Raw genomic sequence first — 72089 nt, 5'->3', positions numbered from 1 at the left:
GAGACCGCACCTGGAATACTGCATACAGTTTGGGTCTCCATACTTAAGAAAAGACATACTTGCTCTCGAGGCAGTACAAAGAAGGTTCACTTGGTTAATCCCGGGGATGAGGGGGCGGACATATGAGGAGAGGTTGAGTAGATTGGGACTCTACTCATTGGAGTTCAGAAGAATGAGAGGCGATCTTATTGAAACATATAAGATTGTGAAGGGGCTTGATCGGGTGGATGCGGTAAGGATGTTCCCAAAGATGGGTGAAACTAGAACTAGGGGGCATAATCTTAGAATAAGGGGCTGCTCTTTCAAAACTGAGATGAGGAGAAACTTCTTCACTCAGAGGGTGGTAGGTCTGTGGAATTTGCTGCCCCAGGAAGCTGTGGAAGCTGCATCATTAAATAAATTTAAAACAGAAATAGACAGTTTCCTAGAAGTAAAGGGAATTAGGGGTTATGGGGAGCGGGCAGGAAATTGGACATGAATTTAGATTTGAGGTTAGGATCAGATCAGCCATGATCTTATTGAATGGCGGAGCAGGCTCGAGGGGCCGATTGGCCTACTCCTGCTCCTATTTCTTATGTTCTTATGTTCTTCTGTTAATCTTTCCTTTTTCAATTGCTAGCCTGCAGAACCTTCCAGTCTCAGTTGAAAGGTTTTTGAATTTGATATTGTTTTGGAATATCTTTAAGTTGTGCACAGTGTGATGTCATGGACAGGGAGCCGGATTTCCATGGGAACAAGATGGGTACGGTAGCATAGTGGTTATATTAAAGGACGAGAAATCCTGAGACGTGGACTAATAATCTGGAGTCATGAGTTCAAATCCCGCCACAGCAGCTGGGGAATTTAAATTCAATTGATCAAATAAAATCTGAAATAAAAAAAACTAGTATCAGTAATGATAGCCATGAAACTACCAGATTGTCGTAAAGACCCATCTGGTTCACTAATATCCTTTAGGGAATTAAACCTGCCGTCCTTACCCGGTCTGGCCTATATGTGACTCCAGACCCACAGCAATGTGGTTGATTCTTAATTGCCCTCTGAAATGGCCCAGCAAGCCCCTCAGTTGTACAATCCCGCTAAAAACGTCATAATAAGAATAAAACCGGACGGACCACTCGGCATCGGACCACGAGACACCGGACACGACAACGGCAAAACACCAAGCCCAGTCGACCCTGCAAAGTCCTCCTCACTAACATCTGGGGGCTTGTGCCAAAATTGGAAGAGCTGTCCCACAGACTAGTCAAGCAACAGCCTGACATAGCCATACTCACAGAATCATACCTTTCAGCCAATGTCCCAGACTCTTCCATCACCATCCCTGGGTATGTGCTGTCCCACCGGCAGGACAGACCCACCAGAGGTGGCGGTACAGTGATATACAGTCAGGAGGGAGTGGCCCTGAGAGTCCTCAACATTGACTCCGGACCCCATGAAATCTCATGGCATCAGGTTAACATGGGCAAGGAAACCTCCTGCTGATTACCACCTACCGTTCTCCTCCATGTTGAGTACCACTTGGAGGAAGCACTGAGGGTAGCAAGGGCACAGATTGTACTCTGGGTGGGGGACTTCAATGTCCATCACCAAGAGTGGCTCGGTAGCACCACTACTGACCGAGCTGGCTGAGTCCTGAAGGACATAGCTGCCAGACTGGGCCTGCGGCAGGTGGTGAGCGAACCAACACGAGGGAAAAACCTATTTGGTTCTCACCAATCTACCAGTCGCAGATGCATCTGTCCATGACGTTATGTTAGGAGTGATCACCGTACAGTCCTCGTGGAGACGAAGTCCCGTCTTCGCACTGAGGACACGATCCAACGTGTTGTGTGGCACTACCACCGTGCTAAATGGGATAGATTCAGAACAGATCTGGCAGCTCAAAACTAGGCATCCATGAGGCACTGTGGGCCATCAGCAGCAGCAGAATTGTATTCCAGCACAATCTGTAACCTCATGGCCCGGCATATTCCTCACTCTACCATTACCAACAAGCCAGGGGATCAACCCTGGTTCAACGAGGAGTGGAGAAGAGCATGCCAGGAGCAGCACAGGCATACCTAAAAATGAGGTGCCAACCTGGTGAAGCTACAACTCAGGACTACATGCATGCTAAACAGCGGAAGCAACATGCTATAGTCAGAGCTAAGCGATTCCACAACCAACGGATCAGATCAAAGCTCTGCAGTCCTGCCACATCCAGTTGTGAATGGTGGTAGACAATTAAACAACAAACAGGAGGAGGAAGCTCCGTGAACATCCCCATTCTCAATGATGGCGGAGTCCAGCACGTGAGTGCAAAAGACAAGGCTGAAGCGTTTGCAACCATCTTCAGCCAGGAGTGCTGAGTGGATAATCCATCTCGGCCTCCTCCCAATATCCCCACCATCAGATAATGAAGCAGTCCGAGCCCACATGCAGCAACACTTGGACAACATCCAGGCTTGGGCTGATAATTGGCAAGTAACATTCGCGCCAGACAAGTGCCAGACAATGACTATCTCCAACAAGGGAGAATCTAACCACCTCCCCTTGACATTCAATGGCATTACCACCGCCGAATCCCCCACCATCAACATCCTGGGGATCACCATTGACCAGAAGCTTAACTAGGCCAACCACATAAATACTGTGGCGACAAGAGCAGGTCAGAGGCTGGGTATTCTGCAGCGAGTGACTCATCTCCTGACTCCCCAAAGCCTTTCCACCATCGACAAGGCACAAGTCAGGAGTGTGATGGAATACTCGCCACTTGCCTGGATGAGTGCAGCTCCAACAACACTCAAGAAGCTCGACATCATCCAGGACAAAGCAGCCCGCTTGATTGGCACCCCATCCACCACCCTAAACATTCACTCCCTTCACCACCGGCACACCGTGGCTGCAGTGTGTACCATCCACAGGATGCGCTGCAGCAACTCGCCAAGGCTTCTTCGACAGCACCTCCCAAACCCGCGACCTCTACCACCTAGAAGGACAAGGGCAGCAGGCACATGGGAACAACACCATCTGCACGTTCCCCTCCAAATCACACACCATCCCGACTTGGAAATATATCGCCGTTCCTTCATCGTCGCTGGGTCAAAATCCTGGAACTCCCTTCCTAACAGCACTGTGGGAGAACCTTCACCACACGGACTGCAGCGGTTCAAGAAGGCAGCTCACCACCACCTTCTCAAGGGCAATTAGGGATGGGCAATAAATGCCGGCCTCGCCAGCGATGCCCACATCCCATGAATAAATTTTAAAAAAATCACAGAAGCCAGTCTTCAGCCAATTTGATTCATTGACATGACATCAAGAAACGGCTGAGTGCACTGGACACAGCAAAGGTTATGGGCCCTAAACAACATCCCGGCTGTAGTGCTGAAGACTTATGCTCCAGAACTAGCTGTGCCTCTCATAGGAACATGGGAACAGGAGTAGGCCATTCAGCCCCTCGAGCCCACTACGCCATTTGATAAGATCATGGCTGATCTGTGATCTTACTCCATATACCTGCCTTTGGCCCATATCCCTTAATACCTTTGGTTGACAAAAAGCTATCTATCTCAGATTTAAATTTAGCAATTGAGCTAGTATCAATTGCCGTTTGCGGAACAAAGTTCCAAACTTCTACCACCCTTTATTTGTAGAAATGTTTTCTAATCTCACTCCTGAAAGGTCTGGCTCTAATTTTTAGACTGTGCCCCCTACTCCTAAAATCCCCAACCAGCAGAAATAGTTTCTCTCTATCCACCCTATCTGTTCCCCTTAATATCTTATAAATTTCGATCAGATCACCCCTTAACCTTCTAAACTCTAGAGAATACAACCCCAATTTGTGTAATCTCTCCTCGTAATTTAACCCTTGAAGTCCGGGTATCATTCCAGTAAACCTACGCTGCACTCCCTCCAAGGCCAATATGTCCTTCCGAAGGTGCGGTGCCCAGAACTGCTCACAGTACTCCAGGTGCGGTCTAACCAGGGTTTTGTATAGCTGCAGAATAACTTCTGCCCCCTTGTACTCTAGTCCTCTAGATATAAAGGCCAGCATTTCATTAGCCTTATTGATTCTTTTCTGCACCTGTTCATGACACTTCAATGATCGATGTACCTGAACCCCTAAGTCCCTTTGGACATCCACTCTTTTTAACTTTTTTACCATTTAGAAAGTACCCTGTTCTATCCTTTTTTGATCCAAAGTGGATGACCTCACATTTGCTTACATTGAATTCCATTTGCCACAGTTTTGCCCATTCACCTAATCTATCAATATCCCTTTGTAATTTTATGTTTTCATCTACACTGTTTACAATGCCACAAATCTTGGTGTCATCGGCAAACTTAGATATGAGACTTTCTATGCCTTCATCTAAATCGTTAATAAATATTGTGAATAATTGAGGACCCAAGACAGATCCATGCGGGACTCCACTAGTCACATCCTGCCAATGTGAATTATCCCCACTCTCTGTCGCCTTTCCCTCAGTCAACTTTCTAACCAAGTCCGCACTTTTCCCTCGATTCCATGGGCTTCTATCTTAGCTTACAGTCTCTTATGTGGGACTTTATCAAATGCCTTCTGGAAGTTCATATAAATAACATCCATTGACATTCCCCTGTCCACTACTTTAGTCACCTCTTCAAAAAATTCAATCAGGTTTGTCAGGCACGACCTACCTGATTTACCTCTCGCCAAGCTGTTCCAGTACAGCTACAACACAGGCATCTACCCGACAATGTGGAAAATTGCTGAGGTATGTCCTGTCCACAAAAAGCAGGACAAATCCAATCCGGCCAATTACCGCCCCATCAGTCTACTCTCAATCATCAGCAAAGTGATGGAAGGTGTCGTCGACAGTGCTATCAAGCGGCACTTACTCACCAATAACCTGCTCACCGATGCTCAGTTTGGGTTCCGCCAGGACCACTCGGCTTCAGACCTCATTACAGCCTTGGTCCAAACATGGACAAAAGAGCTGAATTCCAGAGGTGAGGTGAGAATGACTGCCCTTGACATCAAGGCAGCATTTGACCGAGTGTGGCATCAAGGAGCCCGAGTAAAATTGAAGTCAATGGGAATCAGGGGGAAAACTCTCCAGTGGCTGGAGTCATCGCAGCACAAAGGAAGATGGTAGTGGTTGTCGGAGGCCAATCATCTCAGCCCCAGGACATTGCTGCAGGAGTTCGTCTGGGCAGTGTCCTAGGCCCAACCATCTTCAGCTGCTTCATCAATGACCTTCCCTCCATCATAAGGTCAGAAATGGGGATGTTCACTGATGATTGCACAGTGTTCAGTTCCATTCGCAACCCCTCAGATAATGAAGCAGTCCGAGCCCGCATGCAGCAAGACCTGGACAACATCCAGGCTTGGGCTGATAAGTGACAAGTAACATTCGCACCAGACAAGTGCCAGGCAATGACCATCTCCAACAAGAGAGAATCTAACTACCTCCTCTTGACATTCAACGGCATTACCATCACTGAATCCCCCACCATCAACATCCTGGGGGTCACCATTGACCAGGAACTTAACTGGACCAACCATATAAATACTGTGGCTACAAGAACAGGTCAGAGGTTGGGTATTCTGCGGTGAGTGACTCACCTCCTGACTCCCCAAAGCCTTTCCACCATCTACAAGGCACAAGTCAGGAGTGTGATGGAATACTCTCCACTTGCTTGGATGAGTGCAGCTCTAACAACACTCAAGAAGCTCGACACCATCCAGGACAAAGCAGCCCGCTTGATTGGCACCCCATCCACCACCCTAAACATTCACTCCCTCCACCACCGGCGCACTGTGGCTGCAGTGTGTACCATCCACAGGATGCACTGCAGCAACTCACCAAGGCTTCTTCGACAGCACCTCCCAAACCCATGACACTTCCCACCTAGAAGGACAAGAGCAGCAGGCACATGGGAACAACACCACCTGCACGTTCCCCTCCAAGTCACACACCATCCCGACTTGGAAATATATCGCCGTTCCTTCATCGTCGCTGGGTCAAAATCCTGGAACTCCCTTCCTAACAGCACTGTGGGAGAACCGTCACCACACGGACTGCAGCGGTTCAAGAAGGCGGCTCACCACCACCTTCTCGAGGGCAATTAGGGATGGGCAATAAATGCCGGCCTCGTCAGCAACGCCCACATCCCATGAACGAATAAAAATAAAAGCATCTCAGACAAAGACCGAGGCAGAACAGGGGCTTCCTGCACGTTCCAGCAGCTGAAATCACCCCACATTTCCAAACACAGATTGAACTCCAGCAAGGATTATCGATGAAGGTTCTCTGCATTTGAAACCTCTCTGAACAGTCCACTCTGCGCTGCTCTGGGTGAACAGATCTGTCAATGCTCTGTTCACACTGCTGACCAGCATTACCTTGGAGTCAGTACGACACTCGGTGGAGTCGGTACGACACTCGGTGCAGTCGGTACGACACTCGGTGGAGTCGGTACGACACTCGGTGGAGTCGGTACGACACTCGGTGCAGTCGGTACGACACTCGGTGCAGTCGGTACGACACTCGGTGCAGTCGGTACGACACTCGGTGCAGTCGGTACGACACTCGGTGCAGTCGGTACGACACTCGGTGGAGTCGGTACGACACTCGGTGCAGTCAGTACGACACTCGGTGGAGTCAGTACGATACTCGGTGCAGTCAGTACGATACCACAGCCTGAACAGGCAAGTTAATACGAAGCAATCATTTCATGAAGAAATGTCGATAGGTGCATTCTTACAACCCGCCACCTTGACTATGCAGGTGAAGGCCCTGAACAGTCTAGTACTGACACAGGTTTTATTCTTAGGCTGCATCTCAACCTTAACTATAATTTCCTTCAATACCCAATTCCAGGACTGCTTTTCCTGATTAATACCCAGTTGGAAAAGGTACATTTAGATGCTCGCTAAGGTCAGGATTGGGATTTCTGTGATCCTTCCCTAGTTGAACAGCCGGCCAAAATCCATTGTCAGATTTGAAGAATGGTTGTTTGGGCAAGGAATCAGCGGAAGTCTAAAACTTGACCAATCCAATCACTCCTCACCTCCCTTCGCCTTCCCTCCCTCCCTCCTACAGTCTTTCAAAGGCCAAGTTTGACATCACCTGGCCAATCCGCCCTGATTGACGTCCCCCCCTCTCCCCTCCCCTGCCCTCCAGGGTCCGACTCAGTCCCTTACCTGAGTCCGTACAGCACAGTCCCATCCGGATGGAGCCGGATCATACGGTTTTTCACAGTCACCCCGTGCAGAAAGGATTTCTTGTCGTTGAGGAAGTAAGTGTCGGGGAGCCAGAGCTGGTCAGCGACCCGGTTGTCCAGTGTGAGGTTGAGTGGGATGGATGTATAGGACAGGCGTTTGTCCCGCCAGCCTTGTTGGAAATACATTGTGATCGTGTAATCCTGCAAAACAATGTAATGAAGGTGAGAAATACAGGCCTCGGCCTGAGGCCCAAAGTTTAAATGATTGTTTTACAATAGTTCTGTATTTGAAAGGCTTCTCTCGAGTACAACAACATTCCTCTGGTTTTCTAGGTTACGGTACAGGCAGGTTACATTTCTGAATAATTGCATCTAATTATAAATATTAATAATAAGTCTCAGCTGTGGCTCACTCTTACCTCTGAATCATGAAAGTTATGGGTTCAAACCCCACTCTAGAGACTTGAGCACATAATCCAGGCTGACACTCCAGTGCAGTACTGAGGGGGTGCTGCACTGTCGGAGGTGCCGCCTCTCAGAGGAGATGTTAAACCGAAGCTCTGTTTGCCCTCTCAGGTGGATGTAAAAGATCCCAAGGCCACTATTCAAACAAGAGCAGGGGAGTTCTCACCAGTGTCCTGGCCAATATTTAGCCATCAACCGACATCACTGGAAAACAGATTATCTGGTCATTAACTCATTGCTGTTTGTGGGAGCTTGCTGTGCGCAATTTGGCTGCCATGTTTCCTACATTTTAATAGTGACGACATTTTAAAAAGTGCTTCACAGATTGTTCAAGGCACTATGTAAATGTATTTCTTCCTTTCTATGAAGCAGATAAAGTGACAATCACAGTAACTTGTAACTATACATTCACCAACAGGACAGATCAAATCTATGAATGTAATTAACATTAGGAAGACAAATGGTATGTTGGCCTTTATTACAAGAGGATTTGAGTACAGGAGCAAGGATGTCTTACTGCAATTATACAGGGCCTCGGTGAGACCACACCTGGAGTATTGTGTACAATTTTGGTCTCCTTACCTAAGAAAGGATATATTTGCCATAGAGGGAGAGCAACGAAGGTTCACCAGACTGATTCCTGGGATGGCGGGATTGTCGTATGAGGAGAGATTGAGTAGACTAGGCCTGTATTCCCTAGAGTTTAGAAGAATGAGAAGTGATCTCATTGAAAGATATAAAATTCCTACAGGGCTCGGCAGGGTAGATGCAGGGAGGATGTCTCCCCTGACTGGGAATCTAGATCCAGGGGTCACAGTCTCAGGATACAGGGTAGGCCATTTAGGACTGAGATGAGGAGAAATTTCTTCACTCAGAGGGTGGTGAATCTTTGGAATTCTCTACCAGAGAGGGCTGTGGAGGCTCAGTCATTGAGTACATTCAAAACAGAGATCGATAGATTTCTAGATATTAAACGCATCAAGGGACATGGGGATAGTGCAGGAAAATGGCGGGAGGTAGAAGATCAGCCATGATCTTGTTGAATGGTGGAGCAGGCTCGAGGGGCCGGATGGCCCACTCCTGCTCCTATTTCTTATGTTGTTATGATCTTATACCTATTAAACTAATTAACATATACATTAACATGTACATTAAATTGTTTCTAGAAACAATAATTGTATTGATCTGACTGTTATATATCCCGATGTTGTATTGATCTGATTGTTATATATCCCGATGTTGTATTGATCTGATTGTTATATATCCCGATGTTGTATTGATCTGATTGTTATATATCCTGATGATGTATTGATCTGATTGTTATATATCCTGACGATGTATTGATCTGATTGTTATATATCCCGATGTTGTATTGATCTGATTGTTATATATCCTGATGATGTATTGATCTGATTGTTATATATCCTGACGATGTATTGATCAGATAGCTGTATATCCAATGATGTATTGAGCTGAATTATAGATCCGATGATGTATTGATCTAATTGTTATATATAAAGGGTGGCTAAGGCAAACATAGGCCCCTTAGAGGATGAGACCGGGAAATTAATGGTGGGAAACATGGAGATGGCAAAAATGCTGAACAAATATTTTGTTTCAGTCTTTACAGTAGAGGACACTAAGAATATCCCAACACTGGACAAACAGGGGGCTCTGGGGGGGAGGAGCTAAATACTATTAATATCACTAAGGAATTGGTACTCAGTAAATTAATGGGATTCAAGGCAGATAAATCCCCTGGACCTGATGGCTTACATCCTAGGGTCTTGAGGGAAGTGGCAGTAGGGATTGTGGATGCTTTGGTAATAATTTTCCAAAATTCTCTGGACTCGGCAAAGGTCCCGGCAGATTGGAAAACTGCTAATGTAACACCCTTATTTAAAAAGGGTAGTAGGCAGAAGGCTGGAAATTATAGACCAGTTAGCTTAACATCTGTGGTGGGTAAAATTTTGGAATCTATTATTAAGGAGACAGCAGCGGAACATTTGGATAAACATAATTTAATAGGACAAAGTCAGCATTGCTTTATGAAGGGGAAGTCATGTCTGACAAATTTGCTTGAGTTCTTTGAGGACATAACGTACAGGGTGGATAAAGGGGAACCAGTGGACGTAGTGTATTTAGACTTCCAGAAGGCATTCGACAAGGTGCCACATAAAAGATTATTGCTCAAGATAAAGAATCACTGGATTGGGGGTAATATTCTGGCATGGGTGGAGGATTGGTTATCTAACAGGAAGCAGAGAGTTGGGATAAATGGTTCATTCTCGGACTGGCAACCAGTAGCCAGTGGTGTTCCGCAGGGGTCGGTGCTGGGTCCCCAACTCTTTACAATCTATATTAACGATTTGGAGGAGGGGACCGAGTGTAACATATGAACGTTTGCAGATGATACAAAGATGGGAGGGAAAGTAGAGAGTGAGGAGGACATAAAAAACCTACAAGGGGATATAGACAGGCTGGGTGAGTGGGCGGAGATTTGGCAGATGCAATACAATATTGGAAAATGTGAGGTTATGCACTTTGGCAGGAAAAATCGGAGAGCAAGTTATTATCTTAATGGCGAGCAACTGGAAAGTACTGCAGTACAAAGGGATCTGGGGGTCCTAGTGCAAGAAAATCAAAAAGTTGGTATGCAGGTGCAGCAGGTGATCAAGAAGGCCAACGGAATGTTGGCTTTTATTGCTAGGGGGATAGAATATAAAAACAGGGAGGTATTGCTGCAGTTATATAAGGTATTGGTGAGACCGCACCTGGAATACTGCATACAGTTTGGGTCTCCATACTTAAGAAAAGACATACTTGCTCTCGAGGCAGTACAAAGAAGGTTCACTCGGTTAATCCCGGGGATGAGGGGGCGGACATATGAGGAGAGGTTGAGTAGATTGGGACTCTACTCATTGGAGTTCAGAAGAATGAGATGCGATCTTATTGAAACATATAAGATTGTGAAGGGGCTTGATCGGGTGGATGCGGTAAGGATGTTCCCAAAGATGGGTGAAACTAGAACGAGGGGGCATAATCTTAGAATAAGGGGCTGCTCTTTCAAAACTGAGAAGAGGAGAAACTTCTTCACTCAGAGGGTAGTAGGTCTGTGGAATTTGCTGCCCCAGGAAGCTGTGGAAGCTGCATCATTAAATAAATTTAAAACAGAAATAGACAGTTACCTAGAAGTAAAGGGAATTAGGGGTTACGGGGAGTGGGCAGGAAATTGGACAGGAATTTAGCTTTGAGGTTAGGATCAGATCAGCCATGATCTTATTGAATGGCGGAGCAGGCTCGAGGGGCCGATTGGCCTACTCCTGCTCCTATTTCTTATGTTCTTATGTCCTTATATCCTGATGATGTATTGATCTGATTGTTATATATCCTGATGATGTATTGATCTGAATTATAAATCCGATGATGTATTGATCTGATTATTTTATAACACGCTGATCAATACGTTATCAGATATATAAAAATCAGATCATTACATCATCACATATATAACAATCAGATCAGCATTTACTCACCAATAACCTGCTCACCGATGTTCAGTTTGGGTTCCGCCAGGACCACTCGGCTCCAGACCTCATTACAGCCTTGGTCCAAACATGGACAAAAGAGCTGAATTCCAGAGGTGAGGTGAGAGTGACTGCCCTTGACATCAAGGCAGCATTTGACCGAGAGTGGCACCAAGGAGCCCTCGTAAAATTGAAGTCAATGGGAATCAGGGGGAAAACTCTCCAGTGGCTGGAGTCATACCTAGCACAAAGGAAGATGGTAGTGGTTGTTGAAGGCCAATCATCTCAGCCCCAGAACATTGCTGCAGGAGTTCCTCAGGACAGTATCCTAGGCCCAACCATCTTCAGCTGCTTCATCAATGACCTTCCCTCCATCATAAGGTCGGAAATGGGGATGTTCGCTGATGATTGCACAGTGTTCAGTTCCATTCGCAACCCCTCAGATAATGAAGCAGTCCGAGCCCGCATGCAGCAAGACCTGGACAACATCCAGGCTTGGGCTGATAAGTGGCAAGTAACATTCGCACCAGACAAGTGCCAGGCAATGACCATCTCCAACAAGAGAGAGTCTAACCACCTCCCTTTGACAGTCAATGGCATTACCATCGCCAAATCCCCCACCATCAACATCCTGGGGGTCACCATTGACCAGAAACTTAACTGGACCAGCCACATAAATATTGTGGTGACAAGAGCAGGTCAGAGGCTGGGTATTCTGCAGTGTGTGACTCACCTCCTGACTTTCCATCATCTACAAGGCACAAGTCAGGAGTGTGATGGAATACTCTCCACTTGCCTGGATGAGTGCAGCTTCAACAACACTCAAGAGGCTCGTCACCATCCTGGACAAAGCAGCCTGCTTGATTAGCACCCCATCCACCACCCTAAACATTCACTCCCTTCACCACCGGCGCACTGTGGCTGCAGTGTGTACCATCCACAGGATGCACTGCAGCAACTCGCCCCATGGGAGCAACACCACCTGCACGTCAAACACCATGCTGACTTGGAAATATATCGCCGTTCCTTCATCGTCGCTGGGTCAAAATCCTGGAACTCCCTTCCTAACAGCACTGTGGGAGAACCGTCACCACACGGACTGCAGCGGATCAAGAAGGCGGCTCACCACCACCTTCTCGAGGGCAATTAGGGATGGGCAATAAATGCCGGCCTTGCCAGCGACACACACATCCCATGAAATAATTTTTTTTTAAATCAGGAAATTTTCTGCAAAGTACACAGCTCGATATCCGGATAATATCTGCAAATTCACAGATCGATATCAGCAAAATATCTGAATAATGCACCGCTAGATATCTGGACAATATCTGTAAAATACACAGCTACTTATGAGGAAAATATCTGTTAAGAAAAGGCAGCTAAGTGTCTGTAAAATACAAAGTTTGATATCAGGAAAATATATGTTAAATATAAAGCTAGATATCAAGAATATATCTGTAAAATACACAGCTAGATTTCTGGAAAAAGATCTGAAAAATATACGACTAGATATCAGGAAAATCTCTGTATGATACAGAGCTAGATATCAGGAAAATATCTGTAAAATACACAACTAGAGTTGAAAAATATCTGTAAAAGACAGAGCTAGATATCAGGAAAATATATGGTGAATATAAAGCTAGATATCAAGAATATATTCGTAAAATACACAACTAGATTTCTGGAAAATATCTGTAAAATACACAGATAGATATCAGGAAATTCCCAGTAAGATACAGAGCTAGATGTTAGGAAAATATCTGTCAAATACACAGGTATACATCATGACAATACCTGTAACATACACTGGTAGGAATCAGGAATATATCAATGTGTTGATATCAGGAGACATCTATAAAATATAGAGTTATATATCAGGAAAATATCTATTAATACATAGTTATGTATCAGGAAAATGTCTGCAAAATGCACAGCCAGATATCAGGAAAATATCTGTAAAATATACAACTAGATATTACAAAAATATCTGTATAATACACAGCCACATATCAGGGAAATATTAGAAAAATATGCAGATAGGTATCAGGGAAATTTCTGCAAGACACACAGCAAGTATCAGTAAAATACACAGGTAGATAGCAGGAAAATATCTGTAAGATATGGAGCTAGAAATCAGGAAAATATCGGTAAAATACAGAGCTGCATATCAGGAAAATATCTGCACAAAAGTCTAGATATCAGGAGACATCTATAAAATATAGAGTTATATATCAGGAAAATATCTATTAATACATAGTTATGTATCGGGAAAATGTCTGCAAAATACACAGCTGGATATTAGGAAAATATCAGTAAAATACACAGCTGCATATCAAGAAAATATCTTTACAAAAGACTGGATATCAGGAGAGATCAAAAAAATATCGAACTACATATCAGGAACATGTCTGTTAATACACAGCTACATATCAGGAAAATATCTGTAATATACACAGCTACATATCAGGAAAATATCTGTAAAATACACAGCTACATATCAGGAACATATCTGTAAAGTACACAGCTAGATATCAGGAAAATATCGGTAAAATACACAGATAGATATTAGGAACATATCTGTAAAATACACCGCTAGATATGAGGAAAATATCGGTAAAGTACACAGCTAGATATCAGGAAAATATCTGTAAAATACACATAGATATCAACAAAATATCGGTAAAATACACAGCTAGATATCAGGAAAATATCGGTAAAATACACAGACAGATATCAGGAAAATATCGGTAAAATACACAGCTAGATATCAGGAACATATCTGTAAAATACACATAGATATCAACAAAATATCGGTAAAATACACAGCTAGATATCAGGAAAATATTGGTAAAAGACACAGCTAGATATCAGGAAAATATCTGTAAAATACACAGCCAGAGATCAGGAAAATATCTGTAAAATACACAGCTAGATACAGGAAAATATCTGTAAGATACACAGCTAGATATAAGGAAAATATCTGTAAGATACACAGCTAGATATCAGGAAAATATCTTTAATATACACAGCTAGATATCAGGAAAATATCTGTAAGATACACAGCTAGATACAGGAAAATATCTGTAAGATACACAGCTAGATATCAGGAAAATGTCTGTAAGATACACAGCTAGATATCAGGAAAATATCTGTCGACACACAGCTAGACATCAGGAAAATATCTGTAAAATACACAGCTGGATATCAGGAAAATATCTAAGATAAACAGCTAGATATCAGGTAAATATCTGTAAGATACACAGCTAGATATCAGGAAAAAATCTGTAAGATACACAGCTAGATATCAGGAAAATATCTGTCGATACACAGCTAGTCATCAGGAAAATATCTGTAAAATACACAGCTGGATATCAGGAAAATATCTGTAAGATACACAACTAGATATCAGGAAAATATCTGTAAGATACCCAACTAGATATCAGGAAAATATCTGTAAGATACACAGCTAGATATCAGGAAAATTACTGTATAAAAATGTAGACATCTGGAGAAAACTGAAAAAATACACAGTTACATATCAGTGAAATATCTGTAAATACACAGCTATCAGGACACTGTCTTTAAAATACATGGCTAGATATCAGGCTAATATCTGTACAAAAGGTTAGATGTCAGAAGATATCAGTAAAATACAGAGATAAATACCAGGAAAATATCTGTTACATGCACAGACATATAATCAGGAAAGTATCAGCGTAATAAACAGGTCGATAGCTGGGAAATATCTTCAAATACACAGCTTGGTATCAGGATCATCTCCGTAAGATACACAGCTAGATATCAGGAAAATATCTGTAAGATACACAGCTAGATATCAGGAAAATATCTGTAAAATACACAGCTAGATATCAGGAAAATATCGGTAAAATACACAGCTAGATATCAGGAAAATATCGGTAAAATACACAGCTCGATATCAGGAAGATATCTGTAAAATACACAGCTAGTTATCAGGAAAATATCTGTTAGATACACAGCTAGATATCAGGAAAATATCTGTCGATACACAGCTCGACATCAGGAAAATATCCGTAAAATACACAGCTGGATATCAGGAAAATGTCTTTAAAATACACAGCTAGTATCAGGAAGATATCTGTAAAATACACAGCTAGATATCAGGAAAATATCTGTCGATACACAGCTAGATATAGGAAAATATCTGTAAGATACACAGCTAGATATCAGGTAAATATCTGTAAGATACACAGCTAGATATCAGGAAAATATCTGTAAGATACACAGCTAGATATAGGAAAATATCTGTAAGATACACAGCTAGATATCAGGTAAATATCTGTAAGATACACAGCTAGATATCAGGAAAATATCTGTTAGATACACAGCTAGATATCAGGAAAATATCTGTCGATACACAGCTCGACATCAGGAAAATATCTGTATAATACACAGCTACATATCAGTGAAATATCTGTAAATACACAGCTATCAGGACACTCTCTTTAAAATACATGGCCAAATATCAGGATAATATCTATACAAAAGGCTAGATGTCAGAAGATATCAGTAAAATACAGAGATAAATACCAGGAAAATATCTGTTACATGCACAGACATATAATCAGGAAAGTGTCAGCGTAATAAACAGGTAGATAGCTGGGAAATATCTTAAAATACACAGCTTGGTATCAGGATCATCTCCATAAGATACACAGCTAGATATCAGGAAAATATCTGTAAAATACACAGCTTGACATCAGGAAAATATCTGTACAAAAGGCTGGATATCAGGGGACATCTATAAAATATAGAAGTACATATCAGCAAAATGTCTGTAAATACACAGCTACGAATCAGAAAATTGTCTGTAAAATACATAGCTGGATATCAGGAACATATTAGTGAAATAATAGGCAACTTATCAGGAAAACATTTGCAAAATACAGAGCAAGATATCCGGAAAATATCTGTAAAATACACTGCTACATATCACAACAATATCTGTAAAGTACGCAGGTAGATATCAGGAAAATTACTCTATAAAAATGTAGACATCTGGAGAAAACAGAAAAAATACACAGCCACATATTAGTGAAATGTCTGTAAATACACAGCTATCAGGACACTGTCTTTAAAATACATGGCTCGATATCAGGATAATATCTGTACAAAAGGCTAGATGTCAGAAGATATCAGTAAAATACAGAGATAAATACCAGGAAAATATCTGTTACATGCACAGATATATAATCAGGAAAGTATCAGCGTAATAAACAGGTAGATAGCTGGGAAATATCTTCAAATACACAGCTAGGTATCAGGATCGTCTCCGTAAGATACACAGCTAGATATCAGGAAAATATCTGTACAAAAGGCTGGATATCAGTTGATATCAGTAGAATACAGAGCTACATATCAGGAAAATATCTGTAAGATACACGGCTATGTATCACCACAATATCTGTAAAGATATCAGGAATATATCTGTATAAAAGTGTAGACATCTGGAGAAAATTGTAAAATGTCCGCTGCATATCAGGAAAATATAATTGAGAACACAGCTAGATATCAGGAAAATATGTGTAAAATATACAGCCAGATATCAGGAAAATATCTGAAAAAAATGCTGCTCGTTATCTGCAAAATTTCTACAAAATACACAGCTAGATATCAGGAAAACATCTGTAAATTACACAGGTGGGTATCAGCACAATATTTGTAAAATGCACTGCATGATATCAGGTAAATAGCTGTTTAAAAATGTCTACATAACAGGAGCATATCTGAAAAAATACACAGATACATTTAAAAATATGCATAAATTTCACGGTGATGTATCAGGAAAGTATCAGTGAAATAAACAACTAGTCATCAGGGAAATATTTGTAAAATACAGAGCTACATATCAAGATGCCTAACAATCAGAAGAAATTTGAAAATGATGAGCTACATATCTGGAAAATGTGGTTAAATAATTGACTACATGTCAGGAATATATCTGTAAAATACACAGATAGACATCAACAAAATATCTGTAAAATACATAGATATCAAGAAAATATCGGTAAAATACACCGATAGATATCAAGAAAATATCTGTAAAATACACCGATAGATATCAACAAAATATCTGTCAAATACACAGATAGATAGCAAGAAAATATCTGTAAAATACACTGCTACATATCACAACAATATCTGTAAAGTACGCAGGTAGATATCAGGAAAATATCTGTATAAAAATGTAGACATCTGGAGAAAACTGAAAAAATACACAGTTACATATCAGTGAAATATCTGTAAATACACGGCTATCAGGACACTTTCTTTAAAAATACATGGCTAGATATCAGGATAATATCTGTACAAAAGGCTAGATGTCAGAAGATATCAGTAAAATACAGAGATAAATACCAGGAAAATATCTGTTACATGCACAGATATATAATCAGGAAAGTATCAGCGTAATAAACAGGTCGATAGCTGGAAAATATCTTAAAATACACAGCTAGGTATCAGGATCATCTCCGTAAGGTACACAGCTAGATATCAGGAAAATATCTGTACAAAAGGCTGGATATCAGCTGATATCAGTAGAATACAGAGCTACATATCAGGAAAATATCTGTAAGATACACAGCTATGTATCACCACAATATCTGTAAAGATATCAGGAATATATCTGTATAAAAGTGTAGACATCTGGAGAAAATTGTAAAATACACAGCTACATATCAGGAAAATATCATTAAGAACACAACTAGATATCAGGAAAATATTTGAAAGATACACAGCTAGATATCAGGATAATATGTGTAAAATATACAGCCAGATATCAGGAAAACATCTGTAAAATCCACAGAGAGATGTCAGGAAAATATCTGTAAAATACACAACTAGATTTCAGGTCAATATTTGTACAATATACAAATAGATGTATGGAAAATATCAGTAAAATACACAGCTACATATCAGGACAATATATCTAAAATAAACAGCTAGATATCAGGAAAATATCTGTAATAAAGGGAGGATATCAGGAGATATCTATAAAATATAGAGCTTCATATTAAAATGTCTGTAAAATAAAGAGCTAGATATCAGGAAAATATTTGTAAAATACAGATCAAGATATCAGGAAAACATCTGTAAAATACACAGGTGGGTATCAGCACAATATTTGTAAAATGCACTGCAAGATATCAGGTAAATAGCTGTTTAAAAATGTCTACATAACAGGAGCATATCTGAAAAAATACACAGCTACATTTTAAAATATGCATAAATTTCACGGTAATGTATCAGGAAAGTATCAGTGAAATAAACAACAAGTTATCAGGAAAATATTTGTAAAGTACAGAGCTACATATCAAGATGCCTAACAATCAGAAGAAATTTAAAAATGATGAGCTACATATCTGAAAAATGTGTTTAAATAATTGACTACATGTCAGGAAAATATCTGTAAAATACACAGATAGATATCAAGAAAATATCTGTAAAATACACCGATAGATATCAAGAACATCTCTGTAAAATACACAGCTAAATATCAAGAAAATATCCGTAAAATACACAGAAAGATATCAAGAAAATATCGGTAAAATACAGAGAAAGATATCAAGAAAATATCTGTAAAATACACAGATAGATATCAAGAAAATTTCTGTAAAATACACAGATAGATATCAAGAAAATATCGGTAAAATGAAGAGATAGATATCAAGAAAATATCTGTAAAACAGAAAGATAGATATCATGAAAATATCGCTAAAATACACAGCTAGATATCAGGAAAATATCTGTAAAATACAGAGCTAGATATCAGGAAAATATCGGTAAAATACACAGTTAGATATCAGGAAAATATCAGTGAAATACACAGCTAGATATCAGGAAAATATCTGTAAAATATCTGTAAAACACAGCTAGATATCAGGAAAATATCGGTAAATACACAGCTAGATATCAGGAAAATATCGGTAAAATACACAGCTAGATATGAGGAAAATATCAGTAAAATACACAGCGAGATATCAGGAAAATATTTGTAAAATACGCAGCTAGATATCAGGAAAATATCGGTAAAATACACAGATAGATATCAGGAAAACATTTGTAAAAAACAGAGATAGATATCAGGAAAATATTTGTAAAATACACAGCGAGATATCAGGAAAATATCTGTAAAATACGCAGCTAGATATCAGGAAAATATCGGTAAAATACACAGCTAGATATGAGGAAAATATCAGTAAAATACACAGCTAGATATCAGGAAAATATCTGTAAAATACGCAGCTAGATATCAGGAAAATATCAGTAAAATACACAGCTAGATATCAGGAAAATATCTGTAAAATACACAGCTAGATATCAGGAAAATATCGGTAAAATACACAGGTTGATATCAATAAAATATCTGTAAAATACACAGCTAGATATCAGGAAAATATCTGTAAAATTCACAGCTAGATATCAGGAAAATATCTGTAAAATACACAGCTAGATATCAGGAAAATATCTGTAAAATACACAGCTAGATATCAGGAAAATATCGGTAAAATACACAGATAGATATCAGGAAATTATCTGTAAAATACACAGCTAGATATCAGGAAAATATCTGTAAAATACACAGCTAGATATCAGGAAAATATCGGTAAAATACACAGATAGATATCAGGAAATTATCTGTAAAATACACAGCTGGATATCAGGAAAATATCTGCAAAATACACAGCTAGATATCAGGTAAATATCTGTAAAATACACAGCTGGAAATCAGGTAAATATCTGCAAAATACAGAGCTGGATATCAGGAAAATATCGGTAAAATACACAGCTAGATATCAGGAAAATATCGGTAAAATACACAGCTGGATATCAGGAAAATATCTGTAAAATACACAGCTAGATATCAGAAAAATATCTCTAAAATACACAGCTAGATATCAGGAAAATATTTGTAAAATTCACAGCTAGATATCAGGAAAATATCGACAAAATACACAGCTGGATATCAGGGAAATATCTGTAAAATACACAGCTAGATATCTGGAAAATATCGATAAAATACACAGCTGGATATCAGTAAAATATCTGCAAAATATACAGCTAGTTATCAGGAAATTATCTGTAAAATACACAGCTAGATATCAGGAAAACATCGGTAAAAACAGAGCTAGATATCTTTAAATCATCTGTAAAATCCACAACTATAAAGCCGGAGAATATCTGTAAAATACACAGCTAGGTATCAAGAAAATATCTGTAAAATACACAGCTAGATTTCAGGAAACTTTCTGCAAAATACACAGCTAGATATCAGGAAAATATCGGTAAAATACGCAGTGAGATATCAGGAAAATATCGGTAAAATACACAGCTAGATATCAGGAAAATATCTGTAAAATACACAGACAGATATGAGGAAAATATCGGTAAGATACACAGCTAGATATCAGGAAAATATCGGTAAAATACATAGCTAGATATCAGGAAAATATCGATAAAATACGCAGCTAGATATCAGTAAAATATCGGTAAAATACATAGCTAGATATCAGGAAAATATCGATAAAATATGCAGCGAGATATAAGGAAAATATCTGTAAAATTCACAGCTAGATAAGAGGAAAATATCGGTAAGATACACAGCTAGATAGCAGGAAAATATCTGTAAAATACACAGCTAGATATCAGGAAAATATCTGTAAAATTCAAAGCTAGGTATCAGGAAAATATCTGTAAATTTCACAGCTAGATATCAGGAAAATATCTGTAAAATACACAGCTGGATATCAGGAAAATATCTGTAAAATTCACAGCTAGATATCAGGAAAATATCGGTAAAATACACAGCTAGATATCAGGAAAATATCTGTAAAATACACAGCTCGATATCAGGAAAATATCAGTGAAATACACAGCTAGTTATCAGGAAAATATCTGCAAAATACACAGCTGGATATCAGGAAAATATCGGTAAAATACACAACTGGATATCAGGAAAATATCTGCAAAATACACAGCTGGATATCAGGAAAATATCGGTAAAATACACAGCTAGATATCAGGAAAATATCTGTAAAATACACAGCTAGATATCAGGAAAATATCTGTAAAATACACAGCTAGATATCAGGAAAATATCGGTAAAATACACAGCTAGATATCAGTAAAATATCTGTAAAATACACAGCTAGATATCAGGAAAATATCTGTAAAATACACAGCTAGTTATCAGGAAAATATCTGTAAAATACACAGCTAGATTGGAGGAAAATATCTGTAAAATACACAGCTCGATATCAGGAAAATATCTGTAAAATACACAGCTGGATATCAGGAAAATATCTGTAAAATACACAGCTAGATATCAGGAAAATATCTGTAAAATACACAGCTCGATATCAGGAAAATATCTGTAAAATACACAGCTAGTTATCAGGAAAATATCTGTAAAATACACAGCTAGATATCAGGAAAATATCTGTAAAATTCACAGCTAGATATCAGGAAAATATCTGTAAAATTCACAGTTAGATATCAGGAAAATATCGACAAAATACACAGCTGGATATCAGGAAAATATCGGTAAAATACACAGCTAGTTATCAGGAAATTATCTGTAAAATACACAACTGGATATCAGGAAAATATCTGTAAAATACACAGCTAGTTATCAGGAAAATATCTGTAAAATACACAACTGGATATCAGGAAAATATCTGTAAAATACACAGCTAGATTGGAGGAAAATATCTGTAAAATACACAGCTAGATATCAGGAAAATATCTGTAAAATACACAGCTAGTTATCAGGAAAATATCGGTAAAATACACAGCTAGTTATCAGGAAATTATCTGTAAAATACACAACTGGATATCAGGAAAATATCTGTAAAATACACAGCTAGTTATCAGGAAAATATCTGTAAAATACACAGCTAGATATCAGGAAAATATCTGTAAAATTCACAGCTAGATTGGAGGAAAATATCAGTAAAATACACAGCTAGATATCAGGAAAATATCGGTAAAATACACAACTAGATATCTGGAAAATATCTGCTAAATGCACAGCTAGTTATCAAGAAAATATCGATAAAATACACAGCTAGATATCAGGAAAATATCGGTAAAAACAGAGCTAGATATCTTTAAAGCATCTGTAAAATCCACAACTATAAAGCCGGAGAATATCTGTAAAATACAGAGCTAGGTATCAGGAAAATATCTGTAAAATACACAGATCGATATCAAGACAATATGTGTAAAATACACAGATAGATATCGGGACAATATGTGTAAAATACACAGATAGATATCAAGACAATATGTGTAAAATACACAGATCGATATCAAGACAATATGTGCAAAATACACAGATCGATATCAAGACAATATGTGTAAAATACACAGATCGATATCAAGACAATATGTGTAAAATACACTGATAGATATCGGGACAATATGTGTAAAATACACAGATCGATATCAAGACAATATGTGTAAAATACACAGATCGATATCAAGACAATATGTGTAAAATACACTGATAGATATCGGGACAATATGTGTAAAATACACAGATAGATATCAGGACAATATGTGTAAAACACACAGATAGATATCAGGGAAACATCGGTAAAATACACAGCTAGATATCAGGAAACTATCGATAAAATACGCAGCTAGATATCAGGAAAATATCGATAAAATACACAACTAGATATCAGTAAAATATCTGTAAAATACACAGCTAGATATCAGGAAAATATCGGTAAAATACACAACTAGATATCAGTAAAATATCGGTAAAATACATAGCTAGATATCAGGAAAATATCGACAAAATATGCAGCTAGATATAAGGAAAATATCTGTAAAATTCACAGCTAGATACGAGGAAAATATCGGTAAGATACACAGCTAGATATCAGGAAAATATCTGTAAAATTCAAAGCTAGGTATCAGGAAAATATCTGTAAATTTCACAGCTAGATATCAGGAAAATATCTGTAAAATACACAGCTAGATATCAGGAAAATATCTGTAAAATTCACAGCTAGATATCAGGAAAATATCTGTAAAATTCAAAGCTTGGTATCAGGAAAATATCTGTAAATTTCACAGCTAGATATCAGGAAAATATCTGTAAAATACACAGCTAGATATCAGGAAAATATCTGTAAAATACACAGCTGGATATCAGGAAAATATCGGTAAAATTCACAGCTAGATATCAGGAAAATATCTGTAAAATACACAGCTGGATATCAGGAAAATATCGGTAAAATACACAGCGAGATATCAGGAAAATATCTGTAAAATTCAAAGCTAGGTATCAGGAAAATATCTGTAAATTTCACAGCTAGATATCAGGAAAATATCTGTAAAATACACAGCTAGATATCAGGAAAATATCAGTGAAATACACAGCGAGATATCAGGAAAATATCGATAAAATATGCAGCTAGATATAAGGAAAATATCTGTAAAATTCACAGCTAGATACGAGGAAAATATCGGTAAGATACACAGCTAGATATCAGGAAAATATCTGTAAAATTCAAAGCTAGGTATCAGGAAAATATCTGTAAATTTCACAGCTAGATATCAGGAAAATATCTGTAAAATACACAGCTAGATATCAGGAAAATATCTGTAAAATTCACAGCTAGATATCAGGAAAATATCTGTAAAATTCAAAGCTTGGTATCAGGAAAATATCTGTAAATTTCACAGCTAGATATCAGGAAAATATCTGTAAAATACACAGCTAGATATCAGGAAAATATCTGTAAAATACACAGCTGGATATCAGGAAAATATCGGTAAAATTCACAGCTAGATATCAGGAAAATATCTGTAAAATACACAGCTGGATATCAGGAAAATATCGGTAAAATACACAGCGAGATATCAGGAAAATATCTGTAAAATTCAAAGCTAGGTATCAGGAAAATATCTGTAAATTTCACAGCTAGATATCAGGAAAATATCTGTAAAATACACAGCTAGATATCAGGAAAATATCAGTGAAATACACAGTGAGATATCAGGAAAATATCGATAAAATATGCAGCTTGATATAAGGAAAATATCTGTAAAATTCACAGCTAGATATGAGGAAAATATCGGTAAGATACACAGCTAGATAGCAGGAAAATATCTGTAAAATACACAGCTAGATATCAGGAAAATATCTGTAAAATTCAAAGCTAGGTATCAGGAAAATATCTGTAAATTTCACAGCTAGATATCAGGAAAATATCTGTAAAATACACAGCTAGATATCAGGAAAATATCTGTAAAATTCACAGCTAGATATCAGGAAAATATCTGTAAAATACACAGCTCGATATCAGGAAAATATCAGTGAAATACACAGCTAGTTATCAGGAAAATATCTGCAAAATACACAACTGGATATCAGGAAAATATCTGCAAAATACACAGCTGGATATCAGGAAAATATCGGTAAAATACACAGCTAGATTGGAGGAAAATATCGGTAAAATACACAGCGAGATATCAGGAAAATATCTGCAAAATACACAGCTAGATATCAGGAAAATATCTGTAAAATACACAGCTAGATTGGAGGAAAATATCGGTAAAATACACAGCGAGATATCAGGAAAATATCTGTAAAATACACAGCTAGATATCATGAAAATATCTGTAAAATTCACAGTTAGATATCAGGAAAATATCGACAAAATACACAACTGGATATCAGGAAAATATCGGTAAAATACACAACTGGATATCAGGAAAATATCTGTAAAATACACAGCGAGATATCAGGAAATTATCTGTAAAATACACAGCGAGATATCAGGAAAATATCAGTAAAATACACAGCTAGATATCAGGAAAATATCGGTAAAATACACAACTAGATATCTGGAAAATATCTGCTAAATGCACAGCTAGTTATCAAGAAAATATCGATAAAATACACAGCTAGATATCAGGAAAATATCGGTAAAAACAGAGCTAGATATCTTTAAAGCATCTGTAAAATCCACAACTATAAAGCCGGAGAATATCTGTAAAATACAGAGCTAGGTATCAGTAAAATATCTGTAAAATACACAGATCGATATCAAGACAATATGTGTAAAATACACAGATAGATATCGGGACAATATGTGTAAAATACACAGATAGATATCAGGACAATATCTGTAAAATACACAGATCGATATCAAGACAATATGTGTAAAATACACAGATAGATATCAGGACAATATGTGTAAAATACACAGATAGATATCAGGACAATATCTGTAAAATACACAGATAGATATCAGGACAATATCTGTAAAATAGATATTAGGTAAATATCTGCATAAAAATGTCCACATAGCCGGAGACTATCTGTTACATACGCAGCTATGTATCAGGAAAATGTCTGTAAAATACACAGCGATATATCAGCAAAGTATCAGTGAAATAAACAGCTAGGTATCAGGAAACATTTGTAAAATGCATAGCCAGATATCAGGAAAATATCTCTACAAAGGCTAGATATCAGGAGAAATCTTTTAAATACACAGCTACGTACTATAAAAATGTCCGAAAAAAACGTTGGTTTTCAGGAAAAAATCGGTAAAGTACACAGTTAGATATCAGGAAAATATCTGAAAAATACAAGTTAGATATGAGGACACTATCTGTAAAATGCACAGCCAGATTTCAGGCAAATATAAGTTAAAGATAGTACATATCCAGAAAATATCTGTAAGATATACAGGTTGATATCAGGTAAATATCTGTAAGATATACAGGTAGATATCAGGAAAATATCTGTAAGATATACAGGTAGATATCAGGAAAATATCTGTAAGATATACAGGTCGGTATCAGGAAAATATCTGTAAGATATACAGGTAGGTATCAGGAAAATATCTGTAAGATATACAGGTAGATATCAGGAAAATATCTGTAAAATATACAGTTGTGGATCAACAGAATGTCTGTAATATACACAGCCAAATCTCAGGAAAATATTTGTAAAATACTGAGCTACGTATCAGGAAAATATCTGTAGAATACACAGCTGGATATCAGAAGTAAAATAAAGAGCTAGATATCAGGAACCATCAATGAATCTCAGCAGGTGAATGTATGAGGGATCTCAATTCATCCCTCACTGGCATTCCATGCCCTGGTTTCTCGGTCAATTTGCAATCAGTATCATACCCACTGAGGGCCAGGCTCTGCAGGCAGAGCTGTACTATCTGCTGCCATTAGACATCTGGCAATTTTGCAATGAATATATTTAAGTGCTAAACATACAACAGAATTAGTTCTGACAGCATGAAGCCCAGCAGGGTCACGTTAGCCTGTACACAACGCTCACCCTTCCCACCATTATTGAATTGAACACTGAATAAATGAGGCTGACACTTTTTTTTTGTGAATTTTCTACTTTAGGTAAAGGAATTTAGTGCTGGGGTGTGGAAGACTTTCCATTTCAGGGAGTCAATGTGAGCATTATAGAATGCCAGCTCACATTCAACACGGGTTAGATACAGAGTAAAGCTCCCTCTACACTGTCCCATCAAACACTCCCAGGGCAGGTACAGGGTTAGATACAGAGTAAAGCTCCCTCTACACTGTCCCATCAAACACTCCCAGGGCAGGTACAGCACGGGTTAGATACAGAGTAAAGCTCCCTCTACACTGTCCCATCAAACACTCCCAGGGCAGGTACAACACAGGTTAGATACAGAGTAAAGCTCCCTCTACACTGTCCCATCAAACACTCCCAGGGCAGGTACAGGGTTAGATACAGAGTAAAGCTCCCTCTACACTGTCCCATCAAACACTCCCAGGGCAGGTACAGGGTTAGATACAGAGTAAAGCTCCCTCTACACTGTCCCATCAAACACTCCCAGGGCAGGTACAGGGTTAGATACAGAGTAAAGCTCCCTCTACACTGTCCCATCAAACACTCCCAGGGCAGGTACAACACGGGTTCGATACAGAGTAAAGCTCCCTCTACACTGTCCCATCAAACACTCCCAGGGCAGGTACAGGGTTAGATACAGAGTAAAGCTCCCTCTACACTGTCCCATCAAACACTCCCAGGGCAGGTACAGCACGGGTTAGATACAGAGTAAAGCTCCCTCTACACTGTCCCATCAAACACTCCCAGGGCAGGTACAACACAGGTTAGATACAGAGTAAAGCTCCCTCTACACTGTCCCATCAAACACTCCCAGGGCAGGTACAGGGTTAGATACAGAGTAAAGCTCCCTCTACACTGTCCCATCAAACACTCCCAGGGCAGGTACAGGGTTAGATACAGAGTAAAGCTCCCTCTACACTGTCCCATCAAACACTCCCAGGGCAGGTACAGGGTTAGATACAGAGTAAAGCTCCCTCTACACTGTCCCATCAAACACTCCCAGGGCAGGTACAACACGGGTTCGATACAGAGTAAAGCTCCCTCTACACTGTCCCATCAAACACTCCCAGGGCAGGTACAGGGTTAGATACAGAGTAAAGCTCCCTCTACACTGTCCCATCAAACACTCCCAGGGCAGGTACAGCACGGGTTAGATACAGAGTAAAGCTCCCTCTACACTGTCCCATCAAACACTCCCAGGGCAGGTACAACACAGGTTAGATACAGAGTAAAGCTCCCTCTACACTGTCCCATCAAACACTCCCAGGGCAGGTACAGGGTTAGATACAGAGTAAAGCTCCCTCTACACTGTCCCATCAAACACTCCCAGGGCAGGTACAGGGTTAGATACAGAGTAAAGCTCCCTCTACACTGTCCCATCAAACACTCCCAGGGCAGGTACAGGGTTAGATACAGAGTAAAGCTCCCTCTACACTGTCCCATCAAACACTCCCAGGGCAGGTACAACACGGGTTCGATACAGAGTAAAGCTCCCTCTACACTGTCCCATCAAACACTCCCAGGGCAGGTACAGGGTTAGATACAGAGTAAAGCTCCCTCTACACTGTCCCATCAAACACTCCCAGGGCAGGTACAGGGTTAGATACAGAGTAAAGCTCCCTCTACACTGTCCCATCAAAAACTTCCAGGGCAGGTACAGGGTTAGATACAGAGTAAAGCTCCCTCTACACTGTCCCATCAAACACTCCCAGGGCAGGTACAGGGTTAGATACAGAGTAAAGCTCCCTCTACACTGTCCCATCAAACACTCCCAGGGCAGGTACAGCATGGGTTATATACAGAGTAAAGCTCCCTCTGTTGTCATATAATAAAACATCTTGCTGTAACAATGTGACTTCTTCTCATTTCCAACTAAAGCTTTCTTTGCAGACTCTGAATGAAGTTGGTAATTTAGCACAAGCTGCACTCAGTTCAAGCTATGGGCCAGGTACCTCGAAGGAACTACAATCAGACTGGTCAAACACGACTCATCTCACAACCACCCGGGAGATAGAATTTCACCCCATTAGCCTGGACAAGAGGGAGAACAAGCTCTCACGCCCTGTGCTACCCAACCCCTTATTGTAAATTACTTACTCCACATTAAGAAAGAAAAAACTTGCATTTCACAACCTCTGAACATCCCAAAGTGCTTTACAGCCAATGAAGCACTTTTTAAAGTGTACTCACTCCTGTAACGCAGGGAAGCCCGGCAGCCAATTTGCCCAAGATCCCAGCAACGTGATAATGACCAGATAATCTGTTTTTAGTCATGCTGCTTGAGGGATAAATATTGACCAGGACATCGGGGGTAACTCCCCTGCGTTTCTTTGAACAGTGTCGTGGGATCTTTTATGTCGATTTGAGAGGAAAGATGGGGCCTCAAATTGTCCCTCAGTACTGACCCTCCGACAGTGCAGCGCTCCCTCAGTACTGACCCTCCGACAGTGCAGCACTCCCTCAGTACTGACCCTCCGACAGTGCATCGCTCCCTCAGTACTGACCCTCCGACAGTGCAGCACTCCCTCAGTACTGACCCTCCGACAGTGCAGCACTCCCTCAGTACTGACCCTCCGACAGTGCATCGCTCCCTCAGTACTGACCCTCCGACAGTGCAGCACTCCCTCAGTACTGACCCTCCGACAGTGCAGCACTCCCTCAGTACTGACCCTCCGACAGTGCAGCGCTCCCTCAGTACTGACCCTCCGACAGTGCAGCGCTCCCTCAGTACTGACCCTCCGACAGTGCAGCACTCCCTCAGTACTGACCCTCCGACAGTGCAGCACTCCCTCAGTACTGACCCTCCGACAGTGCAGCACTCCCTCAGTACTGACCCTCCGACAGTGCAGCGCTCCCTCAGTACTGACCCTCCGACAGTGCAGCACTCCCTCAGTACTGACCCTCCGACAGTGCAGCGCTCCCTCAGTACTGACCCTCCGACAGTGCACCACTCCCTCAGTACTGACCCTCCGACAGTGCAGCGCTCCCTCAGTACTGACCCTCTGACAGTGCAGCACTCCCTCAGTACTGACCCTCCGACAGTGCAGCGCTCCCTCAGTACTGACCCTCCGACAGTGCAGCACTCCCTCAGTACTGACCCTCCGACAGTGCAGCGCTCCCTCAGTACTGACCCTCCGACAGTGCAGCACTCCCTCAGTACTGACCCTCCGACAGTGCAGCGCTCCCTCAGTACTGACCCTCTGACAGTGCAGCACTCCCTCAGTACTGACCCTCCGACAGTGCAGCGCTCCCTCAGTACTGACCCTCCGACAGTGCAGCACTCCCTCAGTACTGACCCTCTGACAGTGCAGCACTCCCTCAGTACTGACCGTCCGACAGTGCAGCGCTCCCTCAGTACTGACCCTCTGACAGTGCAGCACTCCCTCAGTACTGACCCTCCGACAGTGCAGCGCTCCCTCAGTACTGACCCTCCGACAGTGCAGCACTCCCTCAGTACTGACCCTCTGACAGTGCAGCACTCCCTCAGTACTGACCCTCCGACAGTGCAGCGCTCCCTCAGTACTGACCCTCCGACAGTGCAGCACTCCCTCAGTACTGACCCTCCGACAGTGCAGCACTCCCTCAGTACTGACCCTCCGACAGTGCAGCACTCCCTCAGTACTGACCCTCCGACAGTGCAGCGCTCCCTCAGTACTGACCCTCTGACAGTGCAGCACTCCCTCAGTACTGACCCTCCGACAGTGCAGCGCTCCCTCAGTACTGACCCTCCGACAGTGCAGCACTCCCTCAGTACTGACCCTCTGACAGTGCAGCACTCCCTCAGTACTGACCCTCCGACAGTGCAGCGCTCCCTCAGTACTGACCCTCCGACAGTGCAGCACTCCCTCAGTACTGACCCTCCGACAGTGCAGCACTCCCTCAGTACTGACCCTCCGACAGTGCAGCACTCCCTCAGTACTGACCCTCCGACAGTGCAGCACTCCCTCAGTACTGACCCTCCGACAGTGCAGCACTCCCTCAGTACTGACCCTCCGACAGTGCAGCACTCCCTCAGTACTGACCCTCCGACAGTGCGGCACTCCCTCAGTACTGACCCTCCGACAGTGCAGCACTCCCTCAGTACTGACCCTCCGACAGTGCAGCACTCCCTCAGTACTGACCCTCCGACAGTGCAGCACTCCCTCAGTACTGACCCTCCGACAGTGCAGCACTCCCTCAGTACTGACCCTCCGACAGTGCAGCACTCCCTCAGTACTGACCCTCTGACAGTGCAGCACTCCCTCAGTACTGACCCTCCGACAGTGCAGTACTCCCTCAGTACTGACCCTCCGACAGTGCAGCACTCCCTCAGTACTGACCCTCCGACAGTGCAGTACTCCCTCAGTACTGACCCTCCGACAGTGCAGCGCTCCCTCAGTACTGACCCTCCGACAGTGCAGCACTCCCTCAGTACTGACCCTCCGACAGTGCAGCGCTCCCTCAGTACTGACCCTCCGACAGTGCAGCACTCCCTCAGTACTGACCCTCCGACAGTGCAGCACTCCCTCAGTACTGACCCTCCGACAGTGCAGCGCTCCCTCAGTACTGACCCTCTGACAGTGCAGCGCTCCCTCAGTACTGACCCTCCGACAGTGCAGCACTCCCTCAGTACTGACCCTCCGACAGTGCAGCACTCCCTCAGTACTGACCCTCCGACAGTGCAGCACTCCCTCAGTACTGACCCTCCGACAGTGCAGCGCTCCCTCAGTACTGACCCTCCGACAGTGCAGCACTCCCTCAGTACTGACCCTCCGACAGTACCGCACTCCCTCAGTACTGACCCTCCGACAGTGCAGCACTCCCTCAGTACTGACCCTCCGACAGTGCAGCACTCCCTCAGTACTGACCCTCCGACAGTGCAGCACTCCCTCAGTACTGACCCTCCGACAGTGCAGCGCTCCCTCAGTACTGACCCTCCGACAGTGCAGCGCTCCCTCAGTACTGACCCTCCGACAGTGCAGCGCTCCCTCAGTACTGACCCTCCGACAGTGCAGCGCTCCCTCAGTACTGACCCTCCGACAGTGCAGCGCTCCCTCAGTACTGACCCTCCGACAGTGCAGCACTCCCTCAGTACTGACCCTCCGACAGTGCAGCGCTCCCTCAGTACTGACCCTCCGACAGTGCAGCGCTCCCTCAGTACTGACCCTCCGACAGTGCAACACTCCCTCAGTACTGACCCTCCGACAGTGCAGCACTCCCTCAGTACTGACCCTCCGACAGTGCAGCGCTCCCTCAGTACTGACCCTCCGACAGTGCAGCGCTCCCTCAGTACTGACCCTCCGACAGTGCAGCGCTCCCTCAGTACTGACCCTCCGACAGTGCAGCGCTCCCTCAGTACTGACCCTCCGACAGTGCAGCGCTCCCTCAGTACTGACCCTCCGACATTGCAGCACTCCCTCAGTACTGACCCTCCGACAGTGCAGCACTCCCTCAGTACTGACCCTCCGACAGTGCAGCACTCCCTCAGTACTGACCCTCTGACAGTGCAGCACTCCCTCAGTACTGACCCTCTGACAGTGCAGCACTCCCTCAGCACAGCCCCTGCGACAGTGCAGCACTCCCTCAATACTTAAAATAATCATTTGAATAAAAACGTTAACTAATTAAATAAATAAATGTATATATAGAACAAGGTTAGATTGGGATGATAATGCAAGTGGTGTGTTGTAACTGCAGTATGTGGGAGTTTGTGGACAACAGCGAACTCCTGAACAATCACATCTGCAGTAAGTGTCTGCAGCTTGAGGAACTTTGGCTCAGAGTGGTTGAGCTGGAGTCTGAGCTGCAGACATTGCGATGCATCCGGGAGGGGGAGAGTTATCTGGATACTTTGATCCAGGAGGCAGTCTCACCCCTCAGGTTAGGTAGTAGTTTAGATGTTTTGACAGTCGATAAGCAATGGCAAACATTTAAAGAAATATTTCAATATTCTGAACGAATATACATTCTACTGACAAATAAAAACTCCACGGGAAAAGTCATTCATCCGTGGCTAACTAAAGAAGCTAAGGAGAGTATTAGATTAAAAGAAGAGGCTTATAATGTTGCCTAGAAAAGTAGTAAGTCTGAGGATTGGGAGAGTTTAGAAACCAGCAAAGGATGACCAAAAAATTGATAAAAGGGAGAAAATAGAATATGAAAATAAACTATCAAGAAATATAAAAACAGATTGTAAGAGTTTCTACAAGTATGTAAAAAGGAAGACAGAAGCAAAAGTAAACGTTGGTCCCTTAGAGGCTGAGACGGGAGAAATTATAATGGGGAATCAGGAAAATGCGTTAAACAAATATTTTGTACCTGCCTTCACAGTAGAAGACACAAAAAACATACCAAAAATAGTGGGGAACCAAGGGTCTAATGAGAGTGAGGAACTTAAAGTAATTAATGTCAGGAGAGAAAAAGTACTGGAGAAATTAATGGGACTAAAAGCTGATAAATCCCTTGGACCTGATGACCTACATCCTAGGGTTCTAAAAGAGGTGGCTGCAGAAATAGTGGATGCATTGGTTTTGATCTTCCAAAATTCTCTAGATTCTAGAACGGTCCCAGCGGATTGGAAGGGAGCAAATGTGACCCCGCTATTCAAGAAAGGAGAGAGAGAGAAAACAGGGAACTACAGGCCAGTTAGCCTGACATCAGTCGTCAGGAAAATTCTGGAATCCATTATTAAGGAAGTGGTGACAGGGCACTTAGAAAATCATAATATGATTAGGCAGAGTCAACATGGTTTTATGAAAGGGAAATCGTGTTTGACAAATTTATTGGAGTTTTTTGAGGATGTAACTTGATAAAGGGGAACCAGTGGATGTCGTATATTTGGATTTTCAAAAGGCATTTGATAAGGTGCCACATAAAAGTTGTTATTCAAGATAAGGGGGGATTGGGGGTAATATATTAACATGGATAGAGGATTGAGACAGAAAACAGAGAGTAGGGATAAATGGGTCATTCTCAGGTTGGCAGGCTGTAACTAGTGGGGTGCCGCAAGGATCAGTGCTTGGGCCTCAGCTATTTACAATCTATATATATCAATGTCTTGGATGAAGGGACCAAGTGTGATGTATCCAAGTTTTCTGACGATACAAAGCTAGGTGGGAAAGTAAACTATGAGGAGGACACAAAGAGTCTGCAAAGGGATATAGACAGGTTAAGTGAGTGGGCAAGAAGGTGGCAGATGGAGTATAATGTGGGGAAATGTGAGGTTATTCACTTTGATAGGAAGAATCGAAAAACAAAATATTTTTTAAATGGTGAGAAACTATTAAATGCTGGTGTTCAGGGGGATTTGGGTGTCCTCGTACAAGAAACACAGAAAGTTAACATGCAGGTACAGCAAGCAATTAGGAAGGCAAATTGGCCTTTATTGCAAGGGGGTTGGAGTCCAAGAGTAAGGAAGTCTTACTACAGTTGTACAGGGCTTTGGTGAGACCTCACCTGGAGTACTGTGTACAGTTTTAGTCTCTTTATATAAGGAAGGATATACTTGCCTTAGAGGCGGTGCAACAAAGGTTCACCAGATTGATTCCTGGGATGAGAGGGTTGCCCTTTGAGGAGAGATTGAGTAGAATGGGCCTCTGGAGTTCTTCTAAACTCTCTGGAGTTTAGAAGAATGAGAGGTGATCTCATTGAAACATATAAGATTCTGAGGGGGCTTGACAGGGTAGATGCTGAGAGGCTGTTTCCCCTGGCTGGAGAGTCTAGAACTAGGGGGCACAGTCTCAGGAAAAGGGGTCGGCCATTTAAGACTGAGATGAGGAGGATTTTTTCACTCACAGGGTTGTGAATCTTTGGAATTCTCTACCCCAGAGGGCTGTGGATGCTGAGTCGTTGAATATATTCAAGGTTGAGATGGATAGACTTTTGAACTTTAGGAAAGTCAAGGGATATGGGGATCGGGCAGGAAAGTGGAGTTGAGGTAGAAGATCAGCCATGATCTGATTGAATGGTGGAGCAGGCTCGAGGGGCCGTATGGCCTACTCCTGCTCCTATTTCTTATGTTCTTACCCTCCAAAAGTGTAACAGTCCCTCAGTACTTCCCCTGACACTGCAGCACTCCCTCAGTACTCCCCCTCCGACAGTACAGTGCTCCCTTAGTACTGACCCTCTGACAGTGCGTCACTCCCTCAGTACTGACCCTCCGATAGTGCAGCATTCCCTAAGTATTGACCCTCCAACAGTGCAGCACTCCCTCAGTACTGATCCTGCGATAGTGCAGTGCTCCCTCAGTACTGACCCTCCAACAGTGCAGCACTCCCTCAGTACTGACCCTGCGACAGTGCAGTGCTCCCTCAGTACTGACCCCCTGACAGTGCAGCACTCCCTCAGTACTGACCTTCCGACAGTGTTGTGCTCCCTCAGTACTGACCCTCTGACAGTGCAGTGCTCCCTCAGTACTGACCCTCTGACAGTGCAGTGCTCCCTCAATACTGACCCTCCGATAGTGCAGCATTCCCTAAGTATTGACCCTCCAACAGTGCAGCACTCCCTCAGTACTGATCCTGCGATAGTGCAGTGCTCCCTCAGTACTGACCCTCCAACAGTGCAGCACTCCCTCAGTACTGACCCTCTGACAGTGCAGTGCTCCCTCAGTACTGACCCCCTGACAGTGCAGCACTCCCTCAGTACTGACCTTCCGACAGTGTTGTGCTCCCTCAGTACTGACCCTCTGACAGTGCAGTGCTCCCTCAGTACTGACCCTCTGACAGTGCAGTGCTCCCTCAATACTGACCCTCCGACAGTGTAGCACTCCCTCAGTACTGACCCTCTGACAGTGCAGTGCTCCCTCAGTACTGACCCTCTGACAGTGCAGTGCTCCCTCAGTACTGATCCTCCGACAGTGCAGCACTCCCTCAGTACTGCGCCTCCGACAGTGCAGCACTCCCTCAGTACTGACCCTCTGACAGTGCAGTGCTCCCTCAGTACTGACCCTCTGACAGTGCAGTGCTCCCTCAGTACTGCGCCTCTGACAGTGCAGCACTCCCTCAGTACTGCGCCTCCGACAGTGCAGCACTCCCTCAGTATTGTCCCTCTGACAGTGCAGCGCTCCCTCAGTACTGACCCTCTGACAGTGCAGTGCTCCCTCAGTACTGACCCTCCGACAGTGCAGCACTCCCTCAGTACTGACCCTCCGACAGTGCAGCACTCCCTCAGTACTGACCCTCCGACAGTGCAGCACTCCCTCAGTACTGACCCTCCGACAGTGCAGCACTCCCTCAGTACTGCGCCTCTGACAGTGCAGCACTCCCTCAGTACTGGCACTAGGAATGTCAGCCTGAATTATGTGCTCAGGTCTCTGGAGTGGGACTTGAACCCATGACCTTCTGACTCAGAGAAGAGAGAGAGAGTGCACCTCACTGAGCCCCACCTGACTGAGCCATTACCGAGGATTCACTCCTTGGCAAGCTCCATTGCCTTTAGGTTGGGTTGTCTGAATTTGGCAAGGGATATCAATCGCCGGCAATTTCCCCGGGGCTTCTCTGAGAAAGTTATTTGCAAACCATGATCAGCCACGTAAACGGGGAGAATGCCCCGCTCATATTCTGGAAGTATTCAGCTCCTCATCTCTACTCAAAGTTCCTGTAAATGTGTTCAATTGAAGATAGGATCTGACCCCAATTTTATTTTTTAAATTCATTCTGGGGATGTGGGCATCACTGTCAAGGCCGGCATTTATTGCCCATCCCTCGTTGCCCTGAGAAGGTGGTGGTGAACCTTCTTCAAATACTGCAGTCCGTGTTTGTTGCGGTTTTTGACACAACTGAGTGGCTTTGCTGGACCACCTCAGAGGGCAGTTAAGAGTCAACCACATTGGTGAGAACCTGGACTCACATATAGGCCCAGACCGGGTAAGGACGGCAGGTCTCCTTCCCTAAAGGACATGAGGGAACCAGTTGGGCTTTTACAACTTCAGGGGAAAAAAATCAAAGGAAGTTGTGTACAAGAAGCATGAAATTGGCTCCAAACAGGCTGGAGTGAAAGGACTGCTGATTCACACCTTGTGGTTGATACAAAAGGAAGACCAGTCACCATGGAAACCTGAATAACTAAGCCGCATCAAAGACAATGGATGAAGAGAATGTCAGTCAATTCCTGAGCGGTATTTGAAGAAGTCTATTGTTGGCAAGCAACCCCCCTAAAGGTGTGGTCCAAGGGGACGATCAGAAAATGACCATGTGGAGGAAACCATGGCCATTGCTCTCGGCCTCACTGCTTCCTCCAGATCCCCATCCTTCAATGCTGCCCTAATCCTGAGAGAACGTGAGCTACAAAACTACCCGTGAGCATCGAGACACTGACAAGGCCAGAACAAACCTCAGAGTATACGTAAATCTTTCTATTAAGTGGTTTGTATAATTGTCCTCGAATGGAGCTGCATTTTGGAGTCCGAAGGCTGCCCATTCCTGTCTTTTTTGTTGTTAAAACACTTCTAAATCAGGGAGGAACTGTAGATATGGTTTAACTCCAGGTGTGTACTTGTCTGGTATATAATAAATTATCATTTTCTTTTAAAGCCATGGTTTATGCATGGAGTTTCTTACTAGGATAAAGATCCCATTAAATTAAATATAAAATGTAAATTTTGCGGAGATAAAAAGACCGTGCCCCAAACTAAAGAATAAAATGAAATTAAACACAATCCAACTGGTTCATTGTCACTTTTACTGATTCCAGCTTTTTATTTCCCGATTTAAATAAAAAAATATCCAAGCAATGCAGAAGAATCCCTGGATCAGCAAGGAATTACAGACATTGGGGTAAATTTTAACGGAGAGCTGGGAAGGGAGCAGAGGGGAAGATTTCTGGGAGCGAAACCCAGAAGGAGAGCCGGAGGAACGTGGAGGTCCATCGTGTTCGTGGGGGTGCGGTCGGCCGATCGTGGGGCTCTGAGGTCCTGTCAGCCAGGTGAGCTTGTTGGGCCTGGGGGAAACACTCCAGCTCCTCTGGGCCCACAAACAGTGCAATAAAGGCCCTCACTCACCTCATGGATCCAGTCCTTCTCACCTGCTTTCATGGGAAACATGAACAGGTAAGGTTAATTCATTGTATTATTCCAATACACAATATATTAAGTACCTCAAGTATCTGAATGAGGTACAGTGCCCCTTTAAGTATCAGACTGCCAGATTGAAGTGGGGACGGACTTCATGGTGTCTGCTCTCCACACGCAGACAAACCGGCCTGGATTAATCCCAGGAGCAGGCCTGTTGGAGCCGGGACGCCGTCCCACTCTGAAAAACGAGTATTTTTACAACCCATTCGCCCCCAACCCACCCGTTGTTGGGGGTTAAAATTTACCCCATTGTCTCACGGTGAGCTCGATGGACTCAGCTCTAAACCAGCAGGGCTTGAACATAGGGAACCATCACACCAGCAAGTACTATGTGCAGACACCGTCTAGACCAATAGCACTACCAACATAGTCAGTAAAAGTGGTCAAATCTCCCTCCTACCATTTCAAATCACTGGGAAAATGTTAGCCAAGCTCCATTACCAAACCAGTGTCACTCACATTTATACCACCTCTTGTGCAAAGTCAAACACTCCCAGTGATGCTGACACATAAGATGATGTGGAAGGTAGACAAACCACTCTGTCCAAACTGAATCGCAAATGGTCCAAACTGTTCAATGTTGGGTCATTTGAGATGTTTTTGGGTCCAGATTTCCATTCCCATGCCCCTGTTAAATGCTTTGCACCTTCCAGTATCCTCACCTAGTCTTTAACAGGGGTCCCTGCCAGTGAGAATGAGGGACTGAGAGACAAAAGAACAGTCACAAGTGTTTCAAACCCGCAGATCCTAAATCACTTCAATAATATCAGGGCATCTTCCAACAATCAGTATCTTTAGTTATAGTTACAGATCAACAGGATGGGTGCGTTATGCTGTACATTGAAACAGTCACTCGGCAAGGTAAGAGGCCCCATTAAACTCTGGTAAATGAGAACTGGTTTGCCGAGATTGCAGCTCTGTTTTGTTCAGGATCTCTAAAAATTGCATCAAGAGAATTATTAGGTCAGGTTATTTGTTCCTCACTTCATTCAATAATTTGTGCTGAAAAATAAAATCGATAAAAAATGCAATATTAAAAATTACACAAGGGTATTAATATAGTGAGGATCAGTGCTCCATCATATACTGCCATCTTCAGATATAATTAGATGATGGATTTACAATATTCGGAGATTTGTATGTGTGGCACATTTCACACCCGAGTAAATCATCTGAAGTTAAGATTTGTGTTTGGATCAGGGCTTCTGAACAGTCAAATCCAACAGCAAATGTTGCAGTGCCTTGACTTCTGAATAATGGGAGTGAACAGTAAGCTGAGCTCTGCTGCACCCTGTCCCTGCTCCGCACTGTGTTGGACCCAGAGTCATCACAGTCCCCTACTCTGACCGAACAGGGTCTCACCCACCTCACCCACCCTACATTTCATTCTACGGGCTATTGAAATCCAAACATGGTGTCACCAAATTGCTGCTTCCTGGATTTATATCTCCTTTCCCACTCGGCAATCTCCTGCATGCATAAATTTGAAGCAAGACTGCTCGATTGGACTTCTCCATCATGGTAGTGATTCTGTCCATTGAAGTTCCAAGCTCACAGCAGGACCTTGAGAAATTCACACTCTGCTCCTGACTGTTCACTCAAAGTACTAACTTTGTGTGAGCTTTGCATTTGTTTGGCTGTGAAGCACTTTGGGACATCCTGAGGTCATGAAAGGCACAATATAAATACAAGTCTATCTTTTGCAGGTGTTCAAAAGATTGGCATAATTAACTTTTGTATAAATGCTTTGCCTGATTAGCTGCCACATTAACATTGATTACACTTCAGAAGTAATCCACTGGTTGGGACAATTGGTAAATGGCAAGGTCCAACAAGTCTCTGGAGTGGGACTTGAAACCATGACCTTCTGACTCAGAGCCTAATTGTCACATGATATCTCCCCTCCCTCATTTAGGTCTGGCCTTCCATCCAATTAATGCATGTTTAGTCTGATTCTCTATTAGTTTACTCATTCCAACCTTCAAGTGGTGCTAGAAACAGATCCCAATGAGCGTTCAACAATACTCATGTAATCCAACTGAAGGTGCCGTCATGGTGTCAGCCGTCACACTCTCGTCTCTGAGTCAGAAGGTTCATGGGTTCAAGTCCCACTCCAGAGACTTGAGCCCATAATCCAGGCTGACACTCCAGTGAAGTACTGAGGGAGTGCCGCACTGTCGGAGGCATCGTCTTTCACATGAGACCTGAAGCCGAGGCCCCATCTGCCCTCTCATGTGCATGTAAAAGATCCCAGGGCACTAGTCAAAGGTGAGCAGGGGAGTTCCTCCGGTGTCCTGGCTAATATTTAGCTTCAACCAACATCAGTAAAACACGTTATCTGGTCATTTATCACATTGCTGTTTGTGGAACCTTTCTGTGCACAAATTGGCTGTCACGTTTCCTACATTACAACAGTGATTCCACTGCTAAAAGTACTTCATTGGCTGTAAAGTGCTGAGGTTATGAAAGGCGTTATATCAATGCAAGTTCTTTCTTTCTTTCTTTCTTTCATTTCTTCTTTCTAAGCACAAGATCATTAAGAGTTTGCTAATCCCATTAACCTACTGCAGCAGCCATGATCTTAACCCTTCAGATCCCATGTCATCCAGGGCCTGTCGACATCAGCTGACATGACTGACTGGAGATTGTTTCTGAAATCTTCACCTCCAATCAACACAACCAACTCAAAACTCCGCCCAATCAACACAACCAACTCAAAACTCCGCCCAATCAACACAACCAACTCAAAACACCGCCCAATCAACACAACCAACTCAAAACTCCGCCCAATCAACACAACCAACTCAAAACTCCGCCCAATCAACACAACCAACTCAAAACTCCGCCCAATCAACACAACCAACTCAAAACACCGCCCAATCAACACAACCAACTCAAAACTCCGCCCAATAAACACAACCAACTCAAAACACCGCCCAATCAACACAACAAACTCAAAACACCGCCCAATCAACACAACCAACTCAAAACTCCGCCCAATAAACACAACCAACTCAAAACACCGCCCAATCAACACAACCAACTCAAAACTCCGCCCAATCAACACAACCAACTCAAAACTCCGCCCAATAAACACAACCAACTCAAAACACCGCCCAATAAACACAACCATCTCAAAACTCCGCCCAATCAACACAACCAACTCAAAACTCCGCCCAATCAACACAACCATCTCAAAACTCCGCCCAATCAACACAACCAACTCAAAACTCCGCCCAATCAACACAACAAATTCTATGTAATTGCTCTACCAGATTGTTGAGCTGCCAAAGGGGCCCTGTGCTGTTGAGGAAGTGGAGAGAAGTTGTAGCTGAGCTCTGTAAAAGTAGAAAAAGGGAAAGAATGGAAAGCCAAAGCAGGCCTCAGGCCTCAGAAGGGATGGGGAAATGCAAGATGGGCCCAAGAAAGACCAGCGAAGGACCTGGAGGGGAGAGGGAGGAAGAAGCTTTGCTTTTTTCCAGAAAAGATGGGTACATGGCACTCTTGGTTTCCTGAAACATTGCTTTTCCTTTTTCTTTTTGTCCATTTGGAATTTGAGACTTTGGGATTTCTTCCCTATTGTTATGGCCTGCAGTGGATGAAGACGGGGGAGGAGCAAGGGACGAGCCAACATAAGGTGCTGCCATTATATTGTTGTTGCTGCTGCCCCAGCGAGGAGAAGAGGAGGGGGAAAAGAGGCCTGTGTGTGTGTGTGTGTGACTGTGTGTGTGTGTGTGTGACTGTGTGTGTGTGGGTGTGTGTGTGTGTGTGTGTCTGTGCGTGTGGGTGGGTGTGACTGTGTGTGTGTGTGTGACTCTGTGTGTGTGTGTGACTGTGTGTGTGTGTGTGACTCTGTGTGTGTGTGTGACTGTGTGTGTGTGTCTGTGCGTGTGGGTGGGTGTGACTGTGTGTGTGTGTGTGACAGTGTGTGTGTGTGTGTGTGTGACTGTGTGTGTGTGTCTGTGCGTGTGGGTGGGTGTGACTGTGTGTGTGTGTGTGACTGTGTGTGTGTGGGTGTGTGTGTGTGTGTGACTGTGTGTGTGTGTGGGACTAAATTAATATTAAAGAGCAGTAGTGCAGTACCTTGCCTTGGTCAGGCGAATTGCCGAGGTGAAGACGATGGTGGAGGGGAGGAGCTGAGCTTCCTGGGTGAAGGTTCGACCCTTCACCCACTGATTTCTCTGCGGTCCCCACCTCTCAGGTGGATATAACACATCCCACAGTCACTATTCGAAAAAGAGCAGGGGAGTTCTCCCCAGTGTCCTGACCAATATTTATCCCTCAAACAATATCACTAAAACAGATTATCTGGTCATTAACTCATTGCTGTTTATGGGATCTTGCTTTGTGAAAATTGGCTGCTGTGTTTCCTATGTTATAACAGTGGCTGTAAGGCACTTTGGGGTGTCCTGAGGTTGTGAAAGGCACTATATAAATGCAAGCTCTTTCTTTCATTTCTTAAATTGCTGAACCCACCCTTCTGGAAATACTGACTGGCCAACATAGGACCATCGCCTTGGACCAATTGAATCCAAACAGCCTCAGCTGCTGCTGATGTACTAATATTTCTTGCAACAGCAGGAGGGTTTTCTCTGATAAGTAAGGCCACGCCTCTTCCCTTCTGACCAATTCTGTCTTTTCGAAAACAACGATACCCTGATACCCTGCCATATGCGATTCTGCATCATCATTTATTGCCCATCCCAAATTGGCCTTGAGAAGAATCTCATTCTGCATCACCATTTAAGTCCAGCTGGGTCTCAGCCACAACTATAACATCTGGGCTCTCGAATGCTGCATGAGACTGGAGTTCCAGCAGGCTCTTTCTAAGGCTTCTTGCAATAGCATAGAAGAATTTTAAGGGTTTATCAGTTAGCTGACTCAGGAACCGATCCTGTTGAAACCCTTCCCTTTGGCCCAACAATATCTGAGTCATCTCTTGGTGTTACCTACCCCAGTAAAACGACTGGCTGATTTCTCAATTCTAACCCTTGACTCAAATAATTTAAATGCTCCCCAAAGGCTACCTCATAATTTTGAGCCAACATCTGCGCTCCGAGAAAGTTAAGATGGAGGCCATCCCTCCTAAAAACTTACCTTGCCGCAGAAAAACTCCCCAGTTGTCTATAAAAGTAAGTCTCTCCCTCTTACATTGGTCACCGAGCCAAAGGTTGAGTCCGATGATTCTGCTGTTCCTTTCTGCAGAATCCCGTTGCACTGGAAGAGGGTCAGAGAGGACCACCATTGCTCTCTTGTCCTTTAGTACATGAACCAAATTCCTGTAGTTGTCCTGCAAGAGAAATGACTTCTTATCCATCACAGCGTTAGTTCCCACATGTAATGTCACTATGGTTCCACCCTTCTCACCTTCTATCAGGTCATCCAATCTATCATGTAGGTCCATGTCTCTGGCGCCTGAAAAACACAACAATATGCCGGACAAAGTCTGATATTTACACAGTGTGGGGTCCATCACACAGAAACCATCCAACCCACACACGGTAATACACAGAAACCATCACATACACAGTAATAGACAGAAACCAACACGCCCACACACTGTAATATACAGAAACCAACACGCCCACACACTGTAATATACAGAAACCAACACGCCCACACACTGTAATATACAGAAACCAACATGCCCACACATTGTAATAGACAGAAACCAACACGCCCACACACTGTAATATACAGAAACAAACACGCCCACACATTGTAATATACAGAAACCAACACGCCCACACACTGAAATATACAGAAACCAACACGCCCACACACTGTAATATACAGAAACCAACATGCCCACACACTGAAATATACAGAAACCAACACGCCCACACACTGAAATATACAGAAACCAACACGCCCACACACTGTAATATACAGAAACCAACATGCCCACACATTGTAATAGACAGAAACCAACACGCCGACACACTGTAATATACAGAAACCAACACGCCCACACATTGTAATATACAGAAACCAACACGCCCACACACTGAAATATACAGAAACCAACACGCCCACACACTGTAATATACAGAAACCAACACGCCCACACACTGTAATAGACAGAAACCAACACGCCCACACACTGTAATATACAGAAACCAACACGCCCACACATTGTAATATACAGAAACCAACACGCCCACACACTGAAATATACAGAAACCAACACGCCCACACACTGTAATATACAGAAACCAACATGCCCACACACTGAAATATACAGAAACCAACACGCCCACACACTGAAATATACAGAAACCAACACGCCCACACACTGTAATATACAGAAACCAACATGCCCACACATTGTAATAGACAGAAACCAACACGCCCACACACTGTAATATACAGAAACCAACACGCCCACACATTGTAATATACAGAAACCAACACGCCCACACACTGAAATATACAGAAACCAACACGCCCACACACTGTAATATACAGAAACCAACATGCCCACACACTGAAATATACAGAAACCAACACGCCCACACACTGTAATATACAGAAACCAACATGCCCACACATTGTAATACACAGAAACAAACACGCCCACATACTGTAATATACAGAAACCAACACGCCCACACACTGTAATATACAGAAACCAACATGCCCACACATTGTAATATACAGAAACCAACACGCCCACACACTGAAATATACAGAAACCAACACGCCCACACACTGTAATATACAGAAACCAACATGCCCACACACTGAAATATACAGAAACCAACACGCCCACACACTGAAATATACAGAAACCAACACGCCCACACACTGAAATATACAGAAACCAACACACCCACACACTGTAATATACAGAAACCAACATGCCCACACACTGAAATATACAGAAACCAACACGCCCACACACTGAAATATACAGAAACCAACACACCCACACACTGTAATATACAGAAACCAACATGCCCACACACTGTAATATACAGAAACCAACACGCCCACACACTGTGATAGACAGAAACCAACACGCCCACACACTGTAATAGACAGAAACCAACATGCCCACACATTGTAATACACAGAAACAAACACGCCCACACACTGTAATACACAGAAACCAACACACCCACACACTGTAATATACAGAAACCAACATGCCCACACACTGTAATATACAGAAACCAACACGCCCACACACTGTAATAGACAGAAACCAACACGCCCACACACTGTAATAGACAGAAACCAACATGCCCACACATTGTAATACACAGAAACAAGCACGCCCACACACGGAAATATACAGAAACCAACACGCCCACACATTGTAATACACAGAAACCGTCACACACACAAACTGTAATATACAGAAACCAACATGCCCACACACTGTAATATACAGAAACCAACACGTCCACACACTGTAATATACAGAAAGCAACACGCCCACACACTGTGATATACAGAGACCAACACACTCACACACTGTAATGTACAGAGAACAACACGCCCACACAATGTAATATACAGAAACCAACACGCCCACACACTGTAATATACAGAAACCAACACGCCCACACACTGTAATATACAGAAACCAACACGCCCACACACTGTAATATACAGAAACCAACACGCCCACACACTGTAATATACAGAAACCAACACGCCCACACACTGTAATATACAGAAACCAACACGCCCACACACTGTAATATACAGAAACCAACACGCCCACACACTGTAATATACAGAAACCAACACGCCCACACACTGTAATATACAGAAACCAACACGCCCACACACTGTAATATACAGAAACCAACACACCCACACGTTGTAATACACAGAAACCAACACACCCACACATTGTAATACACAGAAACCAACACACCCACACACTGTAATATACAGAAACCAACACACCCACATACTGTAATATACAGAAACCAACACACCCACACATTGTAATACACAGAAACCTACACACCCACACACTGTAATATACAGAAACCAACACACCCACACACTGTAATACACAGAAACCAACACACCCACACATTGTAATATACAGAAACCAACACACCCACACACTGTAATATACAGAATGCAACAGACCCACACATTGTAATATACAGAAACCAACACACCCACACATTGTAATATACAGAAACCAACATACCCACACACTGTAATATACAGAAACCAACATGCCCACACATTGTAATACACAGAAACAAACACGCCCACATACTGTAATATACAGAAACCAACACGCCCACACACTGTAATATACAGAAACCAACATGCCCACACATTGTAATATACAGAAACCAACACGCCCACACACTGAAATATACAGAAACCAACACGCCCACACACTGTAATATACAGAAACCAACATGCCCACACACTGAAATATACAGGAACCAACACGCCCACACACTGAAATATACAGAAACCAACACGCCCACACACTGAAATATACAGAAACCAACACACCCACACACTGTAATATACAGAAACCAACATGCCCACACACTGAAATATACAGAAACCAACACGCCCACACACTGAAATATACAGAAACCAACACACCCACACACTGTAATATACAGAAACCAACATGCCCACACACTGTAATATACAGAAACCAACACGCCCACACACTGTAATAGACAGAAACCAACACGCCCACACACTGTAATAGACAGAAACCAACATGCCCACACATTGTAATACACAGAAACAAACACGCCCACACACTGTAATAGACAGAAACCAACACGCCCACACACTGAAATATACAGAAACCAACACGCCCACACACTGTAATATACAGAAACCAACATGCCCACACACTGAAATATACAGAAACCAACACGCCCACACACTGTAATATACAGAAAGCAACACGCCCACACACTGTGATATACAGAGACCAACACACTCACACACTGTAATGTACAGAGAACAACACGCCCACACACTGTAATAGACAGAAACCAACATGCCCACACACTGTAATATACAGAAAGCAACACGCCCACACACTGTAATACACAGAAACCATCCAACCCACACATTGTAATACACAGAAACCGTCACACACACAAACTGTAATATACAGAAACCAACATGCCCACACACTGTAATATACAGAAAGCAACACGCCCACACACTGTAATATACAGAAACCAACACGCCCACACACTGTAATATACAGAAACCAACACGCCCACACACTGTAATATACAGAAACCAACACGCCCACACACTGTAATATACAGAAACCAACACGCCCACACACTGTGATATACAGAGACCAACACACTCACACACTGTAATGTACAGAGAACAACACGCCCACACAATGTAATATACAGAAACCAACACGCCCACACACTGTAATATACAGAAACCAACACGCCCACACACTGTAATATACAGAAACCAACACGCCCACACACTGTAATATACAGAAACCAACACGCCCACACACTGTAATATACAGAAACCAACACGCCCACACACTGTAATATACAGAAACCAACACGCCCACACACTGTAATATACAGAAACCAACACGCCCACACACTGTAATATACAGAAACCAACACGCCCACACACTGTAATATACAGAAACCAACACGCACACACACTGTAATATACAGAAACCAACACACCCACACGTTGTAATACACAGAAACCAACACACCCACACACTGTAATACACAGAAACCAACACACCCACACATTGTAATACACAGAAACCAACACACCCACACACTGTAATATACAGAAACCAACACACCCACACACTGTAATATACAGAAACCAACACACCCACACACTGTAATACACAGAAACCAACACACCCACACATTGTAATATACAGAAACCAACACACCCACACACTGTAATATACAGAATGCAACAGACCCACACACTGTAATATACAGAAACCAACACACCCACACATTGTAATATACAGAAACCAACACGCCCACACACTGTAATATACAGAAACCAACACACCCACACACTGTAATATACAGAATGCAACAGACCCACACATTGTAATATACAGAAACCAACACACCCACACACTGTAATATACAGAAACCAACACACCCACACACTGTAATATACAGAATGCAACAGACCCACACATTGTAATATACAGAAACCAACACGCCTACACACTGTAATATACAGAAACCAACACACCCACACACTGTAATATACAGATACCAACATGCCCACACACTGTAATATACAGAAACCAACACGCCCACACACTGTAATATACAGAAACCAACATGCCCACACATTGTAATACACAGAAACAAACACACCCACACACTGTAATACACAGAAACCAACACGCCCACACACTGAAATATACAGAAACCAACACGCCCACACACTGTAATATACAGAAACCAACATGCCCACACACTGTAATATACAGAAACCAACATGCCCACACACTGTAATATACAGAAACCAACATGCCCACACACTGTAATATACAGAAACCAACATGCCCACACACTGTAATATACAGAAACCAACACGCCCACACACTGTAATATACAGAAACCAACATGCCCACACACTGTAATATACAGAAACCAACATGCCCACACATTGTAATACACAGAAACCAACATGCCCACCCACTGTAATACACAGAAACCATCACACTGTAATAGAAACACAGAAAATAGGAGCAAGAGTAGGCCATTCAGCCCTTCGGGCCTGCTCCGCCATTCAAAATGATCATGGCTGATTGTCTAACTCAGTACCCTGTTCCTGCTTTTTCCCCATATCCCTTGATCCCTTTAGCATTAAGAAATATATCTGTCTCCTTGTTGAATACATCTAATGACTTGGCCTCCACTGCCTTCTGTGGTAGAGAATTCCACAGGTTCACCTCCATCTGAGTGAAGAAATTTCTCCTCATCTCGGTTCTAAATGGCATACCCCGTATCCTGAGACTGTGACCCCTGGTTCTGGACTCCCCAGCAATTGGGAACATCCTCCCTGCATCTAGTCTGTCTAGTCCTGTTAGAATTTTATTTGTTTCGATGAGATCACCTCTCATTCTTCTAAACTCTAGTGAATATAGGCCTAGTCGACCCAATCTCTCCTCATACGTCAGTCCTGCCATCCCAGGAATCAGTCTGGTAAACCTTCGTTGCACTCCCTCCATGGCAAATTTATCCGTCCTCAGATAAGGAAACCAAAACTGCACACAATACTCCAGGTGTGGTCTCACCAAGGCCCTGTATAACTGCAGTAAGACATCCTTGCTCCTGTACTCAAATCCTCTTGCAATGAAGGCCAACATACCATTCGCCTTCCTAACTGCTTGCTGCACCTGAATGTTCACTTTCAGAGACTGGTGTACAAGGACACCCAGGTCTCGTTGCACCTCCACTTTTCCCAATCTAATACAAAGAAAATATCACACCCGCAGACACTGTAAAGCACAGAATCAATCACACCCACACACTGTAATACACAGAAACCAATGCACCCACATACTGTAATACACAGAAACCATCAAACGAGCACACTGTAATATACAGAAACCAATGCACCCACATACTGTAATACACAGAAACCAACACATCCACACACTGTAATATACAGAAACCATCAAACGAGCACACTGTAATATACAGAAACCAATGCACCCACATACTGTAATACACAGAAACCAACATGCCCATATACTGTAATATACAGAAACCATTAAAACCACATGCTGTAATACAGAGACCAACACACACAAACACTGTAATAAACAGAAACCATCACACCCACACACTGTAATACACAGAAACCAACATGCCCATATACTGTAATATACAGAAACCATTAAAACCATACGCTGTAATACAGAGACCAACACACACGAACACTGTAATAAACAGAAACCATCACACCCACACACTGTAACACCGAGAAACCATCACACCCACACACTGTAATAAACAGAAAACATCACACCCACAGATTGTAATACACAGAAACCAACACACCCACACACCGTTATACGCGAAAAATATCACACCACACACTGTAATGCACAGAAACCATCACGCCCACACACTGTAATAAACAGAAACCAACACACCAACACACTGCAATAGAAACATAGAAAACAGGAGCAAGAGTAGGCCATTCGGCCCTTCGGGCCTGCTCCGCCATTTAAAATGATCATGGCTGATCGTCTAACTGTAATACACAGAAACCATCAAACCCACACACTGTAATACACAGAAACCATCAAACCCACACACTGTAATACACAGAAACCATCAAACCCACACACTGTAATACACAGAAACCATCAAACCCACACACTGTAATACACAGAAACCATCAAACCCACACACTGTAATACACAGAAACCATCAAACCCACACACTGTAATACACAGACACCAAAATGCCCAATCACTGTAATACATAAAAACCAACACACCCACACACTGTAATATACAGAATCCATCACACCCACACACTGTAATAAACAGAAACCAACACACCCACACACTGTAATAAACAGAAACCAACACACCCACACACTGTAATAAACAGAAACCAACACACCCACACACTGTAATAAACAGAAACCAACACACCCACACACTGTAATAAACAGAAACCAACACACCCACACACTGTAATATAGAGAAACCATCACACCCGCACACTTTAATACACAAAAACCATCATATTCACATAATGTAATACACAGAAACCAATACACCCACACATTGTGATACACAGAAACCATCACATCAACACACTGTAATGCAAAGAAACCAAAAGACCCACACACTGTAATGAATAGAATTCCACAGACTGCACTACACAGAAACCAACATACCAAACACTGTAATACACAGGAACCAACACAACCACACACTGAAATACAAAGGACCAACACACTGTAATCCAAAGAAACCAACTCACCGACACATTGTAATACAAAGAAACCGATACACTGTAACACACAGAAAAGAAAACATCGACACACTGCAATACACGGAATCCAACACACCCACACACTTTAATACACAGAAACCATCACACTCAACATTGTAATACATGGAAACCATCACACCAATGCACTGTAATGCACAGACACCAAAACACCCACACACTGCAATAAATAGAATCCCACTCACTGTAATACACAGAAACCAACACATCCACACACTGTAATACACAGAAACCAACACACCCGCACACTGTAATACACAGAAACCAACACACCCGCACACTGTAATACACAGAAACCAACACACCCACACACTGTAATACACAGAAACCAACACACCCGCACACTGTAATACACAGAAACCAACACACCCACACACTGTAATACACAGAAACCAACATACCCGCACACTGTAATACACAGAAACCAACACATCCACACACTGTAATACACAGAAACCAACACACCCGCACACTGTAATACACAGAAACCAACACACCCACACACTGTAATACACAGAAACCAACACACCCACACATTGTAATACACAGAAACCAACACACCCACACACTGTAATACACAGAAACCAACACACCCACACATTGTAATACACAGAAACCAACACACCCGCACACTGTAATACACAGAAACCAACACACCCGCACACAGTAATACAAAAAAATCATCAAAACCACACACTGTAATAAACAGAAACCAACACACCCTCACACTGAAATAAACAGAAGCCAATACAACCACACACTGTAATACACAGAAACCAGCACACCCACAAACTGTAACACACAGAGACAAACACAACCACACACTGTAATACACAGAAACCAGCACACCCACACAATGTAATACACAGAAACCAACACACTGTAACACACAGAAAAGAACACATCAACACACTGTAATACACAGAAACCAACACACCGCACACTGTAATACAAATAAATCATCAAAACCACACACTGTAATACACAGAAACCACCACACCCACATACTGGAATACAAAGAAACCATCACAGTCACACACGATAATACACAGAAACCATCACACTCACACAATGTAATACACAGAAACCATCACACTCACACAATGTAATGCACAGAAACGATTACAGTCACACACTGCGATAAACAGAAAGCTTAACACTCACACACTGTATAACACAGAAACCATGACACTCAGACACTGTACTACACAAAAACATTGCACTCACACGGTAATACATAGAAACCATTACACTCACACACTGTAATAAACAGAGACAAACACACCCACACACTGTAATAAACGGAAAACAACACACCCGCAAAGTGCAATAAACAGAAACCAACACACCCACACACTGTAATACACAAAAACAAACACATCCACACACTGTAATATAGAGAAACCATCACACCCACACACTGTAATACACAGAAACCAGCACACTCACACAGTGTAATGCACAGAAACAATTACACTCAGACACTGTAATAAACAGAGACAAACACACCCACACACTGTAATAAACGGAAAACAACACACCCGCAAAGTGCAATAAACAGAAACCAACACACCCACACACTGTAATACACAAAAACAAACACATCCACACACTGTAATATAGAGAAACCATCACACCCACACACTGTAATAAACAGAAACCAGCACACTCACACAGTGTAATGCACAGAAACAATTACACTCAGACACAGTAATAAACAGAGACAAACACACCCACACACTGTAATAAACGGAAAACAACACACCCACACACTATAATACACAGAAACCAACACACCCACAAAGTGCAATAAACAGAAACCAACACATCCACACACTGTAATATTCAAAAACAAACACACCCACACATTGTAATATACAGAAACCATCACACCAACTCACCGTAATGCACAGAATCCAACACACCCACATACTGTAATAAACAGAAAACAACACACCCACACACTGAAATACACAGAAACCATCACACACACACAGAAACGATTACACTCACACACTGTGATAAACAGAAAGCTTAACAGTCACACACTGTATAATACAGAAACCATGGCACTCAGACACTGTAAGACACAAAAAACATTACTCACACGATGTAATACATAGAAACCATTACACGCACACGGTAACAAAGAGACCAACACACCCAACACTTGAATAAACAGAAACCAACACACCCACACACTGTAATAAACAGAAAAAAACACAACCACACACTAATACACAGAAACCAACGCACCCACACAATGTAATACAAAAAAAACACATCCACACATTGTAATATACAGAAACCATCACACCCACACACTGCATTACACAGAAACCAATACCCTCACACACTGTAACACACAGAAAAGAACAAATCAACACACTGTAAAACACAGAAACCAACACACCCGCACACCCTAATACAAAGAAATCATCAAAACCACACACTGTAATACACAGAAACCATCACACCGATACACTGTAATGCACAGAATCCATCACACTCACAAACTGTAATAAATGGAGACGAACACACCCAACACTGTAATAAACAGAAATCATCACACCCACACACTGTAATAGACAGAAATCATCAAAAGCACACACTGTAACACACAGATAAGAACACATCAACACACGGTAATACACAGAAACCATCACACCCACACACTGGAATATACAGAAAATATCAAAACCAACACACTGAAATACACAGAAACCAACACACCCACACACTGTAATACACAGAATCCAACACAACCATCCACTGTTACACACAGAAACCAACAAAACCACACACTGTAATAAACAGAGCCAATACACCCACACACTGTAATACAAAGAAACCAACACACACACTGTAATACACAGAAACCAACACACCCACACACTGTAATACACAGAATCCAACACAACCATCCACTGTTACACACAGAAACCAACAAAACCACACACTGTAATAAACAGAGCCAATACACCCACACACTGTAATACAAAGAAACCAACACACACACTGTAATACACAGAAACCAACACACCCACACACTGTAATACACAGAATCCAACACAACCATCCACTGTTACACACAGAAGCCAATACAACCACACACTGTAATACACAGAAGCCAATACAACCACACACTGTAATACACAGAAACCATCACACTCACACACTGCAATAAATAGAATCCCATTCACTGTATATACACAGAAACCAACACATCCACACACTGTAATACAAAAAAATCATCAAAACCACACACTGTAATAAAGAGAAAGCTTAACACTCACACACTGTAATACATATAAACCATTACACTCACACACACTGTAATAAACAGAGACCAACACACCCACACACTGTAATACACAGAAACCAGCACACCCACAAACTGTAACACACAGAGACAAACACACCCACACACTGTAATCCAAAGAAATCTACACACCCACACAATGTAATACACAGAAACCAACTCACCAACACACTGTGATACACAGAAACCAACACACTGTAACACACAGAAAAGAACACATCAACACACTGTAATACACAGAAACCAACACACCCGCACACTGTAACACAAATAAATCATCAAAACCACACACTGTAATACACAGAAACCATTACACTCAGACACTGAACTACATAAAAACATTACACTCACACACTGTAAAACATCCCATTACACTCACACACTGTAATAAACAGACAAACACACCCACACACTGTAATAAACAGAAAACAACACACCCACACACTATAATACACAGAAACCAACACACCCACAAAATGCAATAAACAGAAAACAACACACCCACGGGTTGTAATAAACAGAAACCATCACACCCCCACATAGAAATACACAGAAACCATCATACCCACAAACTGTAATAAAAGAAAGCAACACACTCAAACACTGTTATACACAGAAACAATCGCTTTTACACAATGTAATAAACAGGAACCATCACGAGCACATACTGTAATACAGAGAAACCAACAAAATGATGCACTATAATACACAGAAACAATCAGACCAACACACCGTAATACAAAGAACCCAACATCCCCACACTTTGTAGCACAATGAATCCAACATATTCACACAGTGTAATATACAGAAACCAACACACCACACACACACTGTAATACACAGAAACCAACACACCACACACTGTGATACACAGAAACCAACACACCAACACACTGTAATACACAGAAACCAATACACCAACACACTGTGATACACAGAAACCAACACACCAACACACTGTAATACACAGAAACCAATACACCAACACACTGTAATACACAGAAACCAACACACCAACACACTGTAATACACATAATCAATCACATTTACACACTGTAATACATAGAAACCAATACACGCGCACATTGAAATACACAGAAACTAACACACTCACACACTGTAGTACAGAGAAAGCATCACACTCACACACTGAAATACACAGAAACTAACACACCCAAACACTGAAATGCACAAAAACCATAACACTCACAAACTGAACTACACAGAAACTAACACACTCACACACTGTAATACACAGAAACTAACACACTCACACTCTGTAATACACAGAAAGCAACACACTCAAACACTGTAATACACAGAAAGCATCACAACCACAGACTGTTATAAAAAAAGAAACCAACACACCCACACACTGTAATACACAGTAACCAACACACCCACACACTGTAATACACAGTAACCAACACACCCACACACTGTAATACACAGTAACCAACACACCCACACACTGTAATACACATAAACAATCACATTTACACACAGTAATACACAGAAACCAACACACTTGCACACTGAAATACACAGTAACTAACATGCCCAAACTTTGAAATACGCAGAAACCAACACACCCACACACTGTAATACACAGAAACCAACACACCACACACTGTAATACACAGAAACCAACATACTGTAGTACAAATAAACCAACGCACCCACACACTGTAATACAAAGAAACCAACACACCCACACACTGTAATACAAAGAAACCAACACACCCACACACTGTAATACAAAGAAACCAACACACCCATACACTGTGACACACAGAAACCACACATTCACACACTGTATTACACAGAAACCAACACACCACACACTGTAATACACAGAAACCAACATACTGTAGTACAAATAAACCAACGCACCCACACACTGTAATACAAAGAAACCAACACACCCACACACTGTAATACAAAGAAACCAACACACCCACACACTGTAATACAAAGAAACCAACACACCCATACACTGTGACACACAGAAACCACACATTCACACACTGCAATACACAGAAACCAACACACACACGCTGTAATACACAGAAACCAACACACACACGCTGTAATACACAGAAACCAACACACCCACACACTGTAATACAAAGAAACCAACACACCCATACACTGTGATACACAGAAACCACACATTCACACACTGTATTACACAGAAACCAACACACCAACACACTGTGATACACATAAACAATCACATTTACCCACTGCAATACACAGAAACCAAAACACACACGCTGTAATACACAGAAACCAACACACACATGCTGTAATACACAGAAACCAACACACCCACACACTGTAATACAAAGAAACCAACACACCCATACACTGTGATACACAGAAACCACACATTCACACACTGTATTACACAGAAACCAACACACCAACACACTGTGATACACATAAACAATCACATTTACCCACTGCAATACACAGAAACCAACACACACACGCTGTAATACACAGAAACCAACACACACACGCTGTAATACACAGAAACCAACACACCCACACACTGTAATACAAAGAAACCAACACACCCATACACTGTAATACACAGAAACCAACACACCCACAGACTGTAACATATAGAAAACAACACACCCAAACACCTTAATACACAGAAACAAACACACCCACACACTATAGTACACAGAAACAAACACACCCACACACTATAGTACACAGAAACAAACACACCCACACACTATAGTACACAGAAACAAACACACCCACACACTATAGTACACAGAAACAAACACACCCACACATTATAGTATACAGAAACAAACACACCCACACACCCACACATTATAGTACACAGAAACAAACACACCCACACACTGTAGTATACAGAAACAAACACACCCACACACTATAGTACACAGAAACAAACACACCCACACACTATAGTACACAGAAACAAACACACCCACACATTATAGTACACAGAAACAAACACACCCACACACTATAGTACACAGAAACAAACACACCCACACATTATAGTATACAGAAACAAACACACCCACACACTACAGTATACAGAAACAAAAACACCCAAACACTGTAATACACGGAAAGCATCACACCCACAGACTGTAATATATAGAAAACAACACACCCAAACACTGTAATACACAGAAAGCATCACACCCATAGACTGTAATATATAGTAAACAACACACCCACACACTGTAATACAGAGAAACAAACACACCCACACACTGTAATACAGAGAAACAAACACACCCACACACTGTAGTACACAGAAACAAACACAAACAAAAACTGCAGTTCACAGGATACGTCATATCCACGCCAAGTAAAACATGGAAACCGACACACTCTTACACTGTAATACACGGGAACAAACACACCCACACACACTGGAATACACAGAAACCAACACACCCACACTCTGTCACACGCAGAAACCAACATAGCCTCAGTCTGGAACACACAGAAACCAAGACACCCTGACACTGTAATAAAAAAAATCACAAAAACACAATGTAATGCGCAGAAACCAAAACACCCACACACTGTAACACACAGAAACCATCACAACCACATAATATAATACACAAAAAACAACACACCCACTCACTGTAATACACAAAAAACAACACACCCACTCACTGTAATACACAAAAAACAACACACCCACACACTGTAATACACAGAAACCAACACACCCACATACTGTAATACACAGAAACCACAACACCCACAAACACTGTAATACAGAGAAACCAACACACCCACACATTGTAATTGTAAACAATTTTACAACACCAAGTTATAGTCCAACAATTTTATTTTTAATCCCACAAACTTTCGGAGGCTTCCCCCTTCCTCAGATGGTGTGGAAAAAAAAACACATTGTAATAAACAGCAACCAACATAACATAACACACATTGTAATAAACAGCAACCAACATAATGACCCATGGTAATACACAGAAACCATCACACCCTCATACACTGTAATAATCAGTAACCAGCAGACCCACACATTGTAATACACAGAAACCATCAAACCCGCACACTGTACTGCACAGAAATGAACACAGCCACACGTTGTAATACAAAGAACCCATCACACCCACACACTGTAATACACAGAAACAATTACAACAACACACTCTATATCACAAAAACAAACACACCCACTCACTATAGTCTACAGAAACAAACACACCCACTCACTATAGTCTACAGAAACAAACACACCCACAGACTGTAGTACACAGAAACAAACACACCCACACATTATAGTATACAGAAACAAACACACCCACACACTGTAATACACAGAATCCATCACACCCACACACTGTAATACATAGAAAACAACACACCAACACAGTGCAATACACAGAAACCAAAGCACCCACATACTGTAACACTCAGAAAACTTCACAATCATACGATGTAATATATAGAAACCATCATACCCACAGACTGTAATAAACAGAATCCATTGCACGTGCACACTGTAATAAACAGAAACCATCACACCCACACACTGTAATACACAGTAACCAGCAGACCCACACATTGTAATAAACAGAAACCATCACATGCATGCACTGTAATAAACAGTAACCAACGCATCAAACACTGCAATACACAGAAACCAAAAACACCCACACACAGTAATGCACGGAAAACGTCACGCACACACTGTAATATACCAAAACCAACACACCCACACACTGTAATACACAGAAACAATTACACTCACACACTGTAATGCAGAGAAACCAAAACAGCCACACACTGTAATACACAGAAACAATCACACCCACACACTGTAATACAAAAGCCGACACACCAGCAGACTGTAATACACAAAAAACAATGACACCCACACACCGTGATTCACAGAAACAATCACACTCACACACAGTTATACAAATAAACCATCACACTCACACTCTGTAATAAACAGAAACCATCTCTCACTCAAACTGTAATAGAGAAACAATGATACCAACACACTCTTATACGCAGAAATAATCACAGCAACACACCGTAATACACAGAATCCAACACAAGCATGCACTGTAATACACAGAAAAATATACACCAACATACTGTAATACACAGAAACCAACACACACAAACTGTAAGATGAAGAAACAATCACACCCCACACTGTAATACACAGAAGCAATTACACCAACACACAGTAATACACAGAAACCAACACATCCACAGACTGAAATACACATAAACAATCACACTCACATACTGTAATAAACAGAAACAACACACCCATACACTGAAATAAACAGAGAACAACACACCAACACAGTGTAATACACAGAAACCATAGCACCCACATACTGTAATACTCAGAAACATTCACAATCACATAATGTAATATACAGAAACCATCACATCCACGGACTGTAATATACAGAAACCATCACACCCACGGACTGTAATAAAAGAAAGCAACACACTCAAACACTGTTATACACAGAAACAATCGCTTTTACACAATGTAATAAACAGGAACCATCACGAGCACATACTGTAATACAGAGAAACCAACAAAATGATGCACTATAATACACAGAAACAATCAGACTAACACACTGTAATACATGGAAACCATGACACTCACACACCGTAATACAAAGAACCCAACATCCCCACACTTTGTAGCACAATGAATCCAACATATTCACACAGTGTAATATACAGAAACCAACACACCACACACACACTGTAACACACAGAAACCAACACATCAACACACTGTAATAAACAGAAACCATTACACTCACACTCTGAAATAAACAGAAACTAACACCCACAAACACTGTAATACACACATAAACAATCACATTTACACACTGTAATACAGAAACCAATACACCCGCACACTGAAATACACAGAAACTAACACACTCACACACTGTAATACAGAGAAAGCATCACACTCACAGACTGTAATACACTGAAACCAACACCCCCAAACACTGTAATGCACAAAAAACTATCACACTCACACGCTGAACTACACAGAAAGCAACACACCCAAACACTGTAATACACAGAAAGCATCACACCCACAGACTGTAACATATAGAAAACAACACACCCAAACACCTTAATACACAGAAACAAACACACCCACACACTATAGTACACAGAAACAAACACACCCACACACTATAGTACACAGAAACAAACACACCCACACACTATAGTACACAGAAACAAACACACCCACACACTATAGTACACAGAAACAAACACACCCACACATTATAGTACACAGAAACAAACACACCCACACACTGTAGTATACAGAAACAAACACACCCACACATTATAGTACACAGAAACAAACACACCCACACACTATAGTACACAGAAACAAACACACCCACACATTATAGTACACAGAAACAAACACACCCACACATTATAGTACACAGAAACAAACACACCCACACACTATAGTACACAGAAACAAACACACCCACACATTATAGTATACAGAAACAAACACACCCACACACTATAGTACACAGAAACAAACACACCCACACACTATAGTACACAGAAACAAACACACCCACACATTATAGTATACAGAAACAAACACACCCACACATTATAGTATACAGAAACAAACACACCCACACACTACAGTATACAGAAACAAAAACACCCAAACACTGTAATACACGGAAAGCATCACACCCACAGACTGTAATATATAGAAAACAACACACCCAAACACTGTAATACACAGAAAGCATCACACCCATAGACTGTAATATATAGTAAACAACACACCCACACACTGTAATACAGAGAAACAAACACACCCACACACTGTAATACAGAGAAACAAACACACCCACACACTGTAGTACACAGAAACAAACACAAACAAAAACTGCAGTTCACAGGATACGTCATATCCACGCCAAGTAAAACATGGAAACCGACACACTCTTACACTGTAATACACGGGAACAAACACACCCACACACACTGGAATACACAGAAACCAACACACCCACACTCTGTCACATGCAGAAACCAACATAGCCTCAGTCTGGAACACACAGAAACCAAGACACCCTGACACTGTAATAAAAAAAATCACAAAAACACAATGTAATGCGCAGAAACCAAAACACCCACACACTGTAACACACAGAAACCATCACAACCACATAATATAATACACAAAAAACAACACACCCACTCACTGTAATACACAAAAAACAACACACCCACACACTGTAATACACAGAAACCAACACACCCACACACTGTAATACACAGAAACCAACACACCCACTCACTGTAATACACAGAAACCAACACACCCACATACTGTAATACACAGAAACCAACACACCCACACATTGTAATGCATAGAAACCATCACACTGAAATACTGTAATACACAGAATCCAACTCAAATATACACTGTAATAGACAGAAACCAACACACCCAAAAACTGTAATACACAGAAACCAACACGCCCACAAACTGTAATAAACAGAAGCCAACACACACAAAATGTAATACACAGAAACCTACAAACCCATAAATTGTAATCAACACACCCACTCACTGATACACAGATACGAACCCATTCACACACTGTAAGACACAGAAACCATCACACCAAAAAACTTTTTTTTTATTAGTTCATGGGATGTTGGTGTCGCTGGCAATGCCGGCATTTATTGCCCATCCCTAATTGCCCTTGAGAAGGTGGTGGTGAGCCGCCTTCTTGAACCGCTGCAGTCCGTGTGGTGACGGTTCTCCCACAATGCTGTTAGGAAGGGAGTTCCAGGATTTTGACCCAGCGACGATGAAGGAACGGCGATATATTTCCAAGTCGGGATGGTGTGTGACTTGGAGGGGAACGTGCAGGTGGTGGTGTTCCCATGTACCTGCTGCTCTTGTCCTTCTATGTGGTAGAGGTCGCGGGTTTGGGAGGTGCTGTCGAAGAAGCCTTGGTGAGCTGCTGCAGTGCATCCTGTGGATGGTACACACTGCAGCTACTGTGCGCCGGTGATGAAGGGAGTGAATGTTTAGGGTGGTGGATGGGGTGCCAATCAAGAGGGCTGCTGTCGAGCTTCTTGAGTGTTGTTGGAGCTGCACTCATCCAGGGAAGTGGAGAGTATTCCATCACACTCCTGACTTGTGTCTTGTAGATGGTGGGAAGGCTTTGGGGAGTCAGGAGGTGAGTCACTCGCCGCAGAATACCCAGCCTCTGACCTGCTCTTGTAGCCACGGTATTTATATGGCTGGTCCAGTTAAGTTTCTGGTCAATGGTGACCCCCAGGATGTTGATGGTGGGGGATTCGGCGATGGTAACGCTGTTGAATGTCAAGGGGAGGTGGTTAGACTCTCTCTTGTTGGAGATGGTCATTGCCTGGCACTTGTCTGGCGTGAATGTTACTTGCCACTCATCAGCCCAAGCCTAGATGTTGTCCAGGTCTTGCTGCATGCGGGCACAGACTGCTTAATTATATGAAGGGTTGTGAATGGAACTGAACACTGTGCAATCATCAGGGAACATCCCCATTTCTGATCTTATAATGGAGGGAAGCACATTGATGAAGCAGCTGAAGATGGTTGGGCCTGGGACACTGCCCTGAGGAACTCCTGCAGCAATGTCCTGGGGCTGAGATGATTGGCCTCCAACAACCACTGCCATCTTCCTTTGTGCTAGGTATGACTCCAGCCACTGGAGACTTTTCCCCCTGATTCCGATTAACATCAATTTTACTAGGGCTCCTTGGTGCCACACTCGGTCAAATGCTGCCTTGATGTCAAGGGCAGTCACTCTCACCTCACCTCTGGAATTCAGCTCTTTTGTCCATGTTTGGAGCAAGGCTGTAATGAGGTCTGGAGCCGAGTGGTCCTGGCGGAACCCAAACTGAGCATCGGTGAGCAGGTTATTGGTGAGTAAGTGCCGCTTGATAGCACTGTCGACGACACCTTCCATCACTTTGTTGATGATTGAGAGTGGACTGATGGGGCGGTAATTGGCCGGATTGGATTTGTCCTGCTTTTTGTGGACAGGACATACCTGGGCAATTTTCCACATTGTCGGGTAGATGCCAGTGTTGGAGCTGTACTGAAACATTTTGGCTAGAGGCGCGGCTAGTTCTGAAGCACAAGTCTTCAGCACTACAGCTGGGATGTTGTTGGGGCCCATAGCCTTTGCTGCATCCAGTGCACTCAGCCATTTCTTGATATCACGTGGAGTGAATCGAATTGGCTGAAGACTGGCTTCCGTGATGATGGGGATATCGGGAGGAGGCCGAGATGGATCATCCACTCGGCACTTCTGGCTGAAGATGGTTGCAAACGCTTCAGCCTTGTCTTTTGCACTCACGTGCTGGACTCCGCCATCATTGAGGATAGGGATGTTTACAGAGCCTCCTCCTCCCGTTAGTTGTTTAATTGTCCACCACCATTCACGACTGGATGTGGCAGGACTGCAGAGCTTTGATCTGATCCGTTGGTTGTGGAATCGCTTAGCTCTGTCTATAGCATGTTGCTTCCGCTGTTTAGTATGCATGTAGTCCTGAGTTGTAGCTTCACAAGGTTGGCACCTCATTTTTAGGTACGCCTGGTGCTGTTCCTGGCATGCTCTTCTACACTCCTCATTGAACCAGGGTTGATCCCCTGGCTTGTTGGTAGTGGTAGAGTGAGGAATATGCCAGGCCATGAGGTTACAGATTGTGCTGGAATACAATTCTGCTGCTGCTGATGGCCCACAGCGCCTCATGGATGCCCAGTTTTGAGCTGCTAGATCTGTTCTGAATCTATCCCATTTAGCACGGTGGTAGTGCCACACAACACGTTGGATGGTGTCCTCAGTGTGAAGATGGGACTTCGTCTCCATAAGAACTGTGTGGTGGTCACTGCTACCGATACTGTCATGGAGATGCATCTGCGACAGGGAGATTGGTGAGGACGAGGTCAAATAATTTTTTCCCTCGTGTTGGCTCGCACACCACCTGTCGCAGGCCCAGTCTGGCAAATAAGTCCTTCAGGACTCGGCCAGCTCGGTCAGTAGTGGTGCTACCGAGCCACTCTTGGTGATGGACATTGCAGTCCCCCACCCAGAGTACATTCTGTACCCTTGCTACCCTCAGTTCATCCTCCAAGTGATGCTCAACATGGAGGAACACTGATTCATCAGCAGAGGGAGGGCGGTAGGTGGTAATCAGCAGGAGGTTTCCTTGCCCATGTTTGACCTGATGTCATGAGATTTCATGGGGTCCAGAGTCAATGTTGAGGACTCTCAGGGCCACTCCCTCCTGACTGTATATCACTGTACCACCACCTCTGGTGGGTCTGTCCTGCCGGTGGGACAGGACATACCCAGGGATGGTGATGGAAGAGTCTGGTACTCTAATATACAGAAACCAACACACCCACACACTGTAATACACAGAAACCTACACACCCACACATTGTAATACAAAGAAACCTACACACCCACACACTGTAATATACAGAAACCTACACACCCACACATTGTAATACAAAGAATCCAACACACCCACACATTGTAATACAAAGAATCCAACACACCCACACATTGTAATACAAAGAATCCAACACACACACACATTGTAATATTCAGAAACCTACACACCCACACATTGTAATACATAGAAACCTACACACCCACACATTGTAATACATAGAAACCTACACACCCACACATTGTAATACACAGAAACCTACACACCCACACATTGTAATACAAAGAAACCTACACACCCACACATTGTAATACAAAGAATCCAACACAACCACACATTGTAACATAAAGAATCCAACACACCCACACACTGTAATACAAAGAATCCAACACACCCACACATTGTAATACACAGAATTCAACACACCCACACACTGCAATACACAGAATTCAACACACCCAAACACTGTAATACACAGAATTCAACACACACTCACTGCAATATACAGAAACCAAAAAACCGACACACTTCAATCTACAGAATCCAAAACAACCACTTACTGTAATAGACAGAAACTAACCCTCCCACATACTCCAATAAACAGAAACCAACAAACCTTTAAACTACAACACACCCACACACTGTAATACACAGAAAAAACACACCCACACATTGTAATACACAGAATCCAACACACCCACACATTGTAATACACAGAATCCAACACACCCACACATTGTAATACACAGAATCCAACACACCCACACATTGTAATACACAGAATTCAACACACCCACACATTGTAATACACAGAATTCAACACACCCACACATTGTAATACAAAGAATCCAACACACCCACACATTGTAATACACAGAATCCAACACACCCAAACATTGTAATACACAGAATCCAACACACACACACATTGTAATACACAGAATTCAACACACCCACGCATTGTAATACAATGAATCCAACACACCCACACATTGTAATACACAGAATTCAACAAACCCACACACTGTAATACACAGAATCCAACACACCCGCACACTGTAACACAAAGAATCCAACACACCCACACACTGTAACACAAAGAATCCAACACACCCACACATTGTAATACACAGAATTCAACACACCCACACATTGTAATACACAGAATCCAACACACACACACATTGTAATACACAGAATCCAACAAACCCACACACTGTAATACACAGAATCCAACACACCCACACATTGTAATCCACAGAATCCAACACACCCACACATTGTAATAAACAGAATCCAACACACCCACACATTGTAATACACAGAATTCAACACACCCGCACACTGTAACACAAAGAATCCAACACACCCACACACTGTAATACACAGAATTCAACACACCCACACATTGTAATACAAAGAATTCAACACACCCACACACTGTAACACAAAGAATCCAACAAACCCACACACTGTAATACACAGAATTCAACACACCCACACACTGTAATACACAGAATTCAACATACACACTCACTACAATATACAGAAACCAAAAAACCCACACACTTCAATCTACAGAATCCAAAACAACCACTTACTGTAATAGACAGAAACTAACCCTCCCACATACTCTGATAAACAGAAACCAACAAACCTTTAAACTACAACACACCCACATACTGTAATACACAGAAACCAACACACCCACACATTGTAATACACAGAAACCAACACACCCACACATTGTAATAAACAGAATCCAACACACCCACACATTGTAATACACAGAAACCAACACACCCACACATTGTAATACTCAGAAACCAACACACCCACACATTGTAATACTCAGAAACCAACACACCCACACATTGTAATACACAGAAACCAACACACCCACACACTGTAATACTCAGAAACCAACACACCCACACATTGTAATACACAGAAACCAACACACCCACACATTGTAATACACAGAAACCAACACACCCACACATTGTAATACTCAGAAACCAACACACCCACACATTGTAATACACAGAAACCAACACACCCACACATTGTCATACACAGAAACCAACACACCCACACACTGTAATACTCAGAAACCAATAGACCCACACACTGTAATACTCAGAAACCAATAGACCCACACACTGTAATACTCAGAAACCAATAGACCCACACACTGTAATACTCATAAACCAATAGACCCACACACTGTAATACTCAGAAACCAATAGACCCACACACTGTAATACTCATAAACCAATAGACCCACACACTGTAATACTCAGAAACCAATAGACCCACACACTGTAATACTCAGAAACCAATAGACCCACACACTGTAATACTCAGAAACCAATAGACCCACACACTGTAATACTCAGAAACCAATAGACCCACACACTGTAATACTCAGAAACCAATAGACCCACACACTGTAATACTCAGAAACCAATAGACCCACACACTGTAATACTCAGAAACCAACACACCACACACTGAAAAATACAGTAACCAACACAACTACACACTGAAAGGTTGCAGAAAACACCACCTACAGTTCGTCCCTTTTTTCTCTCTGCTTCCAATTTTCTATCCCCCCCACCCCCCACTGGTGCTGCTGTTGATTCTTTCTGGGTTCCACAGCAATGGGACAGATCCAGGAGAATGGCCAAGTGGCCGTTCTGGTGCTGTGACCTAAACAATGGACGTCAGCAAAGTGCTGTAATGTTGAGATCTGCGTCGCTCTTAAGTCTTGCCCAGGTCTTGTCACAATTGATGAGACTGTATCCAATGCAGTTATCCACTGAATGCTGGATTGGATTGGGTCGAGCTCACTGCAGTAAATTCAGGTCTCAAGATTGGAACTAGGACAGTTTACAATCTATTCATTGCTGGGTACAGCATTGTGTCATTTATAAAGTACATTGGTCCTTCTACCATTAACACTCTAGTTATTGATGCTGTACGGTTTGCAATCTAATCGAACCGGGACTGGACCCAATACCATTGGCACCACATCAACTTCTCGTTCAGCTCTGGTAAAAGTATCATTTGACCAAACCCCTTGGTCACCACTGTACATTCCATTCAATTGGCTTTTGCCTCTGTGAAATCCTGGACTGTGTGTAGCAGAGTTTTTATTTTTGACTGGATTTAGTACAGTATACACGAGGCACAATCTCAATTTCATACAAATTGTACAAAGTACTGGATAGGTATTGGTATCTGTAATGGCCCAGCTATACGGTGCTAGTGATACAGGTACTGATATAGACACAGGTACAATTACCAATACAGGTAAATACAGGCTCAGGTGAAGAAAGTGTAGGCAGTAATGGGTATGGATTGTAAGGGTACAGGTACAGAAAGAAACACAGCCAGAGGTGCAGCTATCAGCACAGATGTTGGTACAGGTATCAGCACTGATATGGTACTGGTATCAGTGGGAATGATGGGACAGGTATCGGCAGGAGTGTGGGACAGGTATCGGCAGGAGGGTGGGACAGGTATCGGCAGGGAGGGTGGGACAGGTATCGGCAGGAGTGTGGGACAGGTATCGGCAGGGAGGGTGGGACAGGTATCAGTGGGAATGGTGGGACAGGTATCGGCAGGGAGGGTGGGACAGGTATCGGCAGGGAGGGTGGGACAGGTATCGGCAGGGAGGGTGGGACAGGTATCGGCAGGGAGGGTGGGACAGGTATCGGCAGGGAGGGTGGGACAGGTATCGGCAGGGAGGGTGGGACAGGTATCGGCAGGGAGGGTGGGACAGGTATCGGCAGGGAGGGTGGGACAGGTATCGGCAGGGAGGGTGGGACAGTGTAATAAGCTGATGCAGGCCTAAGACCCGTTGGTCAATTAGACACGCAGACTCGAGCTTAATATTCAAAACAAGTGAGGTTTATTCACCTGTACGTGCTCTTTACTCACAGCGATGAACAAGGCAGTGATAGTTATTATTTTCCAGCCTCTCTCCAAATCCCTTTCAGTTCATTCCTCCTTCAAACTCCTCTCCCCAATTTAACCAGTTCCCTGCCTTTTATTCTTACAGGCTGGGAGTTGTTCCTGATAAAAGGCAATTAGCATCAATGATTTCATGAAAATATGCTGCCTTTTATATAACTTGTTGTATCCATAGCTCAGATATAGAGCTCTCAACATCCCATGGCTTACATGTCATCCCTCTCTCACTCTGGTAAAACAGGTATTGGTACAGATGCTGGTACAGGTATCGGTACAGATGCTGGGACAGGTATCGGTACAGATGCTGGTTCAGGTATCGGTACAGATGCTGGTACAGGTATCGGTACAGATGCTGGTTCAGGTATCGGTACAGATGCTGGTATAGGTATTGGTACAGATGCTGGTTCAGGTATCGGTACAGATGCTGGTACAGGTATCGGTACAGATGCTGGTATAGGTATCGGTACAGATGCTGGTATAGGTATCGGTACAGATGCTGGTTCAGGTATCGGTACAGATGCTGGTATAGGTATTGGTACAGATGCTGGTTCAGGTATCGGTACAGATGCTGGTACAGGTATCGGTACAGATGCTGGTATAGGTATCGGTACAGATGCTGGTACAGGTATCGGTACAGATGCTGGTACAGGTATCGGTACAGATGCTGGTTCAGGTATCGGTACAGATGCTGGTACAGGTATCGGTACAGATGCTGGTACAGGTATCGGTACAGATGCTGGTACAGGTATCGGTACAGATGCTGGTTCAGGTATCGGTACAGATGCTGGTACAGGTATCGGTACAGATGCTGGTATAGGTATCGGTACAGATGCTGGTTCAGGTATCAGTACAGATGCTGATACATGTGTCGGTGCAGAAGCTGGTCCAGGTATCGGTACAGATGCTGGTACAGGTATCGGTACAGATGCTGGTTCAGGTATCAGTACAGATGCTGGTTCAGGTATCGGTACAGATGCTGATACATGTGTCGGTGCAGAAGCTGGTACAGGTATCGGTACAGGTGTTGGTACAGATATCGGCACAGATACTGGTATAGTTATCAGTACATGTGCTGGTACAGGTATTGGCACAGATGCTGATACTGGCATTGGCACAGGTGCTGGTACAGGTAACAGTACAGCTGCTGGTACAGGTAACAGTACAGCTGCTGGTACAGGTATCAGTACAGCTGCTGGTGCAGGTAATGGCACCAATATTGGTACTGCATTGAATAGTGTATAATTCCCAAAAGGACCTGGTTTGCAGGACACAAAATTCTGTAATTTGTCTATAACACCTTACTTTACCAAATTTTCCAGTGGTTTAAATTCTTGTGATATGGAGTCCTGGATTGAATCCAGCCTCACTCTTGATCTACAAACTCTTGCAGTGGATGGCAGTAAATTCTTTGTTCTGTTAATTCCAAGTACCAAATCTTGGATTGGACTCACATTACACCAGAGTTAGAACCTGTTATGGTTGTCACATAATTAAAATCTTAACTAACTTAAGTAAAGTCACCCTACCAAATTGAATCAGGTATGATTAAAGACCCAAGTCAGGAGTGTGATGGAATACTCTTCACTTGCCTGGATGAGTGCAGCTCCAACAACACTCAAGAAGCTCGACACTTGATTGGCACCCCATCCACCACCTTAAACATTCACTCCCTTCACCACTGGTGCACCGTGGCTGCAGTGTGTACCATCCACAGGATGCACTGCAGCAACTCGCCAAGGCTTCTTCGACAGCACCTCCCAAACCCGCGACCTCTACCACCTAGAAGGACAAGATCAGCAGACACATGGGAACAACACCACCTGCACGTTCCCCTCCAAGTCACACACCATCCCAACTTGGAAATATATCGCTGTTCCTTCATCGTCGCTGTGTCAAAATCCTGGAACTCCCTTCCTAACAGCACTGTGGGAGAACCTTCACCACACGGACTGCAGCGGTTCAAGAATGCAGCTCACCACCACCTTCTCAAGGGCAATTAGGGATGGGCAATAAATGCCGGCCTCGCCAGCGACGCCCACATCCCGAGAATGAATTTTTAAAAATTAACAACAGTTAAATCGAATCTGTGGTTTGACCTTTACTAAGGAATTGGATTGGGATAGATTCTCACTCTATTAACCCCACATTCATCAACAAACCTCTACAACACTGCCCGGCTCTGTCCCCATAACACAACCCCTCCATCACTGAAACCCTTATGCAGGTTCTCTCAGAGTCAACCCAATCCCGGATCGGTTTCCATCCTTTTCTTTTTAACTCAAATCCTGAGTTAGATCTAAGATGGTTTCTATTCAACCAAATCCAGAATTTGGTTTGGTTCTTGTCATATGACCAGTATACTCATTAGCACAGATCCTGCACTGGGCCTAGAAGTGAACTCCCTATTACACATTGTGAGCTGGATGCACCGTAATCTTTACTCTACTGAATCCTGAGTGTAATTCTATTGAACCTTGATTGTGTTTTAGCATGGTTCCCATTCTCCTAAATCCAGCACTATATCTGGCTTGAACATGCTGAATTCAGTACTGTCTAACACTCACTAATAGCAGAAAAGAGTGCAAGGAAAATCACAATGGGGGAATGTCTTTGTTTCACCAATTTCCAATCCCATGTCTAATTGTATTTGAATTATCCCAGTGTTTCTGCCCCAAATCTTCCATTCAATCGAATTTATTAATGTTTCCTCAAAATTCTGTTACCATTCCCTCTATAATAAATCCTGCACTGCATAAACTACAGATGTCACTCTGGTCACGGTTATAATACACCAGATCCTGCATTGGCTCTGATGCACTGCATATAATACAGGCCTCAAGTATTGTATTCTAGTTAAGTCCATGATGAATCCTGGTTTGATCTATCTTAAAGCTCACTCTATATATTTTCTTGGCCTGGATCGTGATTTTGCTGACACTTCACATTGTACTAAGTCCTGCTTCACATCCAGTCTGACTCACGGCAGAGCAGGTCTGGATTAAATCTCACCAGTATTTCATTCTACCTAACCATGAATTACAGCCACAATAAAAATACATTGTGACAAAAAAATACATCAATGTTTGGATGCAAACACAACAAATTCATGATAAATAAATCTCAAATTCATTATTAAAAAAAAGAAAGGCTTGCACTTTTACAGTACCTTTCACAACCTCAGGATGTCCCAAAGTGCTTTACAGCCAATGAATTACTTTTGAAGTGTAGTCACTGTTGTAATGTAGGAAACGCAGCAGCCAATTTGTGCACAGCAAGGTGATAATGACCAGATAATCTGTTTTTTAGTGATGTTGGTTGAGGGATAAATATTGACCAGGACACTGGGGAGAACTCCCCTGCTCTTCTTCGAAAAGTGCCATGGGGTGTGTTACAATTACCTGAGAGGACAGGCGGTTTAACATCTCATCCGAAAGATGGCACCTGTGACAGTTCAGCACTCCCTCAGTACTGTACTGGGAGTGTCAGTCTTCATTTAGTGCTCAAGTTTTTAGGTTGAAGAGATAAGTAAGGTCTCACTTAGTGAGATAGGTTGCCCATTGACATTTACAGATGGCATACCCAGTAT

The sequence above is a fragment of the Heptranchias perlo genome, unplaced genomic scaffold (genome assembly GCF_035084215.1).
Source record: "Heptranchias perlo isolate sHepPer1 unplaced genomic scaffold, sHepPer1.hap1 HAP1_SCAFFOLD_161, whole genome shotgun sequence".
In the NCBI taxonomy this organism is placed as follows: domain Eukaryota; kingdom Metazoa; phylum Chordata; class Chondrichthyes; order Hexanchiformes; family Hexanchidae; genus Heptranchias; species Heptranchias perlo.
This window is presented reverse-complemented; position numbering follows the sequence as displayed.